We start from the raw sequence: 72,089 nt of genomic DNA, 5'->3' as shown, positions 1-72,089 counted from the left end.
TTTATTTTTTTGGGACGTTAGAAGGCTTAGAAGTTTAGTAGCAAATCTTGAAATTTTTCAGAAAATTTCCAAAACCCACTTTTTAAGGACCAGTTCAGATCAGAAGTCACTTTGTGAGGCTTACATAATATAAACCACCCAAAAATGACCCAATTTTAGAAACTAAACCCCTTAAGGTATTCAAAACTGATTTTACAAACTTTGTTAACCCTTTAGGTTTTCGACAAGTATTAAAGGAAATTGTAGATGACATTTCAGAATTTCAATTTTTGGGCAGATTTTCCATTTGAATCCACTTTTTTCCAGTAATTAAGCAAGGGTTAACTGACAAACAAAACTCAATATTTATTGCCTTGATTCTTTAGTTTACGACTAGAGTTGAGCGAACACCTGGATGTTCGGGTTCGAGAAGTTCGGCCGAACTTCCCGGAAATGTTCGGGTTCGGGATCCGAACCCGACCCGAACTTCGTCCCGAACCCCATTGAAGTCAATGGGGACCCGAACTTTTCGGCACTAAAAAGGCTGTAAAACAGCCCAGGAAAGAGCTAGAGGGCTGCAAAAGGCAGCAACATGTAGGTAAATCCCCTGCAAACAAATGTGGATAGGGAAATGAATTAAAATTAAAATTAAAAAAATAAAAATTAACCAATATCAATTGGACAGAGGTCCCATAGCAGAGAATCTGGCTTCACGTCAGCAGAGAATCAGTCTCTTCATGCCATAGCAAAGAATCTGGCTTCATGTCAGCAGAGAATCAGTCTCTTCATGCCATAGCAGAGAATCTGGCTTCATGTCAGCGCAGAATCAGTCTTCATGTCATAGCAGAGAATCAGGCTTCACGTCACCCACCACTGGAACAGGCCACTGTCACATATTTAGGCCCAGGCACCCAGGCAGAGGAGAGAGGTCCCGTAACAGAGAATCTGGCCTTATGTCAGCGCAGAATCAGTCTTCATGTCATAGCAGAGAATCAGGCTTCACGTCACCCACCACTGGAACAGGCCACTGTCACATATTTAGGCCCAGGCACCCAGGCAGAGGAGAGAGGTCCCGTAACAGAGAATCTGGCCTTATGTCAGCACAGAATCAGTCTTCATGTCATAGCAGAGAATCAGGCTTTACGTCACCCACCACTGGAACAGGCCACTGTCACATATTTAGGCCCCGGCACCCAGACAGAGGAGAGAGGTCCCGTAACAGAGAATCTGGCCTTATGTCAGCGCAGAATCAGTCTTCATGTCATAGCAGAGAATCAGGCTTCACGTCACCCACCACTGGAACAGGCCACTGTCACATATTTAGGCCCAGGCACCCAGGCAGAGGAGAGAGGTCCCGTAACAGAGAATCTGGCCTTATGTCAGCACAGAATCAGTCTTCATGTCATAGCAGAGAATCAGGCTTCACGTCACCCACCACTGGAACAGGCCACTGTCACATATTTAGGCCCAGGCACCCAGGCAGAGGAGAGAGGTCCCGTAACAGAGAATCTGGCCTTATGTCAGCGCAGAATCAGTCTTCAAGTCATAGCAGAGAATCAGGCTTCACGTCACCCACCACTGGAACAGGCCACTGTCACATATTTAGGCCCAGGCACCCAGGCAGAGGAGAGAGGTCCCGTAACAGAGAATCTGGCCTTATGTCAGCGCAGAATCAGTCTTCATGTCCTAGCAGAGAATCAGACTTCACGTCACCCACCACTGGAACAGGCCACTGTCACATATTTAGGCCCAGGCAGAGGAGAGAGGTCCCGTAACAGAGAATCTGGCCTTATGTCAGCACAGAATCAGTCTTCATGTCATAGCAGAGAATCAGGCTTTACGTCACCCACCACTGGAACAGGCCACTGTCACATATTTAGGCCCCGGCACCCAGACAGAGGAGAGAGGTCCCGTAACAGAGAATCTGGCCTTATGTCAGCGCAGAATCAGTCTTCATGTCATAGCAGAGAATCAGGCTTCACGTCACCCACCACTGGAACAGGCCACTGTCACATATTTAGGCCCAGGCACCCAGGCAGAGGAGAGAGGTCCCGTAACAGAGAATCTGGCCTTATGTCAGCGCAGAATCAGTCTTCATGTCATAGCAGAGAATCAGGCTTCACGTCACCCACCACTGGAACAGGCCACTGTCACATATTTAGGCCCAGGCACCCAGGCAGAGGAGAGAGGTCCCGTAACAGAGAATCTGGCCTTATGTCAGCGCAGAATCAGTCTTCATGTCATAGCAGAGAATCAGGCTTCACGTCACCCACCACTGGAACAGGCCACTGTCACATATTTAGGCCCAGGCACCCAGACAGAGGAGAGAGGTCCCGTAACAGAGAATCTGGCCTTATGTCAGCGCAAAATCAGTCTTCATGTCATAGCAGAGAATCAGGCTTCACGTCACCCACCACTGGAACAGGCCACTGTCACATATTTAGGTCCAGGCACCCAGGCAGAGGAGAGAGGTCCCGTAACAGAGAATCTGGCCTTATGTCAGCGCAGAATCAGTCTTCATGTCATAGCAGAGAATCAGGCTTCACGTCACCCACCACTGGAACAGGCCACTGTCACATATTTAGGCCCAGGCACCCAGGCAGAGGAGAGAGGTCCCGTAACAGAGAATCTGGCCTTATGTCAGCACAGAATCTGTCTTCATGTCATAGCAGAGAATCAGGCTTCACGTCACCCACCACTGGAACAGGCCACTGTCACATATTTAGGCCCAGGCACCCAGGCAGAGGAGAGAGGTCCCGTAACAGAGAATCTGGCCTTATGTCAGCACAGAATCTGTCTTCATGTCATAGCAGAGAATCAGATTATATATATATCCACGGCACACTCATGTAATTTTCAATGAAATATAATTTATTATATTGTCAACACCAACTTTATGTTGCATATCAAAAGGATAGGGCCAACGTTTCAACGTTTCGGTCCAAACTGGACCTTGATCACGGCCTATAAACAATATAAGAGTATATATATATTACAACAATCAGCTGCTGAATGACATGTATCAAATATATGAAATATTCAGAATGAATAGTCTACATTTCTATAGTAATAGGTAATATTGAGCCACAGGGGTGGATTAGTCGAACAAGCAACAGGGTAAAGAAAATAAGAGTAGAAAATGGGGTCTAGTCCAATCTATATCATATACCATGGTAATTTTTAAAAAATCCCAATCAAATAGGGGGTTATATAGAAATTTATCAACAGAAGAGCAATACTAGTTATGGTATAGCAAATAGATGGACAGACACCAAACAAGAGAACAAGCAATCTATAACTCCAATGCAAATGCACACATTACAGGTATAGGAATCAAGTGGTATCATGCTAGCATATAGACATATAGAGTACAGAGGATAAATCAAAATCTATCAAAAGAACAAGAAAAGGAAAAACAAGAGGCACTAGACAGTCTTATCAAAAGTATTTACCAAGTGTATCAGAGACGATGTGTGCTCGTTGGTGGTATAGGGGAGACTGGCTGTGGAGCGCCAGTTATAGCAGATTTGCCTCATGTTGCTCGGCGTCTGACGTCACTGGTACGCGTCTAGTTTGTATTTGGAACGCAAATGTGCATCTAGCTTGTATGTGGAACGCAAAGCGGCCTGCGCGTATGCGTTTGACGTCATAACTATGCGTCTGGTTGCATAATGGAACGCAAGACGCTATGTATCTGGGATTAGCCTCTATATCACTGCTGAGCCATCGCATTGCATGAGAATATAATTATATCGATAAAAGAGTTACAAATTATAGTGTCTCATCTAAATCTATAGCAATGGAAATTAGAAACAGATAAATAATATAAAGAACCAACAAATAGTGATATGGCGCGCTCGTCAAATGTCGCGAATTATCCATCATAGGATCTCTATGCATCATATGTCGCAGTTTCATAGTGTCAATCATCACAAAGCGGTCATCACAATTCATATTAGATATCTTGAGTTTCATAGTGTCGGTCATCACCAATCTGCGTTTCATAGTGTCGGTCATCACCCATCATGTTAGACAACTTGATTAGTTACAGAATTAGATATAACCAAGATTAGTATATGTTAGAAAAAACGAGATAGTAAGATTATAAGCATACCTAAACCTATGTTTCAGCGCGTCTAGATAAAGAAAAATTGAAAAAAATCATTAATTGGTGATAACATGGAATGGTATAATTATTACAATATTTTGCAATAGAATATTCAATAACAGACATTATTTGTAAAGACATCAAATTTACATATTATATTCATGGTAATAGATCAAAGTCACGGTTAAGTCCATGTGGTGAGATCGTTTTGAGCTCATAGATCCAGAAGGACTCTCTTTTTTGTAGTAAAAGCTTACGGTTGCCGCCACGTCTTGGCATAGGTACATGGTCTATGATTTAAAATTGTAACTGACTGACAGTATGATGCATCTGCAAAAAATGATGAGGAATGGGGAGTTCTGCTTTTTTACATCTAATATCGGACTTATGCTTACTTATCCTGTCGCTGATGGATTGAGAGGTTTCACCGATATAGGCTTGGCCACAAGGGCATTTAATCATATAAACTACGTAAGATGTTGCACAAGTATAGTATCCTTTAATATTATAGATTTTCCCTGAATGGGGATGAGAGAAGGTATTACCTTTTTTAACATTAGTACATTGGGCACAATTTAAACAAGGAAACGTACCATTTTTCAAAGGAGCCAAAGTAGGCTGAATGAATTTAGGTTTAAATGAACCTACATCGGCATGTACTAAAGAATCTCTCAAATTCCGTGGTCGCTTATAGCACATTCTCATAGGATGTGAAAATTCCGAAATGTCCGGATGAAATTTATTAAGAAGGGGCCAGTGTTTCCGAATAATTTGGTGTATCTTGGGTACAAACGAATGATAAGTAGTGATAAATGGTAGGCGTGGAGGAGAGACAGATTTGGTCAATTTATCAGTACTAGTAACTACTTTTTTAAGCTCGGTGTCTAGGAGTGATTGTGGATAACCGCGTGCACAAAATCTTTGAGACATTTCCTGTAGACGAATCTCCCTGGTGTGGGGCTCACTCACGATTCGCCCGACCCTCATAAATTGAGATTTAGGTAACGATGTTTTAGTGTTCCGAGGATGATTACTCGAAAAGAGAAGAAGGGTATTTCTGTCAGTAGGTTTTTTATAAAGGTCTACCGTGAGTCTGCCATCTGAATTTTTTATTATTACCGTATCCAAAAAGTGGACGGTACGTTCACTGATGGTAACAGTAAACTTTAGATCTGGTGTAGTATTATTCAAAAATTGAAAGAATTGGTCGAACGAATCGCGAGTGCCCTCCCACACCAGGAAGATATCGTCAATATAGCGACGCCATGTCTTACAGTGTTGTTTAAAGATTTGATGGGAGTATACATATTGTGTCTCAAAATTTGCCATATAGGCATTCGCATATGGGGGGGCTACATTAGCCCCCATTGCTGTGCCCTTCCGCTGAATATAGTAATTGTCGCCAAACATGAAATAGTTATGTCGTAGCACCAACTGTAATAATTCAATACAAAAATTCTGTTGTTCAATGGACAATAACGAAGATTGAAGAATTTTGGATACTGCCTGTACACCCCCATCATTAGGTATGGAGGTGTACAGGCTGCACACATCCAATGTCACCAGCAGGGCCTCGTCAGACAATAAGCCAATTTTAGAAACAATGTTTAAAAAATGACTCGTATCTAGCAAAAATGAATCCGTTTTTTTAATCAATAGGGTTAGAATTTTTTCGAGATAGATAGACAAAGGTGATAGTAATGAATTAGTAGAGGCCACAATTGGTCGACCAGGTGACTTATCTAAATTTTTATGTATTTTGGGCAGTGTATATAGTGCTGGCATCATAGGATGTTCATTATGTAAGTAATTAAATGTGGCTTTGTCAATGATACCCTGCTGTAGTGCTGAATCTAAAAATGAATTAATTTCCTTTTGAATTTTATAAGTGGGGTTAAACGAGATTGGCTCATAGGTTTCTATGTCTGAGAGTTGGGTCTCTATTTCATTGATATAATATTTAGTGTCCATAACGACTATGGCACCGCCCTTATCGGCGGGTTTAATTGTAATATTGGCGTCGTGCATTAATGTTCGGAGGGCTGTAGTTTCTATAGGAGACAAATTACCTGTTGTTGGATATGTACCTCTTTTCTGTGCATCCAATACCTGGCGTATTTCCCTATCTACTAGATCAATAAATGCTTCAACGCTATGATTAAATTTAGGCGGCATAAAGTTACTTCTGGATCTAAGCCCAAACACGAAATAGATAATCTGTCCTGGCTAGTAGCTCTATCAGTAGGAACAGAAGGAGAAAAATGGACTTTTAACCGTAATGAACGGTAAAATCTATGTAGATCTTGCATTAAATCAAAATGGTGTAGAGAGGCAATAGGGCAATAAGAAAGTCCTTTAGAAAGAACCATTATTTCAGCGGGAGACAAGGTTCTAGAAGAAATGTTAATTACAAGGTCACTACCTGGGACCGGGTCTGCATGGGTGGTGTCTCTTTTTCGGTTGGAATGTCGTCCCCTCCGTATCCTCTTTGTTTGCGACGGGAGCGATTGCCTCGCCGATTGAAAAAACTTTGTCTGCGGTAAGTTGGTTTCTCGCTCCCAGAGGAAGAGGACGCATAATCCGCATAGGAGTAGTGACCATAGGTGTTCGGTTCTTGCCATTGCCACCTATACACACGATTCAGCTGATAATCTTCTGTATCACAAATATATTTCGATCTTTTGGTCTGTTCTATATATTTGCGGTGATCCTCTAAGATTTTTTCCGTTTTGTTTTTGAGGTCAATAAGGTCCTGGGGAGAAATGGTTGCTGAGAGTTGGGTTTCAATGGCCACAATCTTCTCTTTTGACTCAAAAATAGACTTCTGTAAAAAATCAATGCTAAGGAAAATAATGTCAGGCTTCCCCTCACCCACCACTGGAACAGGCCACTGTCACATATTTAGGCCCAGGCAGAGGAGAGAGGTCCCGTAACAGAGAATCTGGCCTTATGTCAGCACAGAATCTGTCTTGATGTCATAGCAGAGAATCAGGCTTCACGTCACCCACCACTGGAACAGGCCACACATTTAGGCCCCGGCACCCAGACAGAGGAGAGGTTCATTCAACTTTGGGTTGCCCCGCAATATAATGGTAAAATGAAAATAAAAATAGTATTGAATGAGGAAGTGCCCTGGAGTAGAATAATATATTGTTAAGGGGAGGTAGTTAATATCTAATCTGCACAAGGGATGGACAGGTCCTGTGGGATCCATGCCTGGTTCATTTTTATAAACGTCAGCTTGTCCACATTGGCTGTAGACAGGCGGCTGCGTTTGTCTGTAATGACGCCCCCTGCCGTGCTGAATACACGTTCAGACAAAACGCTGGCCACCGGGCAGGCCAGCACCTCCAAGGCATAAAAGGCTAGCTCTGGCCACGTGGACAATTTGGAGACCCAGAAGTTGAATGGGGCCGAACCATCAGTCAGTACGTGGAGGGGTGTGCACAGGTACTGTTCCACCATGTTAGTGAAATGTTGCCTCCTGCTAACACGTTCCGTATCAGGTGGTGGTGCAGTTAGCTGTGGCGTGGTGACAAAACTTTTCCACATCTCTGCCATGCTAACCCTGCCCTCAGAGGAGCTGGCCGTGACACAGCTGCGTTGGCGACCTCTTGCTCCTCCTCTGCCTTCGCCTTGGGCTTCACTGGTTCCCCTGTGACATTTGGAAATGCTCTCAGTAGCGCGTCTACCAACGTGCGCTTTTACTCGCGCATCTTCCTATCACGCTCCAGTGTAGGAAGTAAGGTGGGCACATTGTCTTTGTACCGGGGATCCAGCAGGGTGGCAACCCAGTAGTCCGCACACGTTAAAATGTGGGCAACTCTGCTGTCGTTGCGCAGGCACTGCAGCATGTAGTCGTTCATGTGTGCCAGGCTGCCCAGAGGTAAGGACAAGCTGTCCTCTGTGGGAGGCGTATCGTCATCGTCCTGTGTTTCCCCCCAGCCACGCACCAGTGATGGGCCCGAGCTGCTTTGGGTGCCACCCCGCTGTGAACATGCTTCATCCTCATCCTCCTCCACCTCCTCCTCGTCCTCCTCGTCCTCCAGTAGTGGGCCCTGTCTGGCCACATTTGTACCTGGCCTCTGGTGTTGCAAAAAAACTCCCTCTGAGTCACTTCGAAGAGACTGGCCTGAAAGTGCTAAAAATGACCCCTCTTCCTCCTCTTCCTCCTGGGCCACCTCCTCTTCCATCATCGCCCTAAGTGTTTTCTCAAGGAGACATAGAAGTGGTATTGTAACGCTGATAACGGCGTCATCGCCACTGGCCATGTTGGTGGAGTACTCTAAACAGCGCAACAGGGCACACAGGTCTCGCATGGAGGCCCAGTCATTGGTGGTGAAGTGGGTCTGATCCGCAGTGCGACTGACCCGTGCGTGCTGCAGCTGAAACTCCACTATGGCCTGCTGCTGCTCGCACAGTCTGTCCAGCATATGCAAGGTGGAGTTCCACCTGGTGGGCACGTCGCATATGAGGCGGTGAGCGGGAAGGCCGAAATTACGCTGTAGCGCAGACAGGCGAGCAGCGGCAGGGTGTGAACGCCGGAAGCGCGAACAGACGGCCCGCACTTTATGCAGCAGCTCTGACATGTCGCGGTAGTTGCGAATGAACTTCTGCACCACCAAATTCAGCACATGCGCCAGGCAAGGGATGTGCGTCAAACCGGCTAGTCCCAGAGCTGCAACGAGATTTCGCCCATTATCGCACACCACCAGGCCGGGCTTGAGGCTCACCGGCAGCAACCACTCGTCGGTCTGTTGTTCTATACCCCGCCACAACTCCTGTGCGGTGTGGGGCCTGTCCCCCAAACATATGAGTTTCAGTACGGCCTGCTGACGTTTACCCCGGGCTGTGCTGAAGTTGGTGGTGAAGGTGTGTGGCTGACTGGATGAGCAGGTGGAAGAAGAGGAGGAGGAAGCTGAGTAGGAGGAGACAGGAGGCAAAGAAGGTTGCCCTGCGATCCTTGGCGGCGGAAGGACGTGCGCCAAACAGCTCTCCGCCTGGGGCCCAGCCGCCACTACATTTACCCAGTGTGCAGTTAGGGAGATATAGCGTCCCTGGCCGTGCTTACTGGTCCACGTATCTGTGGTTAGGTGGACCTTGCCACAGATGGCGTTGCGCAGTGCACACACATTTTATCGGACACTTGGTTGTGCAGGGAAGGCACGGCTCTCTTGGAGAAGTAGTGCCGGCTGGGAACAACATACTGTGGGACAGCAAGCGACATGAGCTGTTTGAAGCTGTGTGTGTCCACCAGCCTAAATGACAGCATTTCATAGGCCAGTAGTTTAGAAATGCTGGCATTCAGGGCCAGGGATCGAGGGTGGCTAGGTGAGAATTTACGCTTTCTCTCAAATGTTTGTGAGATGGAGAGCTGAACGCTGCCGTGTGACATGGTTGAGATGCTTGGTGACGCAGGTGGTGGTGTTGGTGGTACATCCCATGTTTGCTGGGCGGCAGGTGCCAACGTTCCTCCAGAGGCGGAGGAAGAGGCCGAGGCGGCGGCAGCAGCAGAAGAGGCCGAGGCGGCGGCAGCAGCAGAAGAGGTAGCAGGGGGAGCCTGAGTGAGTTCCTTGTTTTTAAGGTGTTTACTCCACTGCAGTTCATGCTTTGCATGCAGGTGCCTGGTCATGCAGGTTGTGCTAAGGTTCAGAACGTTAATGCCTCGCTTCAGGCTCTGATGGCACAGCGTGCAAACCACTCGGGTCTTGTCGTCAACACATTGTTTGAAGAAGTGCCATGCCAGGGAACTCCTTGAAGCTGCCTTTGGGGTGCTCGGTCCCAGATGGCGGCGGTCAGTAGCAGGCGGAGTCTCTTGGCGGCGGGTGTTCTGATTTTGCCCACTGCTCCCTCTTTTGCTACGCTGTTGGCTCGGTCTCACCACTGCCTCTTCCTCCGAACTCTGAAAGTCAGTGGCACGACCTTCATTCCATGTGGGATCTAGGACCTCATCGTCCCCTGCATCGTCTTCCACCCAGTCTTGATCCCTGACCTCCTGTTCAGTCTGCACACTGCATAAAGACGCAGCAGTTGGCACCTGTGTTTCGTCATCATCAGAGACGTGCTGAGGTTGTATTCCCATGTCCTCATCATCAGGAAAAATAAGTGGTTGTGCGTTAGTGCATTCTATCTCTTCCACCCCTGGGGAAGGGCTAGGTGGATGCCCTTGGGAAACCCTGGCAGCAGAGTCTTCAAACAGCATAAGAGACTGCTGCATAACTTGAGGCTCAGACAGTTTCCCTGATATGCATGGGGGTGATGTGACAGACCGATGGGCTTGGTTTTCATGCGCCATCTGTGCGCTTTCTGCAGAAGACTGGGTGGGAGATAATGTGAACGTGCTGGATGCACTGTCGGCCACCCAATTGACTAATGCCTGTACCTGCTCAGGCCTTACCATCCTTAGAACGGCATTGGGCCCCACCAAATATGGCTGTAAATTCTGCTGGCTACTGGGACCTGAGGTAGTTGGTTCACTAGGACGTGTGGCTGTGGCAGAACGGCCACGTCCTCTCCCAGCACCAGAGGGTCCACTAACACCACCACAACCATGTCCGCGTCCCTTATTAGATGTTTTCCTCATTGTTCCCGTTCACCACAATTTTGAGAATGGCAAATTTGGGAATAGTTTTTCAACCCAGAACAAAAAATGTGCTTTTACGGTCACTACAAATAACTTGACCAGCTGAAACAGTACAGATTTGGTTGAATAGAAATGTGAGGCCTGTTTTTTTTTGGCGCTGTGTGACAGGTATAGGTTTAATCACAGAATTAGACTTGTATCTGCACGGTAGCGTGTGTGTTAGGTTTTTCTGAATGACACTATCAGCACCTTCAATGTAAGATATCCTTTTTGGGATAGATTTCAAGTAGGCCTCATATAGCAGAAACTAGTTATTTTGAGAATGGCAAATTTGGGAATAGTTTTTCAACCCAGAACAAAAAATGTGCTTTTACGGTCACTACAAATAACTTGACCAGCTAAAACAGTACAGATTTGGTTGAATAGAAATGTGAGGCCTGTTTTTTTTTGCGCTGTGTGACAGGTATAGGTTTAATCACAGAATTAGACTTGTATCTGCATGGTAGCGTGTGTGTTAAATTTTTCTGAATGACACTATCAGCACCTTCAATGTAAGATATCCTTTTTGGGATAGATTTCAAGTAGGCCTCATATAGCAGAAACTAGTTATTTTGAGAATGGCAAATTTGGGAATAGTTTTTCAACCCAGAACAGAAAATGTGCTTTTACGGTCACTACAAATAACTTGACCAGCTAAAACAGTACAGATTTGGTTGAATAGAAATGTGAGGCCTGTTTTTTTTTGCGCTGTGTGACAGGTATAGGTTTAATCACAGAATTAGACTTGTATCTGCACGGTAGCGTGTGTCTTAGGTTTTTCTGAATGACACTATCAGCACCTTCAATGTAAGATATCCTTTTTGGGATAGTTTTCAAGTAGGCCTCATATAGCAGAAACTAGTTATTTTGAGAATGGCAAATTTGGGAATAGATTTTCAACCCAGAACAAAAAGTGTGCTTTTACGGTCACTACAAATAACTTGACCAGCTAAAACAGTACAAATTTGGTTGAATAGAAATGTCAGGTCTATTCTTTAGGCGCTGGGTGACAGGCTCAACTTGCCCCTGATGTAGTATATGGCCAAAAAATAACCACACTATTGATGGTTAAATGCACTTGGGTGACACAGGCTCAGCCTGCACCAGATGTAGTATATGGCCAAAAAATAACCAGACTGTTGATGGTTAAATGCACTTCGGTGACACAGGCTCAGCCTGCAGCTGATGTAGTATATGGCCAAAAAATAACCAGACTGTTGATGGTTAAATGCACTTCGGTGACACAGGCTCAGCCTGCAGCTGATGTAGGATATAGCAAAAAATAACCACACTATTGATGGTTAAATACACTTGGTGATAGCTTGTGCTGGCGCACCACAAGCCACAAAATGGCCGCCGATCACCCCAGAAAAAAGTGATCTAAAAACGCTCTGGGCAGCCTCAAAAAAGTGAGCAAGTCGATATTAGCACTTCAATGATCCACAGCTGCAGATCGATCACAGAATGAAGTCTTTTGGAGGAGTTAATCTGCCTAATCTCGCCCTAACGTCGCAGCAGCAACCTCTCCCTATGCTTGAATCAGCAGAGTGACGTGCAGCGCTACGTGACCCAAGCTTATATAGAGGCTGGGTCACATGCTGCACTGGCCAATCACAGCCTTGCCAATAGTAGGCAAGGCTGTGATGGCCTCTTGGGGCAAGTAGTATGACGCTTGTTGATTGGCTGCTTTGCAGCCTTTCAAAAAGCGCCAAGAAAGCGCCGAACACCGAACCCGAACCCGGACTTTTACGAAAATGTTCGGGTTTGGGTCCGTGTCACGGACACCCCAAAATTCGGTACGAACCCGAACTATACAGTTCGGGTTCGCTCATCCCTATTTACGACCACATATGGGGTGTTTCTGTAAACTGCTGTATGGGCACACGTCAGAGCGCAGAAGAAAAGGAATGCCATATGGTTTTTGGAGGGCTGATTTCTCTGGGATCATTTTAAGCTGTCATGTCACATTTGAAGACCCCCTGATGTACCCCCAGAGTAGAAACTCCAAAAAAGTGACCCCATTTTGGAAACTATGGGATAAGGCGGCAGTTTTGTTGATACTATTTTAGGTTACATATGATTTTTTTATTGCTCTATATTACACTTTTTGTGAGGCAATGTAACAAAAAATAGCTGTTTTGGCAGTTTTTTTTTTTTTTTTTTACAATGTTCATCTGACAGGTTAGAATCTCTATTTTTATAGAGCAGGTTGTTACGGACACGACAATACCAAATATGACAACTTTTTTGGTTGTTTGTTTCAGTTTTACATAATAAAGCATTTTTGAAAAAAAATATTTTTTTAGTGTCTCCATATTCTGAAAGCCATATTTTTTTTTTTTTGGGCGACTGTCTAATAAAGGGGCTCATTTTTTTCAGTATGAGATAACGGTATGATTGGTACTACTTTAGTGTGCATATGACTTTTTGATCGCTTGGTATTACACTTTTTGTGATGTAAGGTGACCAAAAATTGCTTTTTTAGCACACTTTTTATATTATTTTTTTTACGGTGTTCACATGAGGGGTTAGGTCATGTGATATTTTTATAGAGCAGGTCGTTACGGACGTGGCAACACCTAATATGTATACTTTTTTATTTATTTAAGTTTTACACAATAATATCATTTTTGAAACAAAAAAATTTCATGTTTTAGTGTCTCTATATTCTGAGCCATAGGTTTTTTTTTTTAGGCGATTGTCTTAGGTGGGGGTCTCATTGATTGGTACAATTTTAGGGTGCGTATGACTTTTTGATCGCTCGGTATTACAATTTTTGTGATGTAAGGTGACCAAAAAATGGGTTTTTGTACATCGTTTTTACATAATTTTTTTTACGGTGTTCACCTGAGAGGTTAGGTCATGTGATACTTTTATAGAACAGGTTGTTACGGACGTGGCAATACCTAATATGTCTACTTTTAATTTTTTTTTTACATTTAACACAATGAAAACATTCTTGAAACAAAATAAATCATGTTTTAGTGTCTCCATAGTCTGAGAGCTATATTTTTTTTTATTTTTTGGGTGATTGCCTTAGGTAAGGGCTCATTTTTTGCTGGATGAGGTGACGGTTAGATTGGTGGTACTATTTTGGGGGCATACGCCTTTTTGATCACTTGCTGTTGCACTTTTAGTGATGTAAGGTGACAAAAAATAGGGTTTTTTATCACAGTTTTTATTTTATTTTTTGAAGGTATTTTATAGAGCCGGTCGATACGGACACGATACCTAAGATGTCTACTTTTCTTTTTTTTCCCTTTTTTTTACTTTTTTGGGGGAAAATAACGCTTTTTTAAATTTTTGGGTAAAACTTTTTTTTAACTTTTTTTTCACAACTTTTGGGGGTCTGATCCCCTTTACAATGCATTACAATACTTCTGAATTGTAATGCATTGGCTGTAAGTGTATTACCAGTGTAGGGAGGGCTGGATATCACAGGCTCTCCCTGAAGGTAGCCACGATGCCTAAGGAAGGCGGCGCGGGGACCCGATGGGGAAGGGGAAGGAGCTCCCTCCCTCCACACACCCTGCAGTGCTGACCGCGGCATAGTTAGGGTTAATGCGCTGGCATCTATGTTTCCACCGATGCCGGCGCGTACAGCAGTAGTCCAGCTAACGGGAACAGCCGGTCCCCTGCAGCTGATCGGGCGGGTGCAGCTCCTGCACCCGCCCGATCTGCGCGCCTTAATAGTAATGCGCTGGGCTGCAAGTCACATCCCGCTGCGCCGTACTATTACGCCGCTGGGCGGGAAGGGGTTAAAACAATATCAGAGAAGTAGGCAAAGAGAATGAGATGAGGACAGCTGGTGGCTAAGAAATGTAAGATGTTTATATACTAGGATCTGGTAGCAAAGCAATATATGACCTGTACCAATTTTATTTCACCTTTATTCTCATTTATGAAAACTTTCTAGAGACCAATTTGATTTTTAATCCTGATCAGAATAATATTGTATATACTGTGTATGTTTTGTACCTCTTTCATAACCTTTTGCCTACATTTTAAAGGGAACGTGTCATCAGAAAATGACCTGCTGTTTAAATCCCATTTTTATGGTTAACATATTTTTAAATAATTTTTGATGTTATTTTTAATTTTCCATGTCACTTTTTTTATTTAAACTAAAACAAAAAATCCTGGAGTTTTTGTACTGGTCACTATGTCTAATAATTGGCGCCACTTCTTGATCTGTACACTTTACTGCTGTAAACTCATTTTAATCCTGCCTGTAACTATATCATCTCTGTGTACAGATAACACAGGATCCACCATTCACAATAGCTAAGGGCTCTTTCACACCTGCGTTATTGTCTTCCGGCATAGAGTTCCGTCGTCGGGGCTCTATGCCGGAAGAATCCTGATCAGGATTATCCTAATGCATTCTGAATAGAGAGTAATCCGTTCAGGATGCATCAGGATGTCTTCAGTTCCGGTACGGAACGTTTGTTGGCCGGAGAAAATACCGCAGCATGCTGCGCTTTTTGCTCCGGCCAAAAATCCGGAACACTTGCCGCAAGGCCGGATCCGGAATTAATGCCCATTGGAAGGCATTGATCCGGATCCGGCTTTAAGCTAAACGTTGTTTCGGCGCATTGCCGGAGCCGACATTTAGCTTTTTCAGAGTGGTTACCATGGCTGCCGGGACGCTAAAGTCCTGACAGCCATGGTAAGTGTAGTGGGGAGCGGGGGAGCAGTGTACTTACCGTCCGTGCGGCTCCCCGGGCGCTCCAGAGTGACGTCAGGGCGCCCCAAGCGCATGGATCACGTGATCCATGTGATCACGTCATCCATGCGCATGGGGCGCTCTGACGTCATTCTGGAGCGCCCCGGGAGCCGCACGGACTGTAAGTATACCGCTCCCCGCTCCTACTATGGCAACCAGGACTTTAATAGCGTCCTGGGTGCCATAGTAACACTGAAAGCATTTGGAAGACGGTTCCGTCTTCAAATGCTTTCAGTACACTTGCGTTTTTCCGGATCCGGCAGGCACCTCCGGCAACGGAAGTGCATGCCGGATCCCAACAACGCAAGTGTGAAAGAGGCCTTATTCTCAAATCTTATCTATTCTTTCCTTGTACAATGACCTCTGCACAGATCCCACAGCATGCCTAGAAAACTCTCCCATCAAAGTCAATGAGGTCCCCTCCTGTTCATTGTGTCTGGGGCTGCCGTAAAGCAATTTGTTTTAATGCTTTGTAAATGCTGTTAAAGGGTAACTGTCATATTTTTATTTGCTAGTTTATTAGAGCTAGGCATGTATACCTCAGTTAGGCCTAGTTCACACGAACGTTTTTTTTTGCGGGTGTATGGGCCGTTTTTTTGTGTTCCGTATACGGAACCATTCATTTCAATGGTTCCGCAAAAAAAAACGGAATGTGTTCCGTAAGCATTCCGTTTCCGTATTTCCGTTTTTCCGTTCCGTTGAAAGATAGAACATGTCCTATATTTGGCCGCAAATCACGTTCCGTGGCTCCATTGAAGTCAATGGGTCCGCAAAAAAAACTGAACACATACGGAAATGCATCCGTATGTCTTCCGTATCTGTTCCGTTTTTGCTGAACCATCTATTGAAAATGTTATGTGCAGCCCAATTTTTTCTATGTAATCACTGTATACTGTATATGCCATATGGAAAAACGGAACGGAAAAACGGAACGGAAACGGAAACACAACGGAACTCAAAAACGGAACAACGGATCCGTGAAAAACGGACCGCAAAAAACTATGAAAGCCATACGTTCGTGTGAACTAGGCCTTAGTCTGTCAATGATTGTCAAAAGATCTGTAATTACCTTATAATAACAGTTTTCATTAATGTCATTGGTCCCTTTCCACTGCTCCCTTAAAAGACCGTTACTAGGGCTTGTCTGTCTCCCAACTTTATGTAAGCAGAAGACAGAGGGATGGTCCTTCACACTGCATGCCTGCATTAGGCTTTAAAGTGAGGAGGCGTGTCTCTCAGTAATCCAATCTGATTGGCTGGCAGGGAGCTGTTGGCTACGGCAAGTGTGTATGGGAAGTGAGGGAAAGCAGTTGTGGCCTCAGAGAACTAGCAGAGGAGCCATCTTGAGAAGGTCCTCATATTGTAAATGTTTAAACAGCCGTAACTAAGGGAAAAACTCAAGGAAAACAGTGGTATGTGAAGAAACTAAAGATTGCTTTATACATAATGCTGCTGCAGCAGTAACATATGATAAGATAGATTTTTTGATGAAAACATGACCGTTACCCTTTAAGAACAGCTCAGGCAAGATGTCAGCCCCCATAATCATGTTCAGACAGTGGCGTACATATAGGGGTCGCAGTTACGACCGGGCCCGGCACCCCAGGGGGCCCGGCTGCCTGCGGACCCCTGGCCCTGCCCCCTGCAGCTGCGCGTGCGCTAGGTAGTTCAGATCCATCCGAATGAATCTCTCTTCTTGCGGGCAGGAGCGAGCACGGCGTCGGCGTCAATCCCGCGAGACCTGTGAACTCCTGCGGCAGGTCTCGCGGGAACAGGCACGCGCGCCTGAAATCACGCAGTGACGCAGCAGACGGGACCCGGACGGGAGAGCGAGAGGAGACAGTTCACTTCCCCTAGTGCAGCGCCGCAGCCCGCAGCAGCCCCGGTAAGGAAGAGTAAGGACTGGAGTTGGAGTAGTGAGGGGCGGGCCCTGGCACATGACCGGGGGGGGGGGGTTGAGCTGGCGGTTGAGCTGGCGGATCAGACTTCAGATGATCAGATCCCTCAGCACTGACTGGAGTAATGAGGGCCCTGGCCTGCGATGACCAGCCCGGTTGGGGGGGGGGGGCTGAATTTATTGATGGGATTGAGATCTTTGGGGCCTGGGCTGATGCTGATCTGAGGGGTCTTTGGGCTGATGATTGATCTGGTGGCTGATGGGGGAGTCTTTGGGCTGATCTGAGGTCTGATGGGCATGGGGGATGACTGGGGGGGTCTTTGGGCTGATGATTGATCTGGTGGCTGAGTTGGGGTGTCTGATGGGGGGTCTTTGGGCTGATCTGAGGTCTGATGGGCATGGGTGATGACTGGGGGGGTCTTTAGGCTGATGATCTGGTGGCTGAGTTGGGGGGTTTAATGGGGGGTCTTTATGCTGATCTGAGGTCTGATGGGCATGGGGGCTGAGTGGGGGTCTTTGGGCTGATCTGAGGTCTGATGGGGGTTGACTGGGGGTCTGATGGGGGTCTTTGGGCTGATCTGAGGTCTGATGGGGGCTGACTGGGGGTCTGGGCTGATCTGAGGTCTGATAGGGGCTGACTGGGGGTCTGATGGGGGTAGGAAACTAAGATGTCTGTCTGTCTGTCAAACTCTGCTGAGATGAGAGATGGCTGAAAGAAATCATCATGGTGGTCCGGTCTGAATGGAGAAGATGAAGACAGAGAACATCTACTGTACATCAAAGGAGACGTCACTGGATGTAAGAGGTATGGGCGCGATATATAGGTAGGGCTGTGCGTGGGTGTGGCTTGAGGGTGGGCGACTGGGCGGGGACACAGGGGCCCCATAATCTCCTATTGCCCGGGGAAGTGCCCCTCCCGAGACCAGGCTCTGGATCCGCAACTGGGGGGCAGTTTCGCTCAGGGGCCCCATGGATTGTGTGTACACCACTGTGTTCAGAGAATAGAATTTTAAAAAATCTACAATCTGTAAATAAAAACACATTACAAAAAAGGAGATGTGCTGCTATCTGATTTTAACTGGCAGATAACATTTTTGGTGACACATTTTTAAAGCATACAAAGCGAGCACGCACTGGCGTTACATGAGATATTTATTTTGCAACATTTAGCACATGGACAGGACAAAGGTTCCTGATGCGAGGTCCAGCTTGGGCTGTGGATACAGGTCATACACTTCCCCCATATTGACTTTTGATAGTAGACTTGCTGTCAGTTGCACCAACCAGAGGCACAGCTATTTCTATCTAAATCTGTTTCTATTCTTTTGCTGCCGTAAGTTCCTATTTACAATTTCATAGGATGTGTTTTAATTGTTATTGACATAGCTATGACAATTACTGTATCTATAACACATTAACCTTTATTAGTTAATTATTTATTTTAGACCTTTTCTTTAACGGAGGAGTGCATTATAAGCTTGAAGTCTGAAATCTTCACATTATTTGAAGAGTGACTGAATGAAAATGAAGGGAAGTTCCCAAGATATTTCCACAAATTCCGTTCGACTAAAGAAAGAAATCTCACTTCTACATGGAGTTAGTTTGGTCATTGGTAATACCATTGGTGCAGGAATATTTGTTTCACCAAAGGGAGTTCTAATGTACAGTGGCTCCTATGGCTTGTCCTTGATCATCTGGACTCTGGGGGGGCTGTTCTCTGTGATTGGAGCTCTGTGCTATGCAGAGTTGGGTACGACAATCCATAAATCTGGTGCAAGCTACATTTATATAAAGGAGTCATTTGGTGGCTTTTTGGCCTTCCTAAACCTGTGGACTAACATGTTGATAATCTATCCGGCTAGTCAAGCTATTCTCTCAGTGACATTTGCCCAGTACATGATTGAACCATTTTTTCCTACCTGTTCTTTACCTCAGTCAGCAGTCTTCCTCCTTTCAGTAGTATGCGTTGGTGAGTATTCAAAAGACGTTACTACTCTTAATACATTTTTGTTAACTGTACGTTGTCTTTGGAGCTTTTATCAGCAGCTGGATGGTTAGGTCAATTCACACAGTATTTGGCCACAAATTGAAATTTTGTTTCTTGTTTATGTTTAGTTAGATGGTAGATATATACAAGTAGTAGTGACTTCCAACTTTTTACTTTGTAATTAATAAATACATTCATTCTTCTTGCTACTTCTAATGAGTGCTCTCGCAATTACAGCCACAGTAATAAAAGTGATAGCAATAGTTAAAAAGTTGGAAACTTTGCCATAATTTGAGACCTTTTGTACTTCTTGCCACTTTTCTAAAGTGATGATAAAAGGGGCAGGGCTCAGCAGAAACTGTCATAAGTTATAGTTCAAGTGTATACCAGCTAGTAGGTGGTGTAGATTTGAATTTCTGGGACACAGAGGTCCAAAGATCTACTTAATTTATTAGGAGGCATCCTCTTCTTAATAAATTAGGTGCATCTCCCTCCAGCACTTAAGAGATGAAGACTGGTGTCGGATTTATCAAGATTAGCGTACCCCATAATGTCTTCATAGCCGAGAAAGCCAGATAAACCCCATAAAAATGAAAGCTACAGTGCCCCATAACAATGCTAGTCACAGTTGTGCAATTTTCAAAAATAAATAAAGGGGTCATCTCTTTCCAGTTTATTTTACTACAAAGAAGTGACTTGTGCAGGCAACATGTCCCTTCCTTCCTTGCCATTGCTCTATAAGGAATGGTCTTATTCACATGTCAGTAACTCACAGAGGTCTGCTGTCCGTGTTCTCCACAGAACTATTGATTTTTAACATGATCATTCACACATCCTTGTGTTTCCACTGACTACGGGTCAGTGAAAAAACTAAGGAGAAATGCACCCATTTGTTCTAGGGTGCAGACCAAACATGCCCCTAGAAGTCTGAGGGAAAACCATGGACTGAACACGAATGCCATTTGTGGTTGGTCCCTATTTCATGGACCATGGTTAGAAGACAGTTGGGAAATCCCATTTTAGAGCCTAGCAGTGCACATGCAAAATGGATGACACACAGAAGGCCTACAACAGACACACAAATTCTTTATGAAGGTGATCACAGATGAAACGATGACCATTTCTTCCCAAAACATTTGTCGGACACAGATATATGTATAAGGACTAAAATATATGGTTTCATAGCAGGTTAAAAGTAAAGGTGAAATAAGGGAGTGTCACTTTCAGATATGCTCTTTTATGGCATGGAATATTATGTGTGATCTAATAATCAGTTTTTTGTAGTATTTTTAACAGCGGTGAATTGTGCAAAAGTCAAATGGGGAGCCACCCTCCAAGTGATGGCAACTTTTGCCAAGGTCTTAGCTTTGGTCATCATCATTGTTGCAGGAATTGTGAGATTATGTCAGGGTAAGTGATAATGGCAAGCACAATGTGTGCTAAATGTAAGCAAATTGTATTAGGTTAATAGTAACAGCTTTGTAAAAAAACAAAAAAAAAAACCCACCTACACTATACCAATATAGATTTACATGTGAAATTGTAAAAAAAAAATAATTAAAGCTTATTCTAATTCCATACATGTACTATAAGCCTCACAAATGCCCATTTTGTTGTATAGAACCATAATACAGCACTTTTAGGCCTCTTTTTGGCCCGGATAAGATGCGGGTGCGTCGCGGGAAAATGCACGATTTTTCCGCGCAAGTGCAAAACATTGTAATGCATTTTGCATGCGCGTGAGAAAAATTGGCATGTTTGGTACCCAAACCCGAACTTCTTCACAGTAGTTCAGGTTTGGGTTAGGTGTTGTGTAGATTGTATTATTTTCCCTTATAACATGGTTAATACACAATGCATAGTACAATAGGGGTGGAGGGGTTAAAAAAAAAAAGAAAAAATAATTTAACTCACCTTAATCCACTTGTTCGCGCAGCCCGGCTTCTCTTCTGTCTTCTTCTTTGAGGAATAGGACCTTTGATGACGTCACTGTGCTCATCACATGGTCCATCACATGATCTTTTACCATGGTGATGGATCATGTGACGGAACATGTGATGAGCGTAGTGACGTCACCACAGGTCCTTTTCCTACTGCACAGCAAAGATGAAGACAGAAGAGAAGCCGGGCTGCGCGAACAAGTGGATTAAGATGAGTTAAATTATTATTTTTTTTATTTTTTAACCCCCGCCAGCCCTATTGTACTATGCATTCTGTATTAAGAATGCTATTACTTTCCCGTATAACTATGTTATAAGGGAAAATAATAATGATCCGGTCTCTATCCCGATCGTCTCCTAGCAACCGTGCGTAAAAATCGCACCGCATCCGCACTTGCTTGCGGATGCTTGCGATTTTCACGCTGCCCCATTCACTTCTACGGGGCCTGCGTTACGTGGAAAACGCACAAAGAGGAGCATGCTGCAATTTTTACGCAACGCACAAGTGTTGCGTGAAAATGACTGCTCATCTGCACAGCCCCATAGAAATGAATGGGACCGGATTCAGTGCGGGTACAATGCGTTCACCTCACACATCGCACCCGCGCGGAAATCTCGCCCGTCTGAAAGAGGCCTTAGACTTCTATGAGGTCCTAATGCAACTCTGGGTGCCACCAATCATACACAAAGTTTACTTTGCTCATGTTTTTGTCTATGTTAATTATATGCCTCTTAAACCCGACACAGGCTGAATGTTATTATTTGCCCTTTTATGAAATCAAAGGCTGCATTTGAGATCCCTACCATATGTTGGGTTGACAATTACTGCTCTGTGGAGGCCTTTTCTACAAATGAGGTTTCTGAACATACGTATATAGAGAGCCTGCATTCAGGGAATGGGATCTACATGCTGCTTATATGCAAGGAATATGTTAATTTCCTCTAATAAGATTTGTAAAATAGTTTTTTATGAATTTACATATGTTACTCATTTATAAAAACAGTCTTTTATACTGATGACCTATCCTCATAGGTCATCACTATCCAATCGGCAGGAGTTCTATTCCTGACACACCTGCCGATCAGCTGTTTCAAGAAGCTGTGGCTTCTTAGTGTGCGCTAAAGCCTCCTCGCAGCTTACTTGAATGGGAATGAGCTGTCCCTAGGGCACGTTACCAAGGAACGTGACATCACCGGCCTAGGGTTTTCTGCAAGGAGGCCATGGCAATCACTGGAGCACTGTGGCTTCCTCAAGCAGCTGATCGGTGGGGATGCTGGGAGTGACACTCCCACCGATAGGTCATCAGTATAAATACTCAGAAAGCCCCTTTAATGAAACAAAAATTATTTTGTTCCAGGTAACACCTATAATTTGGAAAGATCATTTGAAGGCTCTAAAATCAACATAGGGTCATTAACTATGGCCTTCTACTCAGCTTTGTATTCTTTTTCTGGCTGGGATTGTATCAATTATGTAACAGAAGAAATGAAAAATCCAAAGAGGTATTTACTAGCAACCTATATGTAAATATATTAACTTATTAAACGTTTTACATAGTGTATACTGTATTTGCATATAACAATTACTAGAGCTGCAAGGGAAGAGGTCATAGAGCTTGTTCACATTGGCCTTGGAGGCTTAGTTTGGAACCAACATATTAGATTCTGCTAAAAAGAGTGGACAAAAAAGTCCTTGATGCAGGGCTTTTTTTGCGCTTAAAAGGCATGCACCCAAATGGAAACTAAATGGACCCCATTATAGAAATTGGGTCTGTTCAGCTCTGTTCGTTTCAGGTTTGTATCAGATATGGCACTTCTGTTTTCATTTTTCTGCTCCTGATGTGAATGTGGCATTATTATGTTAACACAATGTCACAGTCTCTAACGTGACAGGTGTCAGAAGATCTAAGAGACTGGCTGCACGTGATGTGATCTGACCGCTTCTTTGGTTTCACTGGTTTCAGTGTGGTTGCTGGTAATGACCACACCTCTTGTCTCAGGTGTAGTTAAGTGGTCATTCCAACTCCCCTATTTAGTCTGGCTTTACCCCTCATGCTATGCGGTTGATAGCTTCAGTTTGGTATTGGAAGTGCCGGTGTATGGTCCTCTTCTGAGTTCCTGCTCGTCCATTTACTTCAGAAGTTAAGTGTTACTTCCCTTTTATATTTTGTTGTTTCCGCTCTGTCTTTTATTACTAGGCCTCAGGGAGACACGTGTTCTTTCATATTGGAAGGAACAGGTCGTCTCAAGCCCAGACACTACTCCAGGGAAATTCAGGGTTTCCATGGTTTCAGGTTCCAGTGTATGAATATTCCTACCCTCAAGGTCAGTTCATACGGATAGGAGTCAGGGCTAGGATTAGGCCTCTTTCACACGGGCGTTGCGGGAAAATGTGCGGGTGCGTTATGGGAACACCCGCAATTTTTCCGCGCGATTGCAAAACATTGTAATGCGTTTTGCACTCGCGTGAGAAAAATCGCGCATGTTTGGTACCCAAACCCGAACTTCTTCACAGAAGTTCGGGCTTGGGATCAGTGTTCTGTAGATTGTATTATTTCCCCTTATAACATGGTTATAAGGGAAAATAATAGCATTCTGAATACAGAATGCATAGTAAAACAGCACTGGAGGGGTTAAAAAAAAATTAAAAATTATTTATCTCACCTTAGTCCACTTGATCGCGGCCCGGCATCTCCTTCTGTCTCCTTTGTTGAACAGGACCTGTGGTGAGCATTAATTACATTACAGGAACAGGACCTTTGATGACGTCACTTCGGTCATCACATGATCCATCACCATGGTAAAAGATCATGTGACGTACCATGTGATGACCGGAGTGACGTCATCAAAGGTCCTGTTCCTGTAATTAATGCTCACCACAGGTCCTGTTCAACAAAGGAGACAGAAGGAGATGCCGGGCTACGCGATCAAGTGGACTAAGGTGAGTTAAATTATTATTATTATTTTTTAACCCCTCCAGCGCTGTTTTACTATGCATTCTGTTTTCAGAATGCTATTATTTTCCCTTATAACCATGTTATGAGGGAAAATAATAATGATCAGGTCTCCATCCCGATCGTCTCCTAGCAACCGTGCGTGAAAATCGCACCTCATCCGCACTTGCTTGCGGATGCTTGCGATTTTCACACAACCCCATTCACTTCTATGGGGCCTGCGTTACGTGAAAAACGCTGAATATAGAGCATGCTGCGATTTTCACTCAACGCACAAGTGATGCGTGAAAATCACTGCTCATGTGAACAGCACCATAGAAATGAATGGGTCGGTATTCAGTGCGGGTGCAATGCGTTCACCTCACGCATCGCATCCACGCGGAATACTCGCCCGTGTGAAAGGGGCCTTAGGGTTTCCATAGGTGGTGTCCGTTTCTCATTCCCTAGCTTTGAGGCCTAGTTTCTTTTCCCTTCCCTCCTGTTGTTGGTGTGGTGTTCCCGCCCATATCACTACGTGACACATAAACACATATACTTTATATACAGGGCCACACCGCCAATTAGGCAAGGCCCTGGTGACAAGTGGGGGGCGGCAGGGCACAGGGAGATAAGCGCTTCCATTGTGGAAGTGCTCATCTCCATAGTTATCTATATAGCCATCCTCAGGACAGCGATACAGATGGATGTGCTGCGATGGGGCAGGTGAGGGAGAGGTGTTTCCCTTCCCCGTTTCTCTGATCGGGGTTACGGCACCAGCCGTACAGCGCGAGACACAGGCCGGAAGAGGCCTGCATCAGATTGCTGCCAGCCTGATGGAAGTAAGTATATGTGTTTTTTTTTTAACATATGATACAATACAGAAGAGGAGTGCTGTGGGGGCACTTCTTACTGGCACATGATTGGGGGGGCATCTATGGGGGGGCACTTCTTACTGGCACATGATTGGGGGGCATCTATGGGGGCACGTCTTACTGGCACATTATTGGGGGGCAACTATGGGGGCACTTCTTACTGGCACATTATTGGGGGCATCTATGGGGGCACTTTTTACTGCCACATTATTGGGTGGCACTATGGGGGCATCTACTGAGGCCACAAAGAAGGGGTATTTTATATGGGGGGCTCTGTATAGGGGCATTTTATACTGGGACACATTATGGTAGGTACTATGGGAAAGGGGGGAGAGGAGTACTATGGGGTCATCTACAGGGGGGCACTAAGAAGGGGTATTTTATACTTGCAAATTATGGGGGACACTGAGGGAATCCACTAGGGCACTTTAGACTTTAGGGCACTATATAGGGGTATTTTATACTGGCACATTATGGGGGCACTATAGGGACATTAGCTCAACTGTGGGCATTAAAAGGGGGTATTTTTGCACTGGCACACATTAAAAGGGGGCATTTTTTGTACTGTCACATTATAAGGAGAATTATTACTACTGGGGGGCATTATGGTGGGCTTTATTATTACTGGGGGTCTATGGGGAACATGATTACTAGTATGGGCACTATGGGAGCATTATTACTTCTGGGGCACAGTGGGGACATGTTGGGGGCACTGTAGGAGCACTGTTACTGCAATGTGTGCTCTAGCAGAGAATTATTCCTATCAGTGAGACTTTTGGGAGCACTATTACTGTGGAGGCACCTTGGCACAGTATCAGCTTACCACAATTATTTTTGGGGGATGTAATTATTACACTATTAGTGTCAGGGGCACTATTTTGATATTTTAGAACACTGCGTGCCAATAATTATTGAAGGGCACTATCTGCAAGGTACTAGTATTATCAGGAGGTTTATCTTTTTCTGCAGTATAATATCAGGGAGCCCAGTGGCACAGTATTGGGGGTGGTAGGATGATTTGTCCAGAAGATGGTAGGATGATTAAAAAGTAGTAAACTAAGATCTTTTTTTGTCAAACTGCAGAGACAAGAAATGGCTGAAAATGGTGGTCTGGTCTGAAGGTCTGAATGGAAAAGATGAGGAAAGAGAACATCTACATCAAAGGAGACATCACTGGATGTAAGAGGTATGGGGCGCTGTATTAGCCTGTATGTTCTTAGTGATATACGTAATGTTAGGAGGGAAGGGGTTAGATTGAGAATTTGGTATTGGTGGAGGGGGGGGCGCTTTTTCAATTTTTGCCTCAGGCAGCAGAAAGGTTAGGTGAACCCCTGTTTATATATCACTTTATCAGATATTGATGGCATTATATTTTTACTGTATTACTGCATATTTGAACAGTGATTACAAATATCATCAGGGGCACTCACAAATTCAGTTACCATGGGGTTGTCTTTACTTACAAATCTGCCCCATGAAAACGAATAATGTCGTTTTGAGCTTATACCACTGAGGACAGTGATTGGTTGCATAAATCATGTGCCATATATCTATTCTTTCCTTTTTTATCAGTACATTTTCATATATACTGAACACAGTGGTGTAACTAGAAATGACTGGGCCCCACAGCAAATTTTTGAATGGGGTTCCCCCCAGCAATTTCTTTGCAACCCTCACTCTTGTGGCTAGTCAGACAAGGCTCGGCAGCTGCTCCATCTGTTTCCTAAGTGCCACTGTATAATACACTGCTCAAAAAAATAAAGGGAACACTTAAACAACACAATGTAACTCCAAGTCAATCACACTTCTGTGAAATCAAACTGTCCACTTAGGAAGCAACACTGAGTGACAATCAATTTCACATGCTGTTGTGCAAATGGGATAGACAACAGGTGGAAATTATAGGCAATTAGCAAGACACCCCCAATAAAAGAGTGGTTCTGCAGGTGGTAACCACAGACCACTTCTCAGTTCCTATGCTTCTTGGCTGATGTTTTGGTCACTTTTGAATGCTGGCGGTGCTTTCACTCTAGTGGTAGCATGAGACGGAGTCTACAACCCACACAAGTGGCTCAGGTAGTGCAGCTTATCCAGGATGGCACATCAATGCGAGCTGTGGCAAGAAGGTTTGCTGTGTCTGTCAGCGTAGTGTCCAGAGCATGGAGGCGCTACCAGGAGACAGGCCAGTACATCAGGAGACGTGGAGGAGGCCTTAGGAGGGCAACAACTCAGCAGCAGGACCGCTACCTCCGCCTTTGTGTAAGGAGGAACAGGAGGAGCACTGCCAGAGCCCTGCAAAATGACCTCCAGCAGGCCACAAATGTGCATGTGTCTGCTCAAACGGTCAGAAACAGACTCCATGAGGGTGATATGAGGGCCCAACGTCCACAGGTGGGGGTTGTGCTTATAGCCCAACACCTTGCAGGACGTTTGGCATTTGCCAGAGAACACCAAGATTGGCAAATTCGCCACTGGCGCCCTGTGCTCTTCACAGATGAAAGCAGGTTCACACTGAGCACATGTGACAGACGTGACAGAGTCTGGAGACGCCGTGGAGAACGTTCTGCTGCCTGCAACATCCTCCAGCATGACCGGTTTGGCATTGGGTTAGTAATGGTGTGGGGTGGCATTTCTTTGGAGGGCCGCACAGCCCTCCATGTGCTCGCCAGAGGTAGCCTGACTGCCATTAGGTACCGAGATGAGATCCTCAGACCCCTTGTGAGACCATATGCTGGTGCGGTTGGCCCTGGGTTCCTCCTAATGCAGGACAATGCTAGACCTCATGTGGCTGAAGTGTGTCAGCAGTTCCTGCAAGATGAAGGCATTGATGCTATGGACTGGCTCGCCCGTTCCCCAGACCTGAATCCAATTGAGCACATCTGGGACATCATGTCTCGCTCTATCCACCAATGTCACGTTGCACCACAGACTGTTCAGGAGTTGGCAGATGCTTTAGTCCAGGTCTTGGAGGAGATCCCTCAGGAGACCGTCCGCCACCTCATCAGGAGCATGCACAGGCGTTGTAGGGAGGTCATACAGGCACGTGGAGGCCACACACACTACTGAGCCTCATTTTGACTTGTTTTAAGGACATTACATCAAAGTTGGATCAGCCTGTAGTGTGTTTTTCCACTTTAATTTTGAGTGTGACTCCAAATCCAGACCTCCATGGGTTAAAAAAATTGATTTCCATTTTTTTATTTTTGTGTGATTTTGTTGTCAGCACATTCAACTATGTAAAGATCAAAGTATTTCAGAAGAATATTTAATTAACTCAGATCTAGGATGTGTTATTTTTGTGTTCCCTTTATTTTTTTGAGCAGTGTATATAAAGTCATTGTATAATACTGTTGAGGGGCCCTGAAAATAAAATCGTTTAGTTCTCCTCCTGGGTCGGCTCCTTTGAGTTCAGGCCCCAAAGTAGCTGCTTCCTCTGCTTCCCTTATAACTACGCCCCTGACTGCACATTATATTTAAATGCTATGGACACCTTTAAAGCCATTTTTTGTTATTGATTTACATGTATTTTGGGCTAAAACAACATTTTGGTAATAGGTTTTACTTATTCAAGAGATTTAATGATCTTTATGGTAATATTTTTTATTTTTATTTAAGATGATGTACAATTTGACTTCTGCAGCTTCTATGTTTTCACAGTGTATAAAAAAAACTACTATGTAGAAAGCTGTTCTGTGATAAGTCTGTCACACTGGCTGTCCGATGGCTGATTTTTCAGTCCTTCCCTGACCTCTGCTCAATAATCTTCTGAGGTGATTTATCAAAGTTCAGCATTTACGGCAAATTATAACACTATGGCTATATTTTAATAACCAACACAAGTATTCAGAACCTTTACTCAGTACTTAGTTGAAGAACCTTTGGTTGCTATTATAGCCTCCAGTCTTCTTGGGTTACGATGCCACAAGGTTTGCACATCTGTAATATTGTATAAGGGCCATCGGTGGACAGCCATTTCCAGGTCTGTCTAGAGATATTTGATTGGGTTCAAGTCAGGGCTCTGGCTGGGCCACTTAAGGACCTTCACAAAGTTGTCCCTAAGCCACTCCTGTGTTGTCTTGGTTGTGTGCTTAGGGCTATTATCTTATTGGAAAGCAAACCTTCAGCCCAGTCTGAGGTCCTGAGCAGTCTGGATCAGGTTTTCATTAAGTATATCTCTGTACTTTGTTCCATTCAGCTTTCCCTTAACCCTGACCAGTCTCTCTTCCAGCCGCTGAAAAACACCCCCACAGTATGATGCTGCACCACCATGCTAGGATGGTGTATGTATTGTAAGGATGGTATTGGACAGGTGATGAGCAGTGCCTAGAGTTCTCTGTATCCGGCATAGATGGTTAGTACAGCGGGCCTGCCAGACCCCATAGACTATAATGGAATTTAACGTGAACGCTCCCCGGCATTTCTGGTGGAATTTGGACGGACAAAAATCACTGTGCACAACAATTTTTTTGGTCTGACTAAATGTCCGAAAGAGGCCAGATCCCAACCGGTTCTCATTATAGTCAAAAGGCCCCGGCGGATCTGCCTGCCAGGTTGCTCTGCCCCATGTGTGAAACTAGCCTAAGAGTCTTTTAGGTGTTTTGTTTTTTTGTTTTTTTTGCAAACTCCAGATGGGATTTTATATGTCTTTTGCTGAGGAGAGGCTTCCTTCTGGCCACTCTGCCATAAATACCAGATTAGTGAAGTGCTTCAGTGATGGTCGACCTTCTGGAAGTTTCTTCCATTTGCACACAGGAACTTTGGAGCTCACATCTGGGTCACATCTCTTATCATGCCCTTCTCCCATGATTACTTAGTTTGGTGGGGCAGCCAGCTATAGGAATAATGCTGGTTGTTCCAAACTTCTTCCATTTAAGAATCATGGAGGCCACTATGCTCCTGAGAAGTTTCAGTACAGCAGAAAATGTGTGGAGGTAATGGGATCAGCAGCTAAACTCAACTTTTATTATTATCTTTTAAGTTGCGCGTTTCAGGGCCACACCGGCCCCTTCTTCAGACCAAGAGATGTGATACGAGAGGAGGTAAGTATGCACTATTTAGGGGAGTTTTGGGGGGAAATTTCCCAGTATGGGGGGAGGGGTATGAAAACTAAGGCAAATAAATTAATATTAAATAGTCATATGATTGGAATACATACATACATATATGCATACATGCACCAATAAATATACATTTGACGTTTGGAGACAAATAAAATGAAAATACAATAAAATATAAAATAAACATGATTAGGACAACACTAAAAACACCTAAAAATATATATTTTATATAAAAGGATAATGTTGTTACTCACTGGTGACTATGACATTTCTAAGAGTAGCCACAAGGTGTCAGTGGAGTCCTGCATAGGAGAAAGTGGAAACAAACTGTAATGTATCTTGTACAGTACTCTTGTGGAATGCGATACATTGGCGGTACCACAAGCAGCTTCACAATTGCATTAACCAACATAGATATATTATAAAAAGAGGCTACCTGAAACAAGGTTCTTGGGCCATATAAATAAAAATTATTATTCCAGCCTCACAGTTATACCTATTGATCGTGTAATGAATCACAGATACAATCGCTTTGAAGTTCTCAAAAGGAGAGAGATATTCTGGCTGTATTAATCTGTATGGTCTAAATGAGGTAGCGGAAACATTTCATTAATCTGTTTCCATTTTCCCCTACAGAGTACTCCACTGACACCTAGTGGCTACTCTAAGAAATGACATAGTCCCCAGTGACTCAAAACTAAAAATACCCTAGCTGGGGATGGGTAACACATTAAGTGATCCTTTCCTAAACGCCATATTAGGCTACTATACCCTATTTGCCCCAGATGACAACTAAACTTTAGAGTTTAGTTGTCATCTGGGGCAAGTCGGGTATTATAGCCTAATATGGCGTTTATGTAAGGATCACATAGTCGCCAGTGAGTAACAACATTACCCTTTTGTATATAATATTTATTTTTAGGTGGTTTTAGTGTTGTTTAGGCGGTTGTGTGGAAGCTTGGCTGTGAGCTGGATTTCATCACCTTCAGACCTTGTTCACACCACAGTTAGCGTAGTGGTAGGACCCCTTGCCATGCTGAGTGACCGTGACGTGGTGCATGAGGGGCTCCGATGTGTTCCTGACAGGAATATATTGGCAAAAGTCTCAGCTTTTAATATCTGCATTTATGACTAGCCAGTATAGTCAGTGGCATATCCGTTTGGTGCATTTTTTTCTGTGATTTATATAATTATATTTTCATCCGCACAATGCTTCGGTTTGTGTAGGATGCCTTTGTGGTGCATGTGGACCGCGCCGACATCCTCCATTGTATGCATTTTTTTGCTGGGGATAGTCGTTTGCTGCGGTCCACATGCGGTGGGACTGCTCCCCCAATGAGAAACACGCTACAGTGTTAGGGGTTTGAGCAATTCCCCCATATTTGCCACGATATTTCTGTGATTTTGGTTTTAGTGTTGTCCTAATCATGTCTATTTTAATACATTTTATTTTTATTGAATTTTTATTTTATTTTTCTCCAAACGTCAAATTTATATTTATTGATGCATGCATGTATGTATGTAAGTATGTATGTATTCCAATCATGTGACTATTTTAATATTTATTTATGCACTATGCATACTCTACCCCCCTGTAATGGGAAATTTCCCACCAAAACTCCCTTAAATTGTGTATACTTACCTCCTCTTGTATCACGTCTACTGGTCTGAAGAAAGGGACGGTTCGGCCGTGAAATGCATAACTTATATGAGATAATAATAAAAGTCGAGTTTACCACAAAACCCTCCTGTCTGGACTAATCTGACTGCACCACTGCTGATCCCATTACCTCCACATCTACCTACTTGGCATTGCGTCTCTTGAAGGGAGAAGTTTGGCGGCACCAGCTGCCAATTGATTCATCGCTATCTTGGGTTTTGCACTCCCAGCGTAACCCGCCCAGGTGAGTAACTCCATCAGCGTTCTTCTATATACATCATATGGCCATACCGATGCACTGCTCTTATTTCTTTGTACCATTCTCTAGATCTGTGCTGCTACACAATCCTGTCTCTGATTTCTACAGGCAGTTCTTTCCTCCTCATGGCTGGGTTTTTGCTCTGCTATGCATTGTCAGCTGTGAGACCAGGGACATAGCTACCATGGAAGGAGGGGAAGTGGCTGCTAGAGGGCCAGAACTCAAGAAGGGGCCCACGAGGAAAACAAATAGATTTATTTTAAATGCCCAGGAAGGGATGAGTATGGTACTCCTAGTACTAGCACTGTTATTACTCACCTCTCCCTGGTCTTCTTCTCCAGGTTCCTGCGCCACACTAAGTCCTGGCAGTGAACAGCTTCAGGATGGGACTTAGTGTGTGTGTAGGAGTGTATTATGACCTGATACTGTGCGACGTAAAGTCACAGTGTAGTGCATGCCTAGACACAGTGCTGCAGGAAGAGTGGTATCACCTGTAGGAGGAGGTGAGTATTATTATTTTTTGGTCCGATCTGTGGTCTGCATTAAGGGTACCGAGGGGGAGCCCCCGTTCAAAAATTTGTTGTGGGGCCAGTCAGTTTTAGTTAAAGGGGTTGTGTCACTTCAGCAGGTGGCATTTATCATTTAGAGAAAGATAATACAAGGCACTTACTAATGTATTGTGATTATCCTTATTGATTCCTTTTGCAGGCTGGATTTATTTTTCCATCACGTTATACTCTGCATGGTTCTAGGGTTACGACCCCCCTGAAATCCATCACTGTTGGCCAGGCTTCCACACTATAGGAAAAAGTGCCGGCCTGTCTGGTGGCCTGGACCATGGGAGCGCACATAGGCTAGTGCTTTTTTTCTATAGTGTGCAAGCACGACCACCGCTGAAGGATTGCAGGGTGGTCATAACCATAGAAACGAGCAGTGTATAATGTGATGGAAAAATGAATCCAGCCAGCAAAGGAAGCAATATGGACAATTATAGTACATTAGTAAGTGCCTTGTATTAACTTTCTCTACATGATGAATGCCACTTGCTGAAGTCAGACAGCCCCTTTAAGCCACAGTGTGAGACCTTATATAGACAGGGGTCTGTCTTTCCAAATGATGTGCAATCAACTTAATTCACTACATGTGGATTCCAATCAAGGTGTAGAAACATCTCAAAGATGATCAAGAGAAATGGGAGGCCCACACAGCTAGATTTCAAGATTCATAGCAAAAGGTCTTGTGTCTTATGTCCATGTGAAATTTTAGTTTCTCCTTTTTAATAATTTTGCAAACATGTCTAAAATTCTGTTACAGATTGATGGAGGAACTTTTTTTTTTTATTATTTATTTAATTTTATCACAAACCAAACCGCAACATAACATTTAAAGGGTTTCTACCACTTCGTTTTCACATAATTAGCTTTCAGACACTAGCGATCCGCTAGTGTCTGCTCTTCCTAACAATCCTAATATAATAGCTTTTGGGGCAGCCGTTTCGCTAAAAAAAAAGAACTTATATTGATATGCTAATGAGCCTCTAGGTGCTATGGGGGTGTCATTAGCACCTAGAGGCTCGGTCTACCTTCACAAACTGCCGCCGCCCAGCGCGTCCCTCCAGCCCGCCCATCTCCTCCGGAATGCGATCCTCCCCATGCGCGTCTGTATTCGGCGCATGCGCAGTGAATGTCTGACCGCTTCCCTGCTCAGACATCTCCACTGCGCCTGCGCCGATGACGTCATAGTGCTCCGAGGAACAGGCGCAGTGGAGATGTCTGTGCAGAAAGCGGTCAGACATTCACTGCGCATGCGCCGAATACATACACGCACGGCGCATGCGCGAAATTCGTCCGCTGGCTCACAGAGAGGATCGCATTCCGGAGGAGATGGGCGGGCTGGAGGGACGCGCTGGGCGGCGGCATTTTGTGAAGGTAGACCGAGCCTCTAGGTGCTAATGACGCCCCCATAGCACCTAGAGGCTCATTAGCATATCAATATAAGTTCTTTTTTTAGCGAAACGGCTGCCCCAAAAGCTATTATATTAGGATTGTTAGGTAGAGCAGACACTAGCGGATCGCTAGTGTCTGAAAGCTAATTATGTGAAAACAAAGTGGTAGAAACCCTTTAAAAAAGTGAAAGGCTTTTTATTTAACTGCTACTGAGGAGGGACAATGTTAGCTGCTATATTATAGTAGATATTTGGATAACAGTATGCCAGCTCTATTGTACTTATACTCATATGCCTAGATAAAAATGCCCACAGAAGAGCAGTGCACTAATCAGCCCTAATTGAGTCACTTATCCCCTTCTCTCTCTGACTGCGATTGAATGGTCTGACGGAGAAAGTCAGACCTTTCTGTGCTGAAAGTCCAAACAAAGGAGTAAGTTCAAGAGCCAAAGCAGTAGGTAGATTGCATATAGTGAATTCAAAAAATTACATCCAGAAAGTGATTTTGTAAAACCATATTGTGAGAAAAGAATGATATCACTAAGGGCGTTATCCTGGTAGTCCCCTGGTTTTCACCCTTCGACCCCTATACAGGGATCTGGACAAAGCTGCCACCTCTTGGAATAGTCCCTGTGTGGATGGCAGTTGACTCACAAGGATCAACAAGGAGAAACTGTAAGGTTATGGAAATCAAGAAAATAGCAGGTGTCGCTAAGATCTGCAGATGATCAAATTTTCAAGCACCCAGCTCCGTTCTTTGCCATGTGGGAGGGGCATAAAAGCCAGATTGAAAGGAGAGGGTTTTTTAGCCATCAATGTGCCAGTAATCACTTGTCACAAACTGAAAGGGACAGAAACCATGAAGTTAGAGACTTTGGTTTATCACTTTGGCAGATCATGACACACCTAGGCTGGGGTTAGATGACCATGAGAACAGGGACCCGTACCCCTTGGGGCCCATCAAAATGAACAAAGCAGCTAGTCAAGCATAAGGTCAGCCACTACGTTCATTTCTATGGGAGTTCCGGAGATAGTAAGTGCACTTGAAGCATTTGTGTTATTATTTCACCTTGCAATACACAACAATGTGTAAATTAAAATTTTTGGGAACCATAGCAAAAGATGTAGGGGGTCATTTATTAAGACGCCGGTCTTAATAATCCCTGCACTGGCGGTGGATTCGCTGGAGTTATGTAGAGGCACCTGACAAAAATTGGTGTATATCTCATAATAAATTATACCCGTTCTACATGACAAACTCTCACAACTTTGGATATTTGCATCAGTTCGAAGAATGCTTATGTTACCGCCCTCCTTACACAGCAATATGGTGAGTTACTATCCATATGTATTAACATTTAACCTATTTTTTTTTTTTTAAAGAAACCTGCCATTATCTATGGTGATATCTATGCCGCTGGTGACAATTATCTATGTCATGACAAACATTGCATACTACACAGAGTTGGATCTGAACACCATCATGGACAGCAGTGCAGTAGCTGTGGTAAGCCAGTCTTACTAACACTTTACACCTCAACATTTTATTCTTGCCAAATTTTAAAATATGCAATCAGGCTTTATGCAATTAGATAAATATATTTCTCTTTTTCTTCAGCGTGATTAATCACTGCCAAAATGGACTATTGGACTGAAAATCTTCGCCAGTATAGAGTGGATATGTTTTTGCGAATTTTTTTATGAGAATTTTTTTATGACAATTTTTCATTGCGATTATTTGATATGCGAATTTTTAGTTAATGAGGGAGGCGGAGCTCCTCTGATGATGTCAGTTCCTTAGTGTCTCATTTATGTATAAATAGCTGGAGTGTAAGATGTTTCATTGCAGTCTGATGAAAGCACACTTGTGCTGAAACGCGTCACTATGCCACTTGAATATGTGACTGAATAAATCTACATTGTGACCTACATCTGCGAAGTGCCGGTCTTCTTCTTTAAAAAAACGTCTTCCTACTCCATATGACATCTTCAGACTAAAAAAAATACCCCAAATTACCCCAAATTGGGTCAAAAAAAGAAAAATTTGGTCGCCAAATTTAAAATACATATAATTATAATAAAAAATACATGGAGGAGAATACAGCACCACATACCTCTTACATCCAGTGACATCTCCTGTCATGTAGACCTTCTCTTTCCTCTTCTCCTCCATTTGACCCAGACCAGCATGGCAAATTCTTTCAGCCACATCTCGTCTCTACAGTCTGTAACACACACGTTAGATTACTCAATTTTTCCATCAACCTCCCCATCCTCATGTCCCCACAGTGTCATCCTGCTGCCACTCCCAATACTGTGCCCGTTGTGCTCCCCAATGCCCCAGGTACTATACTGCTGAAAAAATTGTGACCCTAATAGACATAATTGGGGTCATTTATCAAACTGGTGTAAAGTAGAACTGGATTTCCAAAAGAGCTGTCAAAAATGAATGATGGAACCTGATTGGCTGCTATCGGAAACTAAGCCAGTTCTGCTTTACACTAGTTTGATAAATTACCCCAAATGTTCCTATAGTGTCCACAGCAGCTATAATGTCCCCTAGAGTGCCCCGAGTAATAATAACACCCTCTATTGTGCTCCAGGCAATAATCCCTGTATAGTGTCCCCAAAAATAATAGAATTGCCCCTACAGTGCCTCCCCAATAGCAACACCCCCATATAGTAATTTCCACCACAATGCCCCCACATAGTAATCCCCCATAGTAATTTGCCCCCACACAGTAATTTCCCGCAAACTGCCCCATATAGTAGTTTGCCCCTACACAGTAATTTCCCCTACATAGTAATTTGCCCCACACTGCCCCTACATAGTAATTTCCACCACACTGTCCCCACATAGTAATATCCCCCACACTGCCCAATATAGTAATTTGCCCCCACATAGCAATTTCCCCACACTGTCCCCACATAGTAATTTCTTCCACACTGCCCCATATAGAAATTTGCCCCCACATAGCAATTTTCCCCACACTGCCCCATATAGCAATTTCCCAAACACTGCCCCACACAATAGTTTCCCCCACACTGCCCACACATAGTAATTTGCCACCACACTGCCCCCACATAGTAATTTGCCCCCACACTGCCCCGTATAGTAATTTGCCCCCATATAGTAGTCCCTCCCATAATAATTTGCCCCACACAACCCCCACATTCCCCCCCCCCCGATGTACTCGATGTCTCTTCACTAATATGTCCTCCTGTGTGTGTCCCCCACATGTCCCCCAAAGTAGGCACATAAAATAAAAAAAATAAAAAATATGAAAAGCTAAATACTCACCTATGTCCAGGGCCAGGCGCTTGCTCGCAGAGGAAGGTGGGATGAGGCAGGCGTGCACACCTCACAGTGCTGCGTCCCGGCACAGGTGCACGATGACGTCATCACGCCTGCCTGCGCTGGGATTTCACTACCGCATAGGCCTCAGGCCTACTAGGCCTGAAGCCTATGGCGGTGATCGGCGATGGGACAGGAAGCTATGCGCTCCCGTGCCCCGCCGCAGTATGTGGGCGTTCGGGTCGGCATTGGGCCCCCCAGCAGTGCTGGGCCCGGGGCTGCCGACCCGAACGTCCCGATTGTAATCCACCACTGATGGGTCCCTATGATATCTGTGTATACCCCTAGTTTAAGCCCCAGTGTTAGGGTAAATTAATGTCCAAGAGTTTGGTCTCCTGCTTAGGACGCTTATTTAGGTTCCATGCGTCTCCATGTAAGGGCTCTTTCACACGAGCGTGTCCTTTGAGCGAATCACGCTCTGTGTGAGAGAGGGATTGTGTGGCCTGGACTTACAAAGGGCACTTCATTATCATGATTAATAATGCCTTCCTGTAACACAATCATACTGACAGCCTTATGTCAGTATGATTCCTTTACAGAAAGGTCACGCAAAGACACACAGCATTATCAATCATGATAATGCCGTGCACTTCTGTAGTCCAGACCACATGATCCCTCTCTCACACGGAGCGTGATTACCGCAAGAGACACGCTCGTGTGAAAGAGCTCTTACATGGATGGACTTCCATTTGAATAACTTGTAATGCTACATTTTTCCTGCAATGATCACTACTGGTCGCAGGTTGGAAAAACCTTTAATGCCATCCATAGATGTCCAGGGTTTTTATCTTTTCAGCTAACAAATAATTGCTGTAAAATGCAGAATTTTTTTGCCACCACTCAATTTTAATAAAAAATATAAATAAAAGCTAAATATTATATTTACATTTTTATTTAGACTTTTGCTGAAAGAGTTCTTGGATTTGTAAAGTGGTTCATCCCCATCTCAGTGGCCATGTCATGTTGCGGTGGATTAAACTCAGTAGTCATTTCATCATCAAGGTAAGCTAATATCAGAAAAGACTGAAAAAGTATTAAATCATTCAGTCTAGAAGTCACTACTAAAATGTAGTTTCATGTATTGATGGACATGTACTAAAACTAGTAAATAGGAAAACCAGACGAGTTGACTATAGTAACCAAAATTATATAATTTTTTTTAAATGTCTTAGATAATTGAGAACGTTGGGCCTCTTTCACACGAACAATTTTCCGTAGGGTGCAATGCCTGACGTGAATGCATTGCACCCACACTGAATCCTGACACATTCATTTTAATGGGTCTGTGTTCATCATTTCGGCGTTCAGGGAAAATCGCAGCATGTTCTATTTTCTGCGTTTTTCACGCAGCTCTGGTTCCATAGAAGTGAATGGGGCTTGTGTGAAAAACGGAAGGCATTCGGATGCAATACGTTTTTCACTGATGGTTGCTAGGAGATGTTGAGTGTTATTCTTCTGTTTTTTTTTCACGTGCATGAAAAATGCATTCAAATCACAATCACAGACAAGACTGACTGAACTTGTGTGCAAAACCATCATTTTTCTTAAACAGATCCTGACACAATTCGTATGGTTCGTGTGAAAGAGGCCTTAGGGCTCATGCACACGACCGTATGTATTTTGCGGTCCGCAAAAAACGGATTCGGCAAAAATACGGATGACGTCCGTGTGCATTCAGTATTTTGCGGAACAGCTGGCCCCTAATTGAACAGTCTTATCCTTGTCTGTAATGCGGACAATAATATGACATGTTCGATTTTTTTGCAGAACAGAAATACGGACATACGATAATGAAATGCACACAGAGTAACTTCCGTTAATTTTTTTGCGGACCCATTGAAATGAATGATTCCGCATACTGTCTGCAAAGAAAACGGAACGGACACGGAAAGAAAATACGTTCATGTGCATGATCCCTTAACCTCTTGGGGACACAGGGCGTACCAAAAAAAACAAAAAACTATGGCTCAGAATATATAGACAGTAAAACATAATTTTTTTTGTTTTAAAAAAGCTGTTATTGTGTAAAACTTAACTAAATAAAAAAAGTATACATATTAGGTTTCGCCGCGTCCGTAAGAACCTGCTCTATAAAAATATCACATGACCTAACCCCTCAGATGAACACCGTAAAAATAAAAAAAACGGTGTAAAAAGAGCCATTTTTTATCACCTTACATCACAAAAAGCGTAATAGCAAGCGATCAAAAAGTCATACGCACCCCAAAATAGTGCCAATCAAACTGTCATGTCATCCCGCAAAAATCATACCCTACCCAAGATAATCGCCCAAAAACTGAAAAAACTATGTCTCTCAGACTATGGAGACACTAAAACATTATTATTTTTATCAAAAATAAAATCATTGTGTAAAACTTAATATATATACTTTTTTTTATTTATGTATCGCCGCGTCCGTAATAACCTGCTCTATAAAAATATCACATGGCCTAACCCCTCAGGTAAATACCGTAAAAAAAATTAAAATAAAAACGGGGTATAAAAAGCCATTTTTTATGACTTTCAGAATGTAGGAACACTAAAGAATCTTTTTTTTTTTTAAATGCTTTGTTATGTAAAACTGAAACAAACAACCCAAATAAGTAGTCATATTTGATATTGTCGCGTCCGTGACAACCTGCTCTATAAAAATACCACATGATCTAACCTGTCAGATGAATGTTGTAAATAACAAAAAATAAAAATGGTGCCAAAACAGCTATTTCTTGTTACCTTGCCTCACAAAAAGTGTAATATAGAGCAACCAAAAATCATATGCACCCTAAAGAGGAAAATTGAAGGTAAGACCTTCGGTGCCGCAACACGTGGGACGCCACGCCAGGCATGAAAGTTTTGAAACCTCGTGTTACAAACAGTGAGTAATAAGTGCTGGATTAAATCGCTGTGTACCAGCAGTTGAATACACTATAGCGGCGATAATATATTCGATCAATTGAGAGGAAAGTATCCTCATTTGTAAAGATACTGAATATATTAGAACTTTGTATATAACATTATCACTGTTTAAAAAACTACAGAGAGGAAGAAGAATCACGCACTCCATAGGTGCATCAAACAATTGGAGACCTGATCAAGTAACACATTTGCCACGGTCCAACAGTAATCCAGTAAACTGTAAATACAATCGTGCACGTATTCAACACCTCATTGGTTGCATATTTTAGTCATTTATGTATGCATACAGTGTTATTTTATGCTCTTTTAGTAATAATTTATAGGTGCCTATTGATTTATGTGTATTATAAATAAATATTTTAGTATTAATACCAGCTAGCGTTCTGTGTAATCCGGATGTAGGTGTGCCCCTCTATTTTTATTCAAAAATCATATGTACCATAAAATAGTACCAACAAAACTGCCACCCTATCCTGTAGTTTCTAAAATGGTGTCACTTTTTTGGAGTATCTATTCTAGGGGTGCATCAGGGGGGCTTCAAATGGACATGGTGTCAAAAAAACAGTCCAGCAAAATCTGCCTTCCAAAAACCGTATGGCATTCCTTTTGTTCTGCGCCCTGCTGTGTGCCCGTACAGCAGTTTACGACCACATATGGGGTGTTTCTGTAAACTATAGAATCGGGGCCATAAATATTGAGTTTTGTTTGGCTGTTAACCCTTGCTTTGTAACTGGAAAAAATGGATTCAAATGGAAAATCTGCCAAAAAAGTGAAATTTGGAAATTTTATCTCTATTTTCCATTAATTCTTGTAGAATACCTAAAGTGTTAACAAAGTTTTTAAAATCAGTTTTGAATACCTTGAGGGGTTTAGTTTGTAAGATGGGGTCATTTTTGGGTAGTTTCTATTATGTAAGCCTCACAAAGTGACTTCAGACCTGAACTGGTCCTGAAAAAGTGGGTTTTAGAAATTTTCGGAAAAATTTCAAGATTTACTTCTAAACTTCTAAGCCTTCTAACGTCCCCAAAAAATAAAATGGCATTCACATAATTTTCCTAACATGAAGTAGACATATGGGAAATGTAAATTAACTATTTTTGGAGGTATTACTATCTATTATAAAAGTAGAGAAATTGAAAATATGGAAATTAGCAAATTTTTCTAAATTTTTGGTAAATTTGGATTTTTTTTATAAATAAAAAAATAATAATTTTGACTCAATTTTACCACTGTCATGAAGTACAATATGTGACAAGAAAACAATCTCAGAATGGCCTGGATAAGTAAAAGCGTTTTAAAGTTTTCACCACATAAAGTGACACATGTCAGATTTGCAAAAAATGGCCTGGTTCTTAAGGTGAAAATGAGCCCAGTCCTCAAGGGGTTAATCTGATTGATTGCTATTGACAACTAGTCTTTTTCTTTTGCCCTAACTCGGATACGTCTCCCATTGAATGTTATCCGTTTTTCATACAACTATGTAGCCTGTGTCACATGTAACTGACTTTTTAACTGCCAGTTTCTCCATTCCACTAATAGCTACATGTTTTATGTATTCCAGACTGTTTTTTGTCGCTTCCAGGGAAGGACAACTCCCTGATTTTCTCTGCATGATCAACATCAATAGATATACTCCTGTCCCTGCCTTACTTTTTAATGTAAGAAATACTTTTATATATTTCTAAATAATAAGTTAAAGGGGTTGTCCGGGATCAAATTATTATTATTATTTTTTTAAGTGTACTCACCGTTAACAGGTGATTCTAGGTCCCCCCCCCATATGTCTTAAGGTATTTTCGCCATTTCTACACGGCTCTGACGGTCCCCCACGCACTGTTTACATCTGTTTATTTTTATCTAACTTCCTGCTGCTCTGCACTGTGGGTCCCAGCGCAGCGTGGCATCAGGTGCTTTCAGACGACTCTCCTCTCCATGACTCCGCCCCATCATTGTTGTTCCGCCTCCCGCCACACATCGCCATGTCCTCCATGCATCCGCCCCCCTTGAATCATATTCAGCCTCCTGCCGCACATCCCCCCCCCCCCTTAGTAACGCCCCTAAACTCCTCCTGGCTCAGTCCTCAGAGTATTGCTTCTATCTCCAGCCTGCCGCCCCATTTGCCTGCATTGGAGGCGTTTACTATGCTAATTAGCATAGTTACCTTGCCTCCTTCATTGTGAACAACACACCCTGCGGTACATCCTTGAATGTGAGAAAAGACTCACTTCCGGCTAAGAAATTGTGTAATGAATACGGGGCATCAGAAAAGTATGGGAAAGGTAGGACAGTCATGTAGGAGATATTTATGTCCTTGTTAAACAATTAAACCAAAGTCCCCAATTCCGGACAACCCCTTTAAAGAATCTAGAAGCACAGTTTGATTCCTCCAGCAAATATGAAAATATATCATTATTCTGATGGTAATTATCATGATTGGGTTATTTTCTATTGGACGCTTTCGCTTAAAGGGAACCTGTCACCAGGTTTTATGGTGTCCTAACTAAGGGCAACATAAATAAGTGACTGATTCTCTTAGCACAATGCTGGGTCACTTTCTTTAATTGACCCAGTCAATCTGCCAACATCTTGTATTGAAAAGCTCCAGCTGATAATGATGAGTCATGAATATTCATGAGCTCCTGACTCTCTCCGCCCACCTGCTGCTGAATGACAGTTTGTTTCCATAGGAATCAGCAGCAGGTGGGCGGGGAAGTGGCTATAGCTCTGAATTAAATATACGCTGGACTCAATGACATCACGCCGGACTCAAATCAGCTCATTAGCGTGCAGCATGCGGCATCTTTGTGTGTATATTATGAGATAACCATCTGTCACACAAGTAAGTGAATACATCCAAGGTACTTTTTAGTAGTTAATGATTGTATATAATTAGTTAGATTATAATCAAATATCCACATGACAGGTTCCCTTTAAGTGTACTTTCACACTAGCGTTATTCTTTTCCGGCATTGAGTTCAGTCCTAGGGGCTCAATACCAGAAAAGAACTGATTAGTTTTATCCTAATGCATTCTGAATGGAGAGCAATCCGGATGTCTTCAGTTCAGTCTTTTTGACTGTTCAGGACGGAGATAGTACCGCAGCATGCTGCGGTTTTATCTCCGTCCAAAATTCTGGAACACTTGCCTGAATGCTGGATCCGGCATTTTTTTCCATTGACATGCATTAATGCTGGATCTGGCCGTGAGTGTTCCGGCAAAACGGATTCGGCATTGCGGTCTGTGCATGCTCAGACCACAAAAAATGTGAAAAAAATAAATGCCGGATCCCTTTTTCTGGATGACACCGGAGAGACTGTTCTGGCATTTCAATGCATTTGTTGGATCTGGCCATGACAAATGGCATCAGTTTGCATATGTTTTGACGGATCCGGCAGGCAGTTCCGGCGACGGAATCCTCTGCCGCAAGTGTGAAAGTACCCTAAAGGGAATGGCTAATGTGGTATTACACTTAAATTTTTGTTTCCTTGATTAGCTCCAAGTCTGTAAAAGAGAATTAGTGGAAAAGATTTGTTAAAACTAGAGGTGGGACGAATCCAATTTTTTTCGAATCCGAAAAGGTTCTTAAATCTATTGAATCTTTCATATCTTGAATGCTACGAATCCTGTACATAAGAATTGTGTGAACGGTGTAAGAAACAAAGTAATCCAAACACTTATGGGGGGATCTGTGGATGACACTGCTATGGGGGGGATCTGTGGATGACACTGTTATGGGGGATCTGTGGGTGGCACTGTTATGGGGGGATCTGTGGATGACACTGCTATGGGGTGGATCTGTGGATGGCACTGTTATGGGGAACTTAATGTTGTAATGTAAGTAATAGAGATGGATTATTATATCTTAACAATGCAGGTTAGATCATAAGATTATACTACAGTGAGCGGGGCCGGTGCATTAGAATACAGGGACTGCACCGGTCCCCGCTGTCATGGATTCGTCGGATTCAAATTTAGTAAATGAGGTCGGGATTCGAGTCCACAAATCCCTCAAATCCAACAAGATTCAAGGGATTCGTGGAATTATCGTCCCACCTCTAGTTAAAACATGTGCACAGTTAAATTAGAGCAGTTGCCCACATAAGCAATCAGCTACCAGATCTCATTTTATCAGAGACCCTATTTTTAACCCATTCACTACATGTACAGCGCTGGAGCAAAGTGCAAACATGGTGCCCATTTGCATGTGCAGTGGGCGTCATGGCCAGTGGTTCTCCACTATTTCAAACAGCAGAGAAACATATAAACATGTACAGAAACTCTAAAAAATACCAATAGCGCAAACTTTCTGTTCCTCTTGATTTAGCTGCGGTATCGCAGCAGAACTGCACAGAACTGCTGCACTAATGTAAGTGATGCACAATATTATTACTGATACCGTGCTCTTCCTACACCCAGAAAGCATGCAAGCCCCCCCTGCTAAAAAGGTGCCCATGATGATTTGATCAGTCTAAAATACCTTGCTGATAACTTCCAATCCTCTGGGGTCCTTATTCCTTTAGTGCGCAGGTAGCGGCATATTGCAGGCAAAGGTTTAGTGCCTAGACATGGAAGTCACGCCCCGGCTGGTGGCGCGGCTCCGTCAGTGCATGGTCCATGTCTAGGCACCAAACCTTTGCCTGCAATATGCCGCTACCTGCGCACTAAAGGAATAAGTAACCCAGAGGATTTGAAGTTAGCAGCTAGGTATTTTAGACTGATCAAATCATCACGGGCACCTTATTAGCAGGGGGGGCTTGCATGCTTTATGGGTGTAGGGAGAGCGCGGTATCAGTAATATTATTGTATATACAATATAAGAAAACGTCCAAATGGTGTAATAGATAAAAGGGTCAAAATGGCCAATTTGCCATTTTTTTCATTACTTCTCTTACCTCAAAAAAATCTCATAAAATGTGATAAAAAAAAGCACAAAGACTCCAAAATGGTATCAATTAAAACTACAGATTGTCCCACAAAAATGAGCTCACTAGATATAAATATAAAAAATTTATGGGGGTCAGAATATGGTGATATACATTTTTTATTTTTTTTTCAAAGTTTAACCCCTACCTGACCAGCGTCGTAATAGTACGGCGCAGTGGGAAGTGAATTGCCGCCCAGCGCCGTACTATTACAGTCCGCTGATCGGGCGGGTGCTGGAGCTGCGCCCGCCCGATCAGCTGCAGGGGACTGGCTGTTCCCGTTAGCCGGACCCCTGCTGTATGCGCCGACATTGGTGTTTTCACGGCATCGGGACCTGCCTTCCACGCGTGCCCAGGAGACCCAGCTTTAGGCTGGGTCTCCTAGGCAACCTGTTAGTGTATTACTCTGTGTAATACACTAACAGGCAATGCATTACAATACAGATGTATTGTAATGCATTGCAGAGGGGATAAGACCCCCAAAAGTTTAAGTCAGAAATAAATAAAGTAAAAAAAAAAAGTTAAAAACTGTGTTTTTAATAAAAAAAATAAAGTTTTAAGTGAAAAATAAATTGCCCCTTTTCCCCTGATTTTATAATAAAAAAGAAAAACACACATATCCATAACGACCGGCTCTATAAACAGTGATGGCCAGTTCGCCATGTTCGCCCGCGAACACATGCGGGCTGCCATCTTAACTCACAAGTCCGGCGATGCACAGGTAAGCCCTTACCTGTGCCTGTGGCGGGAGACGGTCTGAAACAAATGCGGTCACCGGGAGCAGGCAGTTCCGAGAACAGCCGCCGGGGGCCTTCATCGGGCTGTTCTTGGAACTGCCTGCTCCCGGTGACCGCATTTTTTTCAGACCGTCTCCCGCCACAGGCACAGGTAAGGGCTTACCTGTGCATCGCCGGACTTGTGAGTTAAGATGGCAGCCCGCATGTGTTCGCGGGCGAACACGGCGAACTGGCCATCACTGTCTATAAATATATCACATGTGTCCCATATGCCTCCCCAACAGCACCAGCAGGAGGATATCCGCGTCCAGGGACAGGAAACAACGTGGAGACCCAGAATTGAAAAGTCCCCTCCCCTTTACCACCTCCAGTTGTTTCCTGTCCCCGGGAAAAGATGGAGACCTACGGGACAGGGGAGGCATTTCTTTGTTTCTCCCTATCCTTCTTTCTTATTTCAAAGACGCTCAGCCTTTAGGTTTGCTATCCCCGATTTGCATCGGGAGGGCTGTAGCAGAGCGCAGGAGCAAGCGTAGTGTGCAGGCTCCCTTCCTGTGCTTTTGATGTAATTCCTGCAGTGCAGGCAATCCCGGGCTTTGTTGAGCAGTGGGTGCAGCGCGCAGGAGGATCAGGTCCCACATCTTGGAAAGGCCGGGGCCAGGCCTTTCCTTCTCTCCATGAGGTGACCGGGGCTTCCGGTGCGTGGGGCTACATCACGTCACGTGGGTCGTCACAGTGTGCAGGTTGAAAGATGGATTCTGGCGTTGGCAGACAGTCAGCAGCATGCATGCAGCAGAGATGTCTAACACTCCTGAAGTGGATGTGGGTAAAAAGAGCTCTGACCCTCCTAGGGCCCTCAGCCCGGTAACAGTCATTTTTTTCCTCCAATTTATGGCTTAAATGGGTGCTGGGTGATTGTGCCGATAGCCTTTCTATATGTGTATCTTACCTTGGGGTTTTTTCAGTCACACTTTACCCTTGGTGGTGGTTCTGGCCCAGACTCAGTAAATCACTCTTTCATTAAATCCCTGTTTTTTTAGGGCAAGCCCGCTGGGAAGTCCTCAGAACCATCACTAAAGAGCAAAAATTGTGCCCTGTGCAAGAAGTTACTATCTTCTTACAAAAAGCAAATCTGTGTCAGATGTACGAAAAAAGTATTCTCTGAGGAGAGCCCATCCTTTATAGAAAACCTAAGAACACTCATAAAGGAAGAAGTTAGCTCTGCGATAGACACTAAGCTATCAGACCTTCCTCAGAGACCCAACACCTCTAGATCTGATCCTCAGTCTACTTTATAGGAAGACTTAGAGCTGGACGAAGGAAAATTGTCTGACGACTCAGAATCCATTTCTTGAGAAGATGATTCGGGTCAACCGCTATGTTCAGTAGATGATACAGATTGTCACACACACAGGGGGTGGGGTAGTAACCACTGAACTCCACCCTCACCCCTGTTCCTGCCTACTTGCCTCGCAAGTCCTAGCGACAAGGGACAACTGGTCAGCAAACCGTTAGCTAGGATAGTGCAGGGAAGACAAACATCACATAAACAGAAATGTCAAACAAGAGAGCAGAAAAGGTACCGGAGGAGCAAGCAGAGAATCGTCAGGACAAGCCGAAGTCAAACCAGGAGAGCACGCCAAGACCAGAGGATGAGACGGACGGGAAATCGGAAGCCAAGCAGGAACAAACAAACAGGTGAGTATCATGCTGGAAGGACCTCAATAACAGGCAATCTGTGGCCAGCAGATTGCCTGTTTAAATAGAGCGCTGGTGGAGTCATGTGACGTGGCCAGCGTCACATGACTCCTGAGTTCAGCCCTATTGCGTTTGTCATGGGAATGGGCGACGCCGGGCGCGCAGATGACGCGAGCACGCCCCGGCCGTCCCCGCTTCCCAGAACACCGCATAGTGACACAGATTCTTTACTAAAAACCATTCGGGCCACCGTTAATGTAGAAGACGCTAAGGAGCCCCATACAATCCAGGATCAATAGTTTAAGGGGCTTGGGGAAAAAAAGAGGAGGTTTTTCCCTGTACATGACACAATTAAAAAATTAATACAGAACAAATGAAAAGACCCTGAAAAAAAGTCAGGGATCTCTAAATTATTCAAAAGGAAATACCCTTTTGATGAACAGAATTCGGCAGTCTGGGACAAAACTCCCAAAGTCAATGCCCCGGTGGCGAGAATTTCAAAAAAATCCTCCCTACCCTTTGAGGATGTTGGTCTTTTAAGGGAGCCTATGGATAAGAGATGCGAATCCATCTTAAAAAAGTCCTAGGAGTCAAACACTGCTACCCTCAGACCAGCAATTGCCGCCACCTATACTGCCAGAACTCTCTCCCTTTGGCTTTCCCAGATAGAAGAACATCTGACTTCAGATACGCCAAGGGAAAATATTTTAGCTTCATTACCAGTCTTAAAACAGGCCTCAAATTGCATGGCGGATGCCTCAGCGGATGTTGTGAAGCTGACGGTCCTTTCGTACGCAAAGGAAGGGCAGACAAGACCAGGCAAAAAGAGAAACTTCTTCACGCTGGCAATTATCCAGAGGCAGAGGAAGGGGGTTCCTGTTCAACCAGGATAAGTCTACCAAACAAACTAACAAATGACTCCAGAAGTTCGGTGGGAGGAAGACTAAGATTTTTTTTCTTCGGCCTGGGAAAAAATATCTCCCTTCCCCCAGGTTCTATGTCTAATCCGGTCAGGCCTCAAAATAGAATTTGACTCTTACCCTCCAAGAAGATTCATGATAAACGAAACCTTGAAACCAGAGAGTCAGCTTCTCTTAGAGTCGCAGATCAGTCTACTTGTCCAAAAGAAAGTACTAATTCCAGTACCACAGTATTAGGAAGAAGAGGGATTTTACTCGCCAATATTTCTTGTGAAAAAACCAAATGGAGCCCGCAGAGCCATAATAAATGTAAAAAACCTAAACAAATTTGTAACATACAAAAAATTCTAAATAGGAATGATAAAATCAACGGTAAACCTCCTAACAAGCGATTGCTTTATCGTGACGTTAGACCTGTCAGACGCATACTGTCACGTCCCAATCCATGTAGATCACCAGAGGTTTCTAAGATTACCCGTCTATGTAAAAAATCAACTTCAACACTTCCAATTCCAGGAGCTCCCTTTCGGCCTTTCCTCTGCACCAAGGATTTTTACCAAGGTGGTAGCAGAAATTTCAAGCCACTTCCATCAGCAGGGAATCCTATTTATCCCTTACCTCGACGACTTTCTTCAAGATCAGAGCGGATTCTGTTGGATCAGATCTCGACAGTAAAAGAGTCTCTGTCCGCCCTAGGCTGGTTGATAAATCCAGCAAAATAAGACCTGCGCCCATGCAAAAAGAAAGTATTTTTGGGAATACAGCTAGAATCCAACATGATGTCCTCCTTCTTTCCTCTGGAAAAAAAGACGGCCTTAGTGAACAAGATATATTGGTTCTTGCAAGCAAAGAAAGTCTTGATACAATCTTTTCTCCTCTCTTCCTGGGACATAAACCAGTCATACCTGGACAAGAAGATATTAATTCCTCAAAGAGTAAAATCCTCCCTTTACTGGTGGTTGATACAAAAAAATCTAAACCGGGGAGTGCCATGGCGGCAGCAGAATGCGGTAGTCATCACCACAGACGCAAGCGGCTCTGGATGGGGAGCACATTGCGACCAGCAGATGATGCAAGGTTCTTGGGACCTGTCTCTGTTGAAGGCCTCCTCAAACATAAAAGAACTGTCTGAGGTTTTCAGGGCACTGAAAGGTTTTCTCCCAAAAATTCAAGACCGAAATATAAAAGTCCTGTCGGACAATACAACGACGGTGGCGTACATCAACAAGCAGGGTGGAACAAGAAGCAAAGCACTAGCCACCATAGCAGCCAGTATTTTCATACTAGCAGAGAAACACCTCCTTTCCATTTCAGCAGTCCACTTGAAAGAGGAACAGAATGTTCTAGCAAACTACCTCAGCAGAAAAATACTCAAGGAGGGGAATGGTTGCTGAACCAGAAGATATTTGATCAGATCTGGATCTTTTTGCGACGAAAGAAAACAAGAAAATAATTCCCTTCTGCTCCCTGTCCTACCAGGACAGGCCCTTTTTAGTGGACACGTTCTCTGCTCCGTGGCCAAAGGGCCTCCTGTATGCTTTTTGTCCTGTTCCTCTCATTTCCACGTGTCTGGCGAAGATCATCGAAGAGAACTGTCAGGTGATCCTGATAGGCCCGTATTGGCCGAGAAGATCCTGGTTTCCTCTCCTTCTACAACTATCCAAAGGAGTTTTTTGGTATCTCCCTCAAGTTCCAGATCTGCTGCTTCAGGGGCTGGTAGTTCATCCGAACTCCCCACACCTCAACCTCTTGGCATGGAGATTGAATGCGACATCCTGAAGCAAAAAGGACTTTCAGACTCGGTGGTCGGTACTTTGCTCAAAAGCAGGAAACCAGTCACCTCCAAAATCTACTGTAGAATTTGGAAGGCTTTTTTGGTTTTCTCTGTAGGTTCCTGAGACCCGTCCATGGCTCCGGATATCAGAATCATCCTGGACTTTTTACAGAAGGACCTGGACATGGGTTTCACAGTAAGTACCCTAAAGGTACAAATGTCCGCATTGTCTGCATTTCTAGATATTAAATTAGCAGAAGTAGATCTAATAAAAAGATTTATTAAAGGGGCCTTTAGGATTAGACCTCCCTTCCATTCAACTGTTCCACCTTGGGATTTAAATTTGATATTGTCGGGCCTCCTAGATCCCCCCTTCGAGTCAATCAGTGAGATCTCCCTTAGATTCCTCTCCTTTAAAACAGCTTTTTTGGTGGCCATCACCACAGCCAGAAGGATGGGTGAGATCCAGGCTTTTTCTTGTAAAGTCCCCTACCTGACTATCCTGAATGATAGAATTATCCTAAAACCTTCTCCTGCTTTTTTTTACCAAAAGTATTTTCCAAATCTTATTGTCAACAAGAAGTATCTTTACCTTCCTTTTGTCCCCCAGAAGGTTCTTCTAGGTAGTCTAATTTTCATTATCTTGATCTCAGGCAAAGCGTGTTACTGTATTTACTTTCTACAGAGCAGTTTAGAAAGTCTGATAATTTATTTGTCCAATTTCGGAGTCCAAACAAAGGACAAGCAGCGAGTAAAACTACGATTGCACGCTGGATAAAATATACCATTTCTCTAATTTATTCCCAGAAGAGGGTTGAAATCCCAGAGGGGTTGAAAGCCCACTCCACAAGAGCTGTTTCTACCTCATGGGCGGAAGGTGCCTCAGCATCTCTCGATCAGATCTGCAAAGCTGCGACCAGGGCAAATCTGTCCACTTTCTTCAAACATTATAAATTAGACATTGCATATAATAGGGACTTATCATTTGGACGCAAGGTCATTTGTGCGGTAGTCCCACCCTAGAGGATATTTACTCTGTTAATCCTCCTGCAGATGCTGTTGGGGAGGCATATGAAAATTACGCTTACCGGTAATTGGATTTTCCATATAACCTCCACAATGGCACCGCCTTTTTCCCTCCCTTTTTTTTTTTTTTGTTTGTGTTCTCACATGATATGTTAACAGTTTAATTCTGTTCATGTTCATATAAAGTTTTTCAGTTTCTGCATCATTGACGTGTCCTAGGTTATTAACTGGAGGAGGTAAAGGGGAGAGGACTTTTAAATTGTGTGTCTCAACGTTGTTTCCTGTCCTCCATTGTGGAGGCGGATATCCTCCTGCTGGTGCCGTTGTGGAGGCTATATGGAAAATCCAACAAGACAAAAACACAGAAATGAAGTGGCAATTCTGGAGGAGCTGCTCAGCCCCTGACACTGTGGCGTGTCTTTTATTGGGGGAGCAGCCCCACCGCATGTGGACCGCAATAATCGACTAACCCCAGCAAAATATGCATACAATGGAGGACGTCGACGCGGTCCACATGCACCACAAGAGCAAACTACACAGAATGTAGCAAATAAACATATGAAACACAGAGAGGAAATGCACCAAACAGAAATGCTACTGACTATACTGGGAAGTCATACATGCAGGTATTAAAAGCTGAGACTTTCGCCAATATGTTCCAGTCAGGAAGATATCGGAGCCCATCAATGCACCACGTCACGGTCACTCAGCATGGCAAAGGGTCCTAGCCGCTACTCTAACTATGGTGTGAACATGGTCTGGGGGTGATATAATTCAGCACACAGCCAAGCCTCCACACAAAGGCCCAGCATGAATACTGTGGTAGTACAATGTGAATGAGGCCAGGCCGTGAGCCACACCTATGCCAGACCATGTGATGGAAGTTACCAGGTGCAACAGAGTGTCCAAACACACTCAAATCTAACAAGACAAAAACACAGAAATGAAGTGGCAATTCTGGAGGAGCTGCTCAGCCCCTGACACTGTGGCGTGTCTTTTATTGGGGGAGCAGCCCCACCGCATGTGGACCGCAATAATCGACTAACCCCAGCAAAATATGCATACAATGGAGGACGTCGACGCGGTCCACATGCACCACAAGAGCAAACTACACAGAATGTAGCAAATAAACATATGAAACACAGAGAGGAAATGCACCAAACAGAAATGCTACTGACTATACTGGGAAGTCATACATGCAGGTATTAAAAGCTGAGACTTTCGCCAATATGTTCCAGTCAGGAAGATATCGGAGCCCATCAATGCACCACGTCACGGTCACTCAGCATGGCAAAGGGTCCTAGCCGCTACTCTAACTATGGTGTGAACATGGTCTGGGGGTGATATAATTCAGCACACAGCCAAGCCTCCACACAAAGGCCCAGCATGAATACTGTGGTAGTACAATGTGAATGAGGCCAGGCCGTGAGCCACACCTATGCCAGACCATGTGATGGAAGTTACCAGGTGCAACAGAGTGTCCAAACACACTCAAATCTAACAAGACAAAAACACAGAAATGAAGTGGCAATTCTGGAGGAGCTGCTCAGCCCCTGACACTGTGGCGTGTCTTTTATTGGGGGAGCAGCCCCACCGCATGTGGACCGCAATAATCGACTAACCCCAGCAAAATATGCATACAATGGAGGACGTCGACGCGGTCCACATGCACCACAAGAGCAAACTACACAGAATGTAGCAAATAAACATATGAAACACAGAGAGGAAATGCACCAAACAGAAATGCTACTGACTATACTGGGAAGTCATACATGCAGGTATTAAAAGCTGAGACTTTCGCCAATATGTTCCAGTCAGGAAGATATCGGAGCCCATCAATGCACCACGTCACGGTCACTCAGCATGGCAAAGGGTCCTAGCCGCTACTCTAACTATGGTGTGAACATGGTCTGGGGGTGATATAATTCAGCACACAGCCAAGCCTCCACACAAAGGCCCAGCATGAATACTGTGGTAGTACAATGTGAATGAGGCCAGGCCGTGAGCCACACCTATGCCAGACCATGTGATGGAAGTTACCAGGTGCAACAGAGTGTCCAAACACACTCAAATCTAACAAGACAAAAACACAGAAATGAAGTGGCAATTCTGGAGGAGCTGCTCAGCCCCTGACACTGTGGCGTGTCTTTTATTGGGGGAGCAGCCCCACCGCATGTGGACCGCAATAATCGACTAACCCCAGCAAAATATGCATACAATGGAGGACGTCGACGCGGTCCACATGCACCACAAGAGCAAACTACACAGAATGTAGCAAATAAACATATGAAACACAGAGAGGAAATGCACCAAACAGAAATGCTACTGACTATACTGGGAAGTCATACATGCAGGTATTAAAAGCTGAGACTTTCGCCAATATGTTCCAGTCAGGAAGATATCGGAGCCCATCAATGCACCACGTCACGGTCACTCAGCATGGCAAAGGGTCCTAGCCGCTACTCTAACTATGGTGTGAACATGGTCTGGGGGTGATATAATTCAGCACACAGCCAAGCCTCCACACAAAGGCCCAGCATGAATACTGTGGTAGTACAATGTGAATGAGGCCAGGCCGTGAGCCACACCTATGCCAGACCATGTGATGGAAGTTACCAGGTGCAACAGAGTGTCCAAACACACTCAAATCTAACAAGACAAAAACACAGAAATGAAGTGGCAATTCTGGAGGAGCTGCTCAGCCCCTGACACTGTGGCGTGTCTTTTATTGGGGGAGCAGCCCCACCGCATGTGGACCGCAATAATCGACTAACCCCAGCAAAATATGCATACAATGGAGGACGTCGACGCGGTCCACATGCACCACAAGAGCAAACTACACAGAATGTAGCAAATAAACATATGAAACACAGAGAGGAAATGCACCAAACAGAAATGCTACTGACTATACTGGGAAGTCATACATGCAGGTATTAAAAGCTGAGACTTTCGCCAATATGTTCCAGTCAGGAAGATATCGGAGCCCATCAATGCACCACGTCACGGTCACTCAGCATGGCAAAGGGTCCTAGCCGCTACTCTAACTATGGTGTGAACATGGTCTGGGGGTGATATAATTCAGCACACAGCCAAGCCTCCACACAAAGGCCCAGCATGAATACTGTGGTAGTACAATGTGAATGAGGCCAGGCCGTGAGCCACACCTATGCCAGACCATGTGATGGAAGTTACCAGGTGCAACAGAGTGTCCAAACACACTCAAATCTAACAAGACAAAAACACAGAAATGAAGTGGCAATTCTGGAGGAGCTGCTCAGCCCCTGACACTGTGGCGTGTCTTTTATTGGGGGAGCAGCCCCACCGCATGTGGACCGCAATAATCGACTAACCCCAGCAAAATATGCATACAATGGAGGACGTCGACGCGGTCCACATGCACCACAAGAGCAAACTACACAGAATGTAGCAAATAAACATATGAAACACAGAGAGGAAATGCACCAAACAGAAATGCTACTGACTATACTGGGAAGTCATACATGCAGGTATTAAAAGCTGAGACTTTCGCCAATATGTTCCAGTCAGGAAGATATCGGAGCCCATCAATGCACCACGTCACGGTCACTCAGCATGGCAAAGGGTCCTAGCCGCTACTCTAACTATGGTGTGAACATGGTCTGGGGGTGATATAATTCAGCACACAGCCAAGCCTCCACACAAAGGCCCAGCATGAATACTGTGGTAGTACAATGTGAATGAGGCCAGGCCGTGAGCCACACCTATGCCAGACCATGTGATGGAAGTTACCAGGTGCAACAGAGTGTCCAAACACACTCAAATCTAACAAGACAAAAACACAGAAATGAAGTGGCAATTCTGGAGGAGCTGCTCAGCCCCTGACACTGTGGCGTGTCTTTTATTGGGGGAGCAGCCCCACCGCATGTGGACCGCAATAATCGACTAACCCCAGCAAAATATGCATACAATGGAGGACGTCGACGCGGTCCACATGCACCACAAGAGCAAACTACACAGAATGTAGCAAATAAACATATGAAACACAGAGAGGAAATGCACCAAACAGAAATGCTACTGACTATACTGGGAAGTCATACATGCAGGTATTAAAAGCTGAGACTTTCGCCAATATGTTCCAGTCAGGAAGATATCGGAGCCCATCAATGCACCACGTCACGGTCACTCAGCATGGCAAAGGGTCCTAGCCGCTACTCTAACTATGGTGTGAACATGGTCTGGGGGTGATATAATTCAGCACACAGCCAAGCCTCCACACAAAGGCCCAGCATGAATACTGTGGTAGTACAATGTGAATGAGGCCAGGCCGTGAGCCACACCTATGCCAGACCATGTGATGGAAGTTACCAGGTGCAACAGAGTGTCCAAACACACTCAAATCTAACAAGACAAAAACACAGAAATGAAGTGGCAATTCTGGAGGAGCTGCTCAGCCCCTGACACTGTGGCGTGTCTTTTATTGGGGGAGCAGCCCCACCGCATGTGGACCGCAATAATCGACTAACCCCAGCAAAATATGCATACAATGGAGGACGTCGACGCGGTCCACATGCACCACAAGAGCAAACTACACAGAATGTAGCAAATAAACATATGAAACACAGAGAGGAAATGCACCAAACAGAAATGCTACTGACTATACTGGGAAGTCATACATGCAGGTATTAAAAGCTGAGACTTTCGCCAATATGTTCCAGTCAGGAAGATATCGGAGCCCATCAATGCACCACGTCACGGTCACTCAGCATGGCAAAGGGTCCTAGCCGCTACTCTAACTATGGTGTGAACATGGTCTGGGGGTGATATAATTCAGCACACAGCCAAGCCTCCACACAAAGGCCCAGCATGAATACTGTGGTAGTACAATGTGAATGAGGCCAGGCCGTGAGCCACACCTATGCCAGACCATGTGATGGAAGTTACCAGGTGCAACAGAGTGTCCAAACACACTCAAATCTAACAAGACAAAAACACAGAAATGAAGTGGCAATTCTGGAGGAGCTGCTCAGCCCCTGACACTGTGGCGTGTCTTTTATTGGGGGAGCAGCCCCACCGCATGTGGACCGCAATAATCGACTAACCCCAGCAAAATATGCATACAATGGAGGACGTCGACGCGGTCCACATGCACCACAAGAGCAAACTACACAGAATGTAGCAAATAAACATATGAAACACAGAGAGGAAATGCACCAAACAGAAATGCTACTGACTATACTGGGAAGTCATACATGCAGGTATTAAAAGCTGAGACTTTCGCCAATATGTTCCAGTCAGGAAGATATCGGAGCCCATCAATGCACCACGTCACGGTCACTCAGCATGGCAAAGGGTCCTAGCCGCTACTCTAACTATGGTGTGAACATGGTCTGGGGGTGATATAATTCAGCACACAGCCAAGCCTCCACACAAAGGCCCAGCATGAATACTGTGGTAGTACAATGTGAATGAGGCCAGGCCGTGAGCCACACCTATGCCAGACCATGTGATGGAAGTTACCAGGTGCAACAGAGTGTCCAAACACACTCAAATCTAACAAGACAAAAACACAGAAATGAAGTGGCAATTCTGGAGGAGCTGCTCAGCCCCTGACACTGTGGCGTGTCTTTTATTGGGGGAGCAGCCCCACCGCATGTGGACCGCAATAATCGACTAACCCCAGCAAAATATGCATACAATGGAGGACGTCGACGCGGTCCACATGCACCACAAGAGCAAACTACACATAATGTAGCAAATAAACATATGAAACACAGAGAGGAAATGCACCAAACAGAAATGCTACTGACTATACTGGGAAGTCATACATGCAGGTATTAAAAGCTGAGACTTTCGCCAATATGTTCCAGTCAGGAAGATATCGGAGCCCATCAATGCACCACGTCACGGTCACTCAGCATGGCAAAGGGTCCTAGCCGCTACTCTAACTATGGTGTGAACATGGTCTGGGGGTGATATAATTCAGCACACAGCCAAGCCTCCACACAAAGGCCCAGCATGAATACTGTGGTAGTACAATGTGAATGAGGCCAGGCCGTGAGCCACACCTATGCCAGACCATGTGATGGAAGTTACCAGGTGCAACAGAGTGTCCAAACACACTCAAATCTAACAAGACAAAAACACAGAAATGAAGTGGCAATTCTGGAGGAGCTGCTCAGCCCCTGACACTGTGGCGTGTCTTTTATTGGGGGAGCAGCCCCACCGCATGTGGACCGCAATAATCGACTAACCCCAGCAAAATATGCATACAATGGAGGACGTCGACGCGGTCCACATGCACCACAAGAGCAAACTACACAGAATGTAGCAAATAAACATATGAAACACAGAGAGGAAATGCACCAAACAGAAATGCTACTGACTATACTGGGAAGTCATACATGCAGGTATTAAAAGCTGAGACTTTCGCCAATATGTTCCAGTCAGGAAGATATCGGAGCCCATCAATGCACCACGTCACGGTCACTCAGCATGGCAAAGGGTCCTAGCCGCTACTCTAACTATGGTGTGAACATGGTCTGGGGGTGATATAATTCAGCACACAGCCAAGCCTCCACACAAAGGCCCAGCATGAATACTGTGGTAGTACAATGTGAATGAGGCCAGGCCGTGAGCCACACCTATGCCAGACCATGTGATGGAAGTTACCAGGTGCAACAGAGTGTCCAAACACACTCAAATCTAACAAGACAAAAACACAGAAATGAAGTGGCAATTCTGGAGGAGCTGCTCAGCCCCTGACACTGTGGCGTGTCTTTTATTGGGGGAGCAGCCCCACCGCATGTGGACCGCAATAATCGACTAACCCCAGCAAAATATGCATACAATGGAGGACGTCGACGCGGTCCACATGCACCACAAGAGCAAACTACACACAATGTAGCAAATAAACATATGAAACACAGAGAGGAAATGCACCAAACAGAAATGCTACTGACTATACTGGGAAGTCATACATGCAGGTATTAAAAGCTGAGACTTTCGCCAATATGTTCCAGTCAGGAAGATATCGGAGCCCATCAATGCACCACGTCACGGTCACTCAGCATGGCAAAGGGTCCTAGCCGCTACTCTAACTATGGTGTGAACATGGTCTGGGGGTGATATAATTCAGCACACAGCCAAGCCTCCACACAAAGGCCCAGCATGAATACTGTGGTAGTACAATGTGAATGAGGCCAGGCCGTGAGCCACACCTATGCCAGACCATGTGATGGAAGTTACCAGGTGCAACAGAGTGTCCAAACACACTCAAATCTAACAAGACAAAAACACAGAAATGAAGTGGCAATTCTGGAGGAGCTGCTCAGCCCCTGACACTGTGGCGTGTCTTTTATTGGGGGAGCAGCCCCACCGCATGTGGACCGCAATAATCGACTAACCCCAGCAAAATATGCATACAATGGAGGACGTCGACGCGGTCCACATGCACCACAAGAGCAAACTACACAGAATGTAGCAAATAAACATATGAAACACAGAGAGGAAATGCACCAAACAGAAATGCTACTGACTATACTGGGAAGTCATACATGCAGGTATTAAAAGCTGAGACTTTCGCCAATATGTTCCAGTCAGGAAGATATCGGAGCCCATCAATGCACCACGTCACGGTCACTCAGCATGGCAAAGGGTCCTAGCCGCTACTCTAACTATGGTGTGAACATGGTCTGGGGGTGATATAATTCAGCACACAGCCAAGCCTCCACACAAAGGCCCAGCATGAATACTGTGGTAGTACAATGTGAATGAGGCCAGGCCGTGAGCCACACCTATGCCAGACCATGTGATGGAAGTTACCAGGTGCAACAGAGTGTCCAAACACACTCAAATCTAACAAGACAAAAACACAGAAATGAAGTGGCAATTCTGGAGGAGCTGCTCAGCCCCTGACACTGTGGCGTGTCTTTTATTGGGGGAGCAGCCCCACCGCATGTGGACCGCAATAATCGACTAACCACATGCGGTGGGGCTGCTCCCCCAATAAAAGACACGCCACAGTGTCAGGGGCTGAGCAGCTCCTCCAGAATTGCCACTTCATTTCTGTGTTTTTGTCTTGTTAGATTTGAGTGTGTTTGGACACTCTGTTGCACCTGGTAACTTCCATCACATGGTCTGGCATAGGTGTGGCTCACGGCCTGGCCTCATTCACATTGTACTACCACAGTATTCATGCTGGGCCTTTGTGTGGAGGCTTGGCTGTGTGCTGAATTATATCACCCCCAGACCATGTTCACACCATAGTTAGAGTAGCGGCTAGGACCCTTTGCCATGCTGAGTGACCGTGACGTGGTGCATTGATGGGCTCCGATATCTTCCTGACTGGAACATATTGGCGAAAGTCTCAGCTTTTAATACCTGCATGTATGACTTCCCAGTATAGTCAGTAGCATTTCTGTTTGGTGCATTTCCTCTCTGTGTTTCATATATATGGAAAATCCATTTACCGGTAAGAGTAATTTTGATCATCCACCCCGTCCGATAAACACCATAAAAAATAAAAATTAATTAATCAGAACATGAGACACTAAAACATCTTTTTATTTTTTTGTTTCAAATATGCTATCATTGTGTTAAAGTGAAATAAATAAAACAAAGTAGACATATTAGATATTGCCGCGTCTGTTACAACCTGTTCTAAAAAATGATCACATGACCTAACCCCTCAGGTGAACACAGTAAAAAATAAAATAAAATAAAAACTGTGCCAAAAAAGCCATTTTTTGTCACCTTACATCACAAAATTTGCAACACCAAGCGATCAAAAAGGCGTATGCCCCCCAAAATAGTACCAATCAAACCTTTACCTCATCCCACAAAAAGTGGGTTTTGGAAATTTTCTTAAGAATTTTAAGAATTGCTTCTAAAATTCTAAGCCTTCTAACGTCCTGAAAAAATAAAATGACATTTACTAAATGATGCCAACATAAAGTAGACATATGGGGAATGTTAAGTAATAAATAGTTTATGAGGTATCACTTTCTGTTTTAAAAGCAGAGAAATTGAAATAAAAAAAAAGGCAAATTTTTAAAAATTTTGGGTACATTTGGGATTTTTTATAAATAAAGGTGAAATATACTGACTCAAATTTATGACTATCATGAAGTACAATGTGTCACGAGAAAACAGTCTCAGAATGGCTTGGATAAAAAAAAGTGTTCCAAAGTTGTTACCACATAAAGTGACACGTGTCAGATTTGCAAAAAATGGCCTGGGCAGGAAGGTGAAAACTGGCCTGGGGTAGAAAAGTTTAAATTAATTTTTACACTATTTAGACATAAAAAAAAATCTACACATATGTGGAGGAATTGAGTTATTTTTCCAATTCTACCCCATTTGGATTTTTTTTCCCACTTCCCACTACATTGTATGCCATATTAAATGGTGGCATTAGAAAGTAAAACTTGTCTTGCAAAAAATAAGCTCTCATACAGCTATGTGAACGGAAAAATAAAAAAGTTATGGCTCAAGGAATATAGGGAAGAAAAATTAAAACGCAAAAATGAAAAAAACTCCAGTATCCTAAGGGTTAGGCCTCTTTCACATTGGCGTGTGTGGCCCGTTGCCGTATTGCGACCCGCAAAATGCAGGCCGCAATACACGGGCGCCGTTCCGTGGGCATTCCGCATCACGGATGCGGACCCATTCACTTGAATGGGTCCGCAAATCCGGAGATACGGAATGGTGCGGAATGGAACCACGTCCCGTACTTCCGTTCCGCAAAAAGATAGAACATGTCCTATCTTTTTGCGCAAGGCCGGATCGCGGACCCATTCAAGTGAATGGGTCCGCGATCCGCTGCAGCTGCCCCACGGACTGCGCTCGTGCACGACCACGGGCCGCACACGCCAGTGTGAAAGAGGCCTTAAAGAAAATACTTGGTGGTTATGGACAATTGCTTCATTTTTCCTAATTTTGCTTACTCTTGTCCTAATAATTCCCTTTTGATCTGTAGATCACTACAGGCCTTAATTTTGGGTGCAGGTCCATAGTCCTCTCTAAGGCTAGGGCTACACAACGACATGTGTCGCGTGACAATGGATGGAATTTTTGCCACGGTCGTGTCGCTGTATGTCGCAGTGCAACACCATAGACTAGCATTATAGAAATTGTTGCGCGACATTAGTGCGACAAAACGTTGCGGGACACGTGTCGTCGTGTAGCCCTAGCCTTATATAATAAAAAAAAAAATTAAAGCCAGTCATTATCATTAGACACTTCACATTGCAGCAAATCCTAACCTATCAAAATTAGAGCTCTTGCACATTGCCATAAGTGTGCAAAAGACGGATCCTGGCTGAGTGCATGCTGCCATTTTTTTTCCTATGTCCTATCCTTGTCCTCAAAATGCGGGGCCACGGAACGGACTTGAGGAGGTGAACAGCATACTGTGTGCTGTCTGCATTTTTTACGGCCCCATTAAGATAAATAGGTCCGCATCCGATCCACAAAAAACTCAGATCGGATGCGGACCAAAACTACGGCCCTAAACTACGGCCCTGTGCATGAGCCCTTACACGGTTGATTTTATATGTACAAAATGTATCAATGTATGAATATATTTAGTCATATAAGCAGGTTAGTCTGAGTTGATACTTCAGTTATTGGTCAGTTATTTCCATCAGTTATTGTGAGCCAAAGCTAGGTGCAGATCTTTCCATTAGGCCTCATGCACACGGTTGTTGCCCAGTCATTCTGTGCATTGGGGGCCGCAATTTGCGGTCCCCAATGCACTGACACCATCTGTGCAGTTGCCGCAGTCGGATACAGACCCATTCAACTTGAATGGGTCCATGATCCGCCCACACTGCAAAAAAATAGAACATGTTCTATGTTGTTTTTTACATTGCGGAGGCTCGAAGAGAAAACCCTGCACCTTCCGGATTGCGGACCCATTCAAGTGAATGCACACATTTCCGGTGCCCGTATATTGTGGACCCGCTGTTTGTGGGCCACAATACGGGCACAGCCGGGCATCAGACATGTGCCTGACACTTAACACTTTATCTCTGAGTAGACTTCACTACGGGTTTTGGCCCATAATAACTGATGGAAATAACTGACCAAATAACTGAAGTCTGAACACAGCCTTAAAGGAAACCTGTCACCATGATTTTGCGCATAGAGCTGGGGACATGGGCTGCTAGATGGCCACTAGCTCATCTGCAGTACCCAGGTCCCATAGCTCTCTGCGCTTTTATTGTGTTAAAAAACCGTTTTGAGTGATATGCAAATTACCTGATATGAGTCCTGTAGCCGGAGATGAGTCAAGCGGAAAGGAGCCCAGCACCGCCCCGCGTCCTCCGAATCTCCTCCTTGCCGGCTGACGTCACAGAGCTGGAGCGCTGAAATCTCGCGATGCGCGAGCTAGCGCATGCGCAGTGTCGGCATCATGTTCATTCCCTGTGCTGGCATCAGCACAGGGAACGAACTACGCATGCGCTAGCTCGCGCATTGCGAGATTTCGGCGCTCCAGCTCTGTGACGTCAGCCGGCAAGGAGGAGATTCGGAGGACACGGGGCGGTGCTGGGCTCCTTTCCGCTTGACTCATCTCCGGCTACAGGACTCATATCAGGTAATTTGCATATCACTCAAAACGGTTTTTTAACACAATAAAAGCGCAGAGAGCTATGGGACCTGGGTACTGCAGATGAGCTAGTGGCCATCTAGCAGCCCATGTCCCCAGCTCTATGCGCAAAATCATGGTGACAGGTTTCCTTTAATTAAAACAGATTTGGGCCTAGAAAATCCTTTGACAATTTACTTATTTCCGCTGCTAAATGTATTTTTTTTGCATCATCAGGGATTGATGGCCATTGTGTTCCTTTGTGTGGATGATGTCTTTCAGCTCATTGATTACTTCAGCTTTTCTTACTGGTTATTTATTGGCCTATCAGTGGCTGGTCAAATTTATTTAAGGGTCAAAAGACCAGACTTGCCAAGACCTGTGAAGGTACTTATCTAATATTTTTTTTTATATTGTAGAATTATACCTTTGTTATATATCAAAATGCATTTTCTCTTATTGAAATTTTGGATTGGATAGGAGTTATCTCCATGCCATTTTTGTGAGATCGAGTGAGAGTGAAGTATATACCCATCTGTCCTTCATGAGACAATTGAAATTTCAGTATGTGACAGGAAGTAGAAATGTGGTATCTAAAATTCCTATATATTTTTTTCATAGCTGAGCTTGTTCTTCCCAGTGCTGTACTGCATCTGCAGTGTATGTCTGGTAGTGGTTCCTCTCTACAGTGATCCCATTGATTCTTTGGTTGGAATTGCTGTTGTTGTTTCGGGGGCTCCTGTATACTACATCTGTCTTCATCTTCCTTCAGAAAAACAACCAGCATTTGTGAAGAAATTCTTAGGTAAGTAGTGATTACAAGTAGCAATAAAGTCCTGTCTGATGTGGCAATTACACTCATTCTGGATACAGTTGTTCCTTTCCATTTTAATGCCAACTTCATGTGGATGAACTGGGAAGGAAGGATTATGAACAATTGTGAAATAAGTTATTACTTAGTCTGGTGGAAGCTGTATAAATTTGTCTTCAGTAAGCTACCCCTAGTGGAGACTACAGGCATACTGAGTTTTATCATTATGGCTTTTATAGTGGAAGCAGAAGATTTGGAGCTTGGTAACAGCCAAACAGAGCACCAACTCCTGTGGGCCACAGCTGCACATTTCTTCTGCAGAGCACAAGAGCTCTTTATACAGATTAAATTATAACATTGCCAGCAACCACCACCATTTACAGCAAGAAGAGGTTGGCCCATCTCAGCCAGAAACGGGGAGTTACAGAAAGAGCGAAGTGTTGGCTGCTCGGCCATTTCCATAATTTCACCTCCCCTGGCTGGCATAAAAGGTTGAGATTGGACAAACCCTTTAAGATCTTATTGCATGAGGTTCCCACTAAACTCCCTCAAGGACAAAGCTAGTTTGGACCTTAAAGGGTCAGTGACAGGAGGCTGCTGCACAATAGTTCCTATGGAAAGCCTGCCTGTGGCAAGGCTCCATAGGAGCACAGTAATATTCTCAGAGACTCCAATGTTAATGCATTGGAGTCCATGAGAGAAGCAATCTAATGATTGCTTGTTTTAGTTCTCTAGGGGAACTTTAAAAAAATAAATTAAAAAAAGTTCAAATCACCCCCTTTCCCCAAAATTAAAATAAAAGTACATAAACAATAAAAAAAATAAACATCATGAGTATCGCCGTGTGAGAAAACGCCGTACTATTAAAATATAAAAATATTCCATATGGCAAATGGTGAAACAAAAAAGGCCGAAATGGCCGATTTGCGGTTTTTGCAGCCGCTTCACCACCCGCAATAAATTAAATAAAAGATTATCAAAAAGTCATACACATCCCAAAATGGTATCAATCAAAAGTGCAGATTGCCCTGCAAAAAATGAGCCCTCACATAGCTCCGTGCACATAAGAATAAAAAAGTTATGGGTTGTACTACCCCAGAGAATGAAAGTAACAGGTTATTTTTACTGCATAGGGAACTCTGTAAAAACAAAACCCATAAAACTGCCACGAAATTGTGTTGTTTTTTTTTATAATTCCACCCCATTTGGAATTTTTTTCCCCACTTTCCACTACATTGTTTGCAACCGTAAATGGTTTCTTTAATAAACAACTTGTCCCGCAAAAAAAAGCCTTCATACAGCTATGTGATTGTAAAAATAAAAAAGTTATGGCTTTGGGAAGGCTGGGATTAAAAAATGAAAATGAAAAAAATTGAAAATGTATCAATTATTAAAGGCTTAAAGTGTACCTGAGTTTTCAACAAAAAAAAACTCACTCTTTGTACAATCATAATTGTGAAGCAATAGGCCTTTTTTGGGCTTCCCTTATGTCTTTTTCAGCCTAATTATTCTCCTCTTCACCTGCACAGCTAGATGCATTTCTCTCAGAAGCAGGGGGCATCTCCCTTCAGTGGAATCTGCCAGCACTGTACTGCTGTGATGTCTTTTCCCTTACTTCCCACTATGTTTGTTTTTAGCTTTGGAGCTCACAGAACAGGTAAGGAGGGGGAGATTACACTTGCAGAAAGGCAGGGCGCTCCTGTTATCTTCAGAAGCAGTGTAGAAGCAGTTGTTTTATCAGGCTCAGGATTTCAGCTAGCTCTGACATGCCCCCATTTCCTGTGAGGCGTCTTCTGTCTCTGTTACTAGGGACAGATCTTGACTGACAACAGGCACTAGACTGCATATTAGGTAGAAGCAAGACCCCTAGTGGCAATGACTTTTTTTTTTCAGGTGGATGCAGGCATTATTTTTAAATAAATGAATTGCACCATTCTCTACTAAATGAAAGTACAGTGACTCTTTAAGATTACTGATAAACTGATTTACTTACAGGTATAATTTCCCTGTATACACAAAAGCTATGCATGTGCTGCCCTGCCGAATCTGCTGATAAGTGGGAATAAAAAGCTCCTGCAAACGTCACATGACAACGTGTACAACCTGTAGTGTTTAAGGAGGAGTCCAGACTAAAGTGACACACTATGTATTTTAGGCCTAATTCACACAGCGCCAACTCAGGTCCTGCACTATATTTTATAAATAATACAATGAATGTATTTGTACATTTTTATTATTTATTGTCAATAAAATTACATTTGTCATCTGTCACAATATAGGCCATCCTTAGGGCTCTTTCACACTTGCGTTATTGTCTTCCGGCATAGAGTTCCGTCGTCGGGGCTCTATGCCGGAAGAATACTGATCAGGATTATCCTAATGCATTCTGAATGGAGAGTAATCCGTTCAGGATGCATCAGGATGTCTTCAGTTCCGGTACGGAACGTTTTTTGGCCGGAGAAAATACCGCAGCATGCTGCGCTTTTTGCTCCGGCCAAAAATCCTGAAGACTTGCCGCAAGGCCGGATCCGGGATCAATGCCCATTGAAAGGCATTGATCCGGATCCGGCCTTAAGCTAAACGTCGTTTCGGCGCATTGCCGGACCCGACGTTTAGCTTTTTCTGAATAGTTACCATGGCTGCCGGGACGCTAAAGTCCTGACAGCCATGGTAAGTGTAGCGGGGAGCAGGGGAGCAGCATACTTACCGTCCGTGCGGCTCCCCGGGCGCTCCAGAGTGACGTCAGGGCGCCCCAAGCGCATGGATCACGTGATCACATGGATCACGTCATCCATGCGCATGGGGCGCTCTGACGTCATTCTGGAGCGCCCGGAGAGCCGCACGGACTGTAAGTATACCGCTCCCCCGCTCCCCGCTCCTACTATGGCAACCAGGACTTTAATAGCGTCCTGGGTGCCATAGTAACACTGAAAGCATTTGGAAGACGGTTCCGTCTTCAAATGCTTTCAGTTCACTTGCGTTGTTACGGATCCGGCAGGCACCTCCGGCAACGGAAGTGCATGCCGGATCCCAACAACGCAAGTGTGAAAGAGGCCTTAGTCATTTAACTATGAACAGTCACAACTGGAGAGTAAAAACAGCAAAAGATTTCTCCAATTTGCACAGATATGTATTCATTATTGCAGCTATGAAAGGAAAGTACATGTAAAGATATTTTCTTATGATAAAAATTATATAAACTGTTCCAACTGCTTTTGACTTTTAGTCGTAGTTTGCAGACATACTAGGGCAAAGTAGCTAATCCTGTAGGCAGCGTACATTTAGACAGTCTAGATATGCGCCAAATCTTTCACAGTGGCTCTTGATGGATAATAAATTTGGTGCATGTTTGAACAGTTTTGTCTAACTTTAAAACACCCACTGATTTACTTACCTCGCTATAAAATTTTATGCCAAAAATTTGGCAAATTTTTAGACAATTTGCAGCATCATAGAGCACACCCCTTTACTGCTAAGTCATGCCTTCTTGGCAAACTAAATGCAGCGGATTTATCTAAACTCCATCCACCAAATTGCGCCAAAGTTTCGAACAGTCACATGTGGCACACAGTTTTTATTTCTGAAATTAGAAAAAATCTCTATTCTCCTCCCATTTTCATTAGTCTGTTAAGATATTATGATAACAACAACATTGACATACAGTGGAATCTGCAATATACCAATTGCAGTACTAATGAAATCTGTATTGTTTGTTTAGTACATAATAAAGTACTTTTCTACCTTTTTACCTCTTTTCATGTGCATGTATCTACAGTATTGTGTATTATGTTCACTATCTGCAGTTCCTACCGATGAACTGAGAAAACAATATACTGGAATTGTTTTTAATATTTCGATCTAGAATGTCAAATTAGAATTTTTTTTCTATATTTTACCAAAGTAATAAGGGGCCAGGTGAGATAGTAAAAAAAACAATCCAGGTCCACCTCTTTGTCATCTCCCTAGACAGCAGCCAGTGACATATTGTTTGGCTGCACTGGTGACATTTTTTATACCCTGCTGCAGCCAAACAATACGTCACTAGCTGCTGTCTGGGAGGACTGGGAAGATGAGCTGTGGTGGTGGATTGCAGCAGGTGCATTTTATAAAATATAAAATTAGCATTTGTTTATAAAGCCCCCGAACTATCAATTATTCAGCAATTTCACCAGCAGCTTGGACTATATCAAAGTGATTCATGCTATAGTTTCTTTACTACCCTTCCCTCCTTTACTACACTTTCACGTCTTACCAAGGGTCCACAAAGAAGTTTTTCCGCCTCCCATTATTGTCAGGTATGGGGTGGGTAGTGGAACCTCTTTGTACTTGGCTGGACAACCATGTACAGCCTATAGTGAGAGTAATGCCTGGGTACATCAAAGAGTCAGCTGAAGTACTACATAAGTACACTGATATACTCGGGACTACAAGGAATATCTATTGACTGTCACAGATTTTTTTTGCTCAAGCATAATAATTCTTTTTTTTTTACAACTACAGGGGTGTTCCATGGGGGTACCCTGGCTAACATTTATATGTGCTAGTGGAAAGAGAGGTATTCGTACAGTGATAGTAATCCATATGTAGGAGATGCGCGCTGGTACAGGTGGTACATCGATGACCTCCTCCTTATTTAAGGGGCATCATCAGCATCTGTGGCGGCACTCGTTCCCTACATGAATAACAGTGATGATAACTTATAGCTTATGTTTTTGGATATGTAATGACTTAGAGTGCCATTACCACTTCTGCACCCCGCTACTGTCTCCTATAGGCTACTAATTCCATGTCATCTGTGTATTTATTTCAGGTCAGTCACAATGTCCACATCTATTTCTTGTAACTGTTATAGATGTAATGTACCTGGTTCACCAGAGGTGGCAGCAAACATGGCAGTGCTACTTTACAGAGAATGGAACCCTTCTTTCCATTCTACACTCCCTCGAGTTAGTCAGTTGAGAGTCGTCATCGTCCCCCGCCAAGGGAGGAAGCAGGTCCTGCTGGACGTGTCCTGCCTAAACCAGCTAGAGCACCTTTAGCTCTGCTGGATATGGAGGCCACAGCTTGGAGCCTTATCAGCCAGGAGGAGAAGTTACCTGGATTAATTTAGAGTCAGACTACAGAGAGAGAAGTTGCAGCATAAAGAAAGAAGCAAAGTTATACAGTAAGCTTGTCAGCACAGCAGTGCCAGAGAGCAACAGATGTAGCAGAGTTGAGTTTATTTGCCTGCCAGAGTTAATGCTAACGCCTGCTGGAGCCAAGATAAAGTCTGTAAACTGGTTGGAGAAATGTCTATCCAAAGTAAAGCTGCTATTGAACTTCATACAAGGTCTGGACTCAGTTATTTACTTTTCTTTTGCACCTAACGGTGCTGGCGTCACGAACACCAGGGACCTTGCCGCCAAGGCACCATAACAAAAACCCATTCCACGCATGGTACCTCAAACACCATCTGGCGGGATTCCCTGAACAAACAGAGTGCCCTGAAGGAACTGGTGCTGTCCTTCCCATCACTGCACTCCGGCCCAGGGAGGCTCTGCTAACCATCAGTAAATCAACTACTTCCCCCATCGGCCCACCATGCCTCACGTATTGCCCTTGCGGACCCGGTCGCTGCAGTTATACAGTTGATTATGGAAGTGGAGAGGTTTCTACAGCACTACTTTATATAGGATGCGAAATACAAGTAATTCCCTTTTACACTTTAAAAGTTGTTACCCCAAGCATGTCATCAGGAACTGGTGAATTCTATAACGTGAAAATATGTTGCAGTATTGAGGAAGCACATAGTAATGAATGTAGTAAGATATGGTGTGTCACGAACCAGCGGGTGTGAACCCACTGTGCCACGTGTCCTACCTCCTCTCAGGACGTTGTCTAAGTGAACCCCTCGATCTTCACAGTACCCCTGATGGTGGGGATAGACTTTCCCAAGGGGAACACCAGGTCGCTACCTCTCGAGGAGGATTGGCACACGAGGCAGCTAGTCCAGGCAGACCAGGAGGTACCAGAGGTACAGGCGTTGTCAGAAGGCTGAGTCGTAGCAGTGCAGGACCGAAGAATGAGGCAGAGGTGAAGTCAAACAGGCAATAGGTCAGGGCAGGCTTCACAGGTAAGGGTCAAGCAATCCGGATCGGCAAAATTAGAGTTAAGGCAAGCAGGCAGGGATCAAACAGGTAGCAGAGTCCCGGAATACAAGTACAAGTCAGGAACACAAGCAGATATCAGGAACCTTAGTGGGACACAAGGACCTTGATACTGAGGCATCTGGGAAGGGGGCTGAGCCACTTATATATGTGCAGGAGGGCTAGGATTGGTCAGCGAGGTCAGATGACCTAACCCAAAAAGCACAGGAAGTGACACGCACCGGCCATTAAGGAAGTGCTGCAGGGAACAAGCAGCAAGCATGCTGTGGCCAGGGCTGAGAGGAAACTGTGGAGCGGATCCCAAAACAACAGTACCTACACAGACAGAGTCCAGGACTGCAGCGGTGAATGGGAAGCACTGGCAACAGATCACCACTGAACAAGGCGCCCGGGACCGTGGCAGTAAGCAGGGGAACAGCGGCGCACAGCAGCCACTGTTACATGTGATGAAACTTTGAGGCAAATTTTGGCCCCTGGAGTTAAATTTATGGTGAAAAGAGCTATCACACTAGACAATATGATTTATCCTACCTTATATAAGAATAAGGATAACACATATAAAAAAAAATTGGTTACAGGCAGCAGGTTTATATTGTTGTAGCAGGAACTGCTGTGGCTTATGCAAATATATGAAGAAGACCACTTGTACCAACTAACCGGTTTGGATATTCCTGAGGGCCCTGGTGTAGTTGGGGGATGACCAAGGGGTGTCAGAGACACTGGTGAAATGCACAGAGCGATCAGGCTATATTTGTGGTTAGGAAACAAGCAGCAGTCAGAGCAAGTAGCATTTGTGCGTATCTGCAATGAGCAGGACCGTGGTACGGTGGCCAATGATACAGTGGGTCAGGATATGTGCATATAAGTCTATGAGTAGTTCGTGATGCCAATTGCAGCTTGCAAAGGTACTGTAACAGGGCCTTTTAAGATGTAATAACTCACGTACCAGGTGAGGAATGCCAGAGGGGGATAATGTCTCTGTGTAGTAGGTATTGTGTCAACGGTGTCTCCTACCTGGGTACGGCTGGACTCCTGGATCCTGGCTCACTTGCAATAAAATGAGTGTTGTTAGTAGGAGTAACTGAGGAACTTTGTAGTAATGAATGAGATCCAGACTGGAGATATAATCCAACTTGTCTTTACTTAATAATTGGCAACTTGAATCCATACGGGTACAGCAATAGTCTTGGGTCCCAGCAGGTATTGGCAATATGTGGCAGGAATCAATATGTTTTCTGCTTCTATTCATATGCCTAGTGAATCTGGCAGGTATCTATCTTCTGCTCTGTCTGTCTTCTGCTTGGTGTGGGCCTGACTAGCTGAGGAGGTATTTGGCTTCTCCTGGACTCTGGATAAGTACTCACAGGACTGCTCGCAGGGAATGGTTTCTTCCTGGAGATCCGTAGTTCTGGAGGTGCTGCTTGCTTGTCACCAGCTGAGGTAGAAGACTCAGGCTGGGAAGAGTGATCCTTGGCCTCAGCCGAGGCTGGATCCTAGGTTGGGATCCCTGTTTCTGGGAGCTCCTACCAACACAGCCTTCCCCTAGCAGGGGTAGCTGGAACACACACTAACTTAACTTCCTCTCCTCCCCATGAGGTAGGATGTGGGAACATTCCACTCCTCCTCAAAGAGGGGGTAGCTAGCCTGGAATGGACTATTCCAGTCTAGATATGCTAAACTGGCTAAAGTCTGCTGAACATATTGCTGCCACCTGCTGGTGTACATGGAAATCACAGCAAACACATTATACAGGCCTGGAAAATACATATAATGGAAAATGCATTGTTAGATCACACAAGATGACAATATACATATACATCTGACATAATGCAGCAGGGAGAAAGAGTTTAGTGACATACTCTGGGATGTTAAATATCCATAAAACAATCCAAAGTCAGGTAGGAGAGAGGCAACATGTTAACAGGTAACAGTCAGGGCAGACAGCATAGTCAGATTCAATAAACAGGCAGAGTTAGGTACATGGGCAGATTAACAGAAAAGCACACCTTCACTGAAAACTAGCAGGCTAGGAGCCTAACAGACACCTCTCCCATGGGAAATGCGCCTAAAATACCCACAGGTGTGCAGTCATTGGCTGGCAGAGACTGGAGCAATAGTGTACTGGCCCTTTAAGAGTTGGGGAGCGCACATGCCCTACGGTAAAAAGGAAGAGGTCTTGCAGCCTGACACATGAGCAGAGATGAACTAGTTAGGCCCAGCCGCAAGACAGGAGCAA

The 72,089-nt window shown here is 44.2% G+C and overlaps 1 protein-coding gene across 2 annotated transcripts; it reads left to right on the top strand.

Annotated features, from left to right (window-relative positions):
* The first annotated feature begins 18,549 nt into the window (after nt 1–18,549).
* On the top strand, nt 18,550–65,992 carry LOC121001705 (Y+L amino acid transporter 2-like). Of its 2 annotated transcripts, none has more exons than XM_040432886.1 (10): nt 18,550–18,665; nt 18,778–19,301; nt 20,604–20,729; nt 22,618–22,762; nt 35,369–35,492; nt 38,239–38,342; nt 41,818–41,914; nt 63,134–63,283; nt 63,518–63,701; nt 65,703–65,992. In XM_040432886.1, exons 2-10 carry the CDS (start codon nt 18,851–18,853, stop codon nt 65,771–65,773), a joined length of 1,452 nt encoding a protein of 483 aa, XP_040288820.1. In that variant the 5' UTR covers nt 18,550–18,665; nt 18,778–18,850; the 3' UTR covers nt 65,774–65,992. The 2 variants fall into 2 exon arrangements, with proteins under 2 accessions (XP_040288820.1, XP_040288821.1); XM_040432887.1 differs by having other exon boundaries at nt 18,645–18,665; nt 18,761–19,301.
* The last annotated feature ends 6,097 nt before the right edge of the window (nt 65,993–72,089 follow it).

The sequence above is a fragment of the Bufo bufo genome, chromosome 5, assembly GCF_905171765.1.
Source record: "Bufo bufo chromosome 5, aBufBuf1.1, whole genome shotgun sequence".
NCBI classification, from domain to species: Eukaryota; Metazoa; Chordata; class Amphibia; order Anura; family Bufonidae; genus Bufo; species Bufo bufo.
Note: the sequence above shows the minus strand (reverse complement) of the source record. Positions and strands in the feature narration are given on the sequence as shown.

Coding starts and splice junctions, on each gene's coding strand:
- LOC121001705 (XM_040432886.1), top strand. CDS start 18,851: ATGAAAATGAAGGGAAGTTCCCAAGATATTTCCACAAATTCCGTTCGA. Junction 22,763..35,368: donor GAAATGAAAAATCCAAAGAG/GTATTTACTAGC, acceptor TTTTTTTTAAAG/AAACCTGCCATTATCTATGG. Junction 41,915..63,133: donor TCCCTGCCTTACTTTTTAAT/GTAAGAAATACT, acceptor TTGCATCATCAG/GGATTGATGGCCATTGTGTT.